This window comes from Dipodomys merriami, unplaced genomic scaffold (genome assembly GCF_024711535.1).
Source record: "Dipodomys merriami isolate MVZ:Mamm:240054 unplaced genomic scaffold, mDipMer1.0.p SCAF_918, whole genome shotgun sequence".
In the NCBI taxonomy this organism is placed as follows: Eukaryota; Metazoa; Chordata; class Mammalia; order Rodentia; family Heteromyidae; genus Dipodomys; species Dipodomys merriami.
In genome coordinates, this window is record NW_027206533.1 from 256,917 (window position 1) to 329,005 (window position 72,089).

Below are 72,089 nucleotides of genomic sequence, written 5' to 3' on the forward strand. Positions count from 1 at the left end.
CACATGTACTGTCCATTCAAATGGGGTCTCACACACAGGCTACCTGATAGCTTTCTAGGAGTTTTACTCACTGCTCAATAAAATACCACTAAGGCTATCTTCTGACTGGCTTCTCATTCATTCACCTAACTTGGAAAAGTGGGAACGTTCCAGACATAAGCTGTAATGCCCAATCTTTTGAGACATCTCCAAGAAATTCTGGCTTAATGCCTCTGTATCTTTATGTACATATATATATATATAAACATACATATAAGGAATGCATCTCACCTATCACTAATGTCTTCCAGGATGAGATCTCCTGTTTTAGTATCTTCCAGGCTAAAGGATTAAATTATACACAGTCAAATATCAGGCAAATACATTTACATTTTCTTCCAACTTAGCTACAATTTACTTAAAACTAATAAATTGGAAGTTGAAAGTTTTACATATTTAGTTATATACAAAGGAGTATTTTTCTTTCCTGAATAGGACAAGTATCTGTGCTCACAGATATAATCCTAGCCTCTCAGGTGATTGAGATCTAAGGATAATGATTTTCAACCATACTGGACAGAAAATCCATGAGACTCATGTCTCCAACTAGCTACCAAACACACTGGAAGTGGAGTTGTGGGTCAGGGACTAGAGTGCTAGGCTTGAGCAAAACACACTCAGGAACATGGCTCAGACCCTAATCTCAAGCCCAATGACTGGCACATTGAAAAAAAACAATAATTCTATTCTTATAAACATAAGAAAAGTTTAATGTCCTATTGTTCTTGAACTAATTTTAAATTCAGCTTACTTCACAATAACTCAACCCTCACAGTCTAATTTTCTATCTAATTTTCTGCTTCCTATGTCTTCTCTATTCCCTCCTTAATAAAGTAATCATGGCAGGCTTTCCTGCCTGTCAGATAGGAACAAAGAATAGAAGGCTAGAAGCAGGACTCCCATCCAATGTGATGGTGGTCTGAGGTAGATGATTCTCCTATCTACTGAGATCTGCAGAACAGTGGGACTGCCTCTGTGTTTCTGAGAGGATTTCTTACATTCCTCGGATCTTTATGAGTCCCATACATGCATGTTGATACTCTGACTAAGGATTGGGCCTGCCAGTCCTTGAATTCACAGCAGACCATGACCAAATCTCTTTTGACCTGCTCTATCATTTTCTATTTAGTTGCAAAACTGAATATGACTACATAGAGTTTTTGATAGGTCGTCATGTATTTTGTCGATTGTCATCATACTCCAAAAAAAAAAAATGGGTTACCATGTGAATGACAAAAGAAAACAACTCACCCAGTAGCATTGTTGACAATGGCCAGTACGGTATCTGTGTCACTGTGAACAAATAAAAAACAAACAGAAAATTAAGTTGCTCTATGTAATAGAAACCATATTTTTTTTAACCAAAGTGCTAACTATTGACAGCAAGGTCTGTGCAGATTAAGCAGGTGCTCATTTACTTGAATTATATCTCTAGCTCTTCTGCCCACTACATGACCTCTCTCATATATTGAGGTTTGAACTCAGATCACCATATTTGCACTAAGGGCTCAATTTAGAACCATGATTTTTTCTCTACTGGCTTACTCAATGATCTCCTGGTTTGGGTTCAGTACAATCTGGGAACTCTGTTCCTCTAGTTAAGTGCTCAATTTACACTCACAGTTTTGTCTCTACTTGCTTATTCAATGATCTCCCTGTTTGTGCTGGATGGGCATGCTACTGTCTCAAAGCTATAATCCTATCTACTCAGAGACTGAGAGTGAGGATAGTATTTTGAAACCATCTAGAGTAGAAATGCCTATGAGAGCCCATCTCCAATTAACCAGAAAAAGGTTGGACTCAAAGAGTAGTTCATAAGTTCCATCAACCATAACAAGAAAGCAAAATAGGCAGTAGGATCGGAGTTTTGGCCATGAGACAGACAGACAGACAGACAGACAGACAGACAGACAGACAGACAGACAGACAGACACACACACACACACACACACACACACACACACGCACACACACACACACACATATGCAGACACATGTTAATCATTGTCATTTCAATGGTACTTTGCTCATAAAATCTTACTACAGTCAATCAAAACATATACTACTCAATCTCATAGGATCTCCTACAAAGGCTGATAGCTTTCTAAGGGTTTTCTTCTGTGCTCACTAAAATAGCAAGGAGTTTGTCTTCTGACTCGAATCTCATTCCTTCACCTAACTTGGAATAGAGAGGAATACTACAGATATAAAATATACTGCCTACCTTTTTTATATAGTTCCCCAAATTTCTGGCTTAATATCTGTGTATCTTTGTATTCATGTATGTATGTATGTATGTATGTATGTATGTATGTATGTATGTATGTATGTATGTATGTATATATACACACACATTCATACATATGCATATGCATCTGATTTTTGCTGACATCTTCCAGTCTGAGCTCTATTGGTTCATTTATATCCACACTAAACAATTAAGCAATTATATTATGAAAGTCAAATTTGAGGTAAATTCCTACCCTACGTCTTCACTCGTTAGCTACAATTCTCCTAAAAGTAATAAACTAGTAGAACTTGAACATTTTACATTTGCAATAACTATGTCTGAGTCAAACAGAAAAGGTCAGATAAGTTGATGTTAGGGAAATGAACCCCAAGGAAAGTATTCAAATGATTTTTTCTTTCATGCAATTGTTTCTAACATATTTATAAGATGATTTCCTTGTTGCTTTTTATGTCCTTCCCCCATGGTATAACACCTGCTTTCACTGTATTTGATGTTGGTATTATTTGTGGAGGGAAAGGAAAAAACAAATCATTTAAATAGGGATACAGGGGGATTCATTGCAACAATGAAATGTACAAAATGTTATGCGAAAAAATGAACTTTACAACTTTGGGGGGGAGTATCGGGTGGAGGTAGGGGATAGGAAGGGATGGGAAGGGGAAACAAAGGAGGAGGCAACAGTGCTCATTATCTTGCTCATGTAACTGTAACCCCTCTTTATGGTATTTTCACAATTTTAAAAAATGTAAAAAAAAGAAAAAGGGTATTTTTGGTTATCTTGAGAAACAAGGTGTCTAGGGCAAAGTACATGTACACATCTGCAAAAGAAATGCTTCATGGCAGATTTAAGAATATTCCTTTCCTACACCAGGTGCTTATAGCTCAAACATAATCATAGCTGATCAGGAGGCTGAGAAACAAGGGTCTAAATTTGTAGTCAGCCCAGGGAGGCAAGTTCCATGTGTTTGCATGGGTGCGTGCGTGGGTGCTTATGTCCATGAGACTCATGTCTCCAACTAGCTACCAAACACACTGGAAGTGGAGTTGTAGGCCAGGGACTAGAGTGCTAGACTTGAGCAAACCACACTCAGGAACATGGCTCAGACCCTAATCTCAAGCCCAATGACTGGCACATTGAAATAAACAATAATTCTATTCTTATAAACATAAGAAAAGTTTAATGTCCTATTGTTCTTGAACTAATTTTAAATTCAGCTTACTTCACAATAACTCAACCCTCACAATCTAATTTTCTATCTAATTTTCTGCTTCCTATGTCTTCTCTATTCCCTCCTTAATAAAGTAATCATGGCAGTCTTTCCTGCCTGTCAGGTAAGAACATAAGGCTAGAAGCAGGACTCCCATTCAATGTGATGGTGGGCCTTTCATGGTAATTGAGATCTGGAGAATGAAGAATTGGTCTGAGGTAGATGATTCTCCTATCTGCTGAGATCTACAGAACAGTAGGACTGTCTCCGTGTTTCTGAGAGGAATTCTTACATTTCTCGGTTCTTTATGAGTCCCATACATGCATGTTGATACTCTGACTAAGGATTGGGCCTGCCAGTCCTTGAATTCACAGCAGACCATGACCCAGTCTCTTTTGACCTGCTCTATCATTTTCTATTTAGATGCAAAACTGAATATGACTACTTGGGTTTTTGATAGGTCATCATGTATTTTGTCGATTGTCATCATACTCCAAAAAAAAAATGGGTTACCATGTGAAGGACAAAAGAAAACAACTCACCCAGTAGTCTTGTTGTTACCAGAACTGATGACAATGTCTAGTAAATCTGTGTCACTGTGAACAAATGAAAAACAGAAAATTACGTTGCACTCTGTACAAGAAACCAAAAAAAATTTTTAACCAAAGTGCTGATTAGTGACACCAAAGAATTTACAGACTAAGCAAGTGCTCAGTGACTTGAGCTACATCGCCAATTCTTTTGCCTGTACTACTCGGTCTCTCAAATACTGAGGTTAAACTCAGAACCTGATATTTAAGTGCTCAATTTAGAGTCACACTTTTCTCTATGCTGTCTTTTTCAATTATCTTCCTGTTTGTTCTTTTATCATTGTCTGCTACGGATAGTTATGCCACTTTCTCACATTTATAATCCTATCTACTCAAGAGGCTGATGTCAGAGGATAAGAATTTGAAGCCACTGAGATTAGGTATATGTTGGGTGCAACATTTCCAGTTAACCAGTTGAGTGCTGAGCTGAAAGTATAGTGCTCAATTAACAAATCAGCCATAAATAAGAAAGCAGAATAGGTATAATATTCTAAGTTGTTTGGGGGGGGTCCAGTTGTAGGGCCTGAACTCTGGGCCTGGGCACTGTCCCTCACAGCTCCTCAGCTCAAGGCTAGCACTCAACCACTTGAGCCACAGTGCCACTTCCAGCTTTTTTCTTTTTCCTTTGTGTGCTGAGGAATCGAACCCAAAGCCTCATGTATGCAAAGCAAGCACTTTACCACTGAGCCACCTTCCCAGTCCCTAATTTTCAAAGTTTTATAAGTAACAACACACACACACACACACACACACACACACACACACACACACACACACACACGCACACACATGCACACACACCCTAATCTTTGTCTTGTGGCAGATTTTTTATGGAAGTGCAGTCACAACACATTAAAGTAGTCACAAACCTGCCATAGTTCCAGCAATTAAGCCCTTTATCCAGCATTAATCATGTCCTTACACTATTCATAGTGTCAGAAACCTTAAAATCACACTTTAAAAAAATTAGAATTCAAAGAAGTTCACGTTCATAATAAAGTAGAGCTGGGCTCTGGTAACCCACACATATAATCCTAGCTAGTCAACAAATTAGATCTGAGGATCATGGTTTGAAGCCAGCCCAAAAAAGAAAGTTCCTGAGATTCTGATCTCCAACAAACTACTCAGAATTCAGAAAATGACCTATGGCTCAAGGGGTAGAGCACTCGCCTTGAGCGCAACAACTCAAGAGTTGGTGCCCAAGATCTGAATTCAACCCACAGGACCTGAGCTAAATAAATAAACAATTAAATAAATAGATAAGGCAGAGACCTAGAGGATGAGTATATATGTCATTAAATTGTCAACAGTTAGGGGAAAAGGATGCAGAAAGATTCTTTATACCCTGTTATGAGACTTCCATTCCTAGGACTGTGAGATAAATTGTGAATGCATGACATATTTGTTTTGTAGAAACCGATCACTTCTGTCATAGAAAATGTATACTACCTTATATAGACTATCTAATAGCATTCTAAGAGTTTTCTTCAGAGTTCACTGAAAAAGCACAATGTTTTTCTTCTGGCTGGGTTCTTATTTTTTCGCATAACTGAGAAATGGGAGGAATGTAATAGACACAACTTGAATACCTAACCATTTCATATAGTTTCCATAATAACTAGCTCAATACCTCTATATCTTCAGTTACATATGCATCTCACCTTTTGTTAACATGTTTCAAGATTATCTCTTGTGGTTCAGTCTTCTCCGGGCTAAAGGGTTAAGTTATACACAGTCATTCTAACGCATTTATAAGATTATTTCTTTGTTGCTTTGTATGTCCCTCCCCCACAGTGTAACCCCTGCTTTCACTATATTTGATGTCAGTATAACATGTGGAGGAGATGGGGACAAACAAGTCGTTTAAGGATTCAGGTGGACCTGTTGCAACAATGAGAAGTACAAAATGTCATGTCAAAACCAGCTTTACAATGTCGGGGGGGGGGACAGGGGTATAATTGGGTGGGGGGAGGGGGGAGGCTGGGAAGGGAGGTGAAGGGTAAACAAAGGAGGAGGCTGCAATGCTTGGTAAGAAATGTATGCATTATCCTGCCCATGTAATTGTAGCCCCTCTATACAGTATGTTCTCAAATAAAATAAAATAAAATTAAAAAAAATAAACATAAGTTATACACAGTCAAACACCAAGTGAATTCATAAATTTACTTTTTCATTCAAGTTAGCTACAATTAAGCCAGAACTAATAAATTGGTACAACGTCAAATTTTACATATTTAGTTCCATGAAAAGCAGTATTTCTATCTTTCCCTACAAACTGCCTTCTGGGGAAAATTACAAGAGTAAAGCTGGCTTAAAAAGGTTGCATTCATGATTTAAAAATAATTTTGTCCTAGGCAGGTGCCTTTGCTTCAGAGCTATAATTCTAGCTGCTCAAGCAGCTGAATTCTGAGGATCACTTGTAACCACCATGGACCAAAAAGTCCATGAGACTCATATCTCCAATTAGCTACCAAAAAAAACTGAATTTGGGCCTGTGGATCAAGGGGTAGTCTTGAGCACATAAAGCTCAGAGCTGAGGCCCTGACCCCCAGCTTAAAAATGGGAACAAAAATAAATAAGAAACAAGTGAATATTCTCTTTTGCTGTGGACTAATTTAAAATATTCTGCTTCCCATGTCCTCCCCATTCCCTCTTTAATTACATGAATTAAGGCTGACTTTTGTGCCTATCAGATAGGGATACCAGGCTAGAAGCATGACTCCCATCTAATGTGATGATGGGTGGGCCTTCAAGGTTACTGAGTCCTAGAGAATGAAGCATTGGTCCAGGGTTGATGAGTTCCATTCTCCTGGGTTCTACAGAAAACTGGGACTACCTGCTTGATTCTGAGAGGGATTCTTACCTCCCTTGGCTCTTCATGAGCTGCATGCATGCAGCTACTTTGATACTCTTAAGGATTGTGACCGCCAGTCCTTGAATTTACAGCAGACCATGACCAAGTCTCTTTTGACCTGCTTTATCATTTTCTATTGAATTTCAAAACTGAAAATTATTCTACACAGTTTTTGATAGGTCCTCACGTATTCTGTCGATTGTCATCATATTTCAAAATGGTTTACCATGCAGATGACAAAAGAAAACAACTCACCAAGTAATGACATTTTCATTGGTACTGATGACAACCTCTGTAAGTATGTTGTCATCACTGTGAACAAATGAGAAACAAACAGAAAATTAAGTTGGACAGTGTAGATGAAATCACACTGTTTTACTATAGTGCTGACTACTGAAAACATGGCCTGAGCATGCTAGGCAGTTTTAAGTATGCTCAGTCTCTTGAGCTAAACCTCCAGCTCTTCTATTCCCAAACCACCTCTCTCAAGTACTTAGTCTGAACTCAGAGCACTGTGATTGCTAGCTAGGTGCTCAATTTCGAGTCATACTTTTTCTCTGCTGGCTTATTCAGTGTTTGTGCTTTCAACATAATCTGAGATGGCTGGGCATGCCTCTGTCTCCCATCTATAACCCTACATACTCAGAGGCTGAGAACAAAGGAAAATAATTTGAAGCTACCCAATTTGGGATATATTAGAGAGTTCATCTGCAACTAATGAGCAAAATGCTGCATTGAAAAAGGGTTAAAAAATTAACACATCAAGCCGGGCGCTGGTGGCTCACGCCTGTAATCCTAGCTACTCAGGAGGCTGAGATCTGAGGATCGCGGTTCAAAGCCAGCCCGGGCAGGAGAGACCGTGAGACTCCTATCTCCAATAAACCACCAGAAAACCGGAAGTGGTGCTGTAGCTCAAGTGGTAGAGGGCTCGCCTTGAGCTGAAGAGCTAAGGGACAGCGCCCAGGCCCAGAGTTCAAGCCCACAACCGACAAAAAAAAAAAAAAAAAAAAAAAAAATTAACACATCAGCCATTAATAATAAAGCAGAATCGGTACAAGGCTTGGCTTTGAACTTTAGCCCTAACAACAAAAAATACAAATGTACCCTAATCTGCAACATGGTTTTACTAGGAAATCCAGTCACCACACATTCAAGCAGATACAATCGTGTCACAAAGCAAGGGATTGAGCCCTTTTTCAAAGGTAAGCCACATCTTTACCCTGTTCCTGCTGTCTGGAAACCTTGGAATCAGATTTACAAGAAATTATCTTTCTAGATCTAGAAAAAAATGTCTTCTACAAAATAAGGCAGACTTATAGGGTGAATATACACATTATAGAATTGTGGACAAACAGCAAAATAGGGGGAAAGGGTCTAGAAAATTCTTTAAAGGCCTGATAAAGAGCCTGCAGGCACTTTTATCTGACACTTCTATCCTCTAAAGCTGTGTGCAACTTTGTTTTTGTTTTTGCTAGTGGTCTATGCTTGAACTCGGGGTCTGGGGCTGTTCTTGAGCTTTTTTGCTGGAGGCTAATGCTCTACCACTTACCCACAGAAACCAGTGGTTTTTAAGGAAATCTGTCTGTCATCAAGTCCCAATTCCTTTTACAACTCATATTATTTTAAAGTCAACTTACGTTTTTTCAGTCTCTGGATTCGTTCTAGTATCTGTTGTACCATGTACAACTCTGCTACAAAGTAAAAGACACAAAAAAGCAGTCAGACATTTTGAAGGGCAGTGAGACTCTTGGTACTATAGGATTTCAGGATAGAAAAGTAAAAAAGAAAAACAAAACAAATACAAACAAGGAATTTTGACAGAGCTAAAGAAACAACTTCAGAGCACAGAACTGAAACCTGAAACAATCTGATAGGTGCACTTATAGGGGTGTGTGTGTGTGTGTGTATGTGTGTGTGTGTGTGTGTGTGTGTGTGTGTGTGAAAGAGGAAGAAGGAAAAAAGGTAAATTTAGAATTCATGAGTCTCCTCTTCTTCTTCCTTATTTTGTGTACCATTCAGGCTAGCCTGCAATCCATTTGGTAAATGAAACACTGGGTAAGTCAGAAATGAAGGGATGGTTTCAGGTAATAGTTTATGAGGAAAAACAAAAGTAAAAACACTAGCACAAATATTCTAATACCATGGACTAGTTCCTATTGAGTCTTTTTTTTGGGGGGGGGAGGGTCTGGTCGTGGGGCCTGAACTCTGGGCCTGGGCACTGTCTCTCAGCTCTTCAGCTCAAGGCTAGCGCTCTACCACTTGAGCCACAGCGCCACTTCCGGCTTTTTTCTTTTTGCTTATGTGGTGCTGAGGAATCGAACCCAGGGCCTCATGCATGCAAGGCAAGCACTCTACCATTGAGCCACCTTCCCAGCCCCCCTATTGAGTATTGTGTAAGAAAGAAACAGTAAACAGGTCAAGAATGGTCTAAATTATGGTACGGTATGGGATAGGATTTGGTATGGACTAAAAGAAGAGCTCAATTGTAGAGCACTTTATGAAACACTTATGAAGTAATCTCCTTGGTTCAAGCCCTCAAAAAATTGTGAAAAGAAAAATTAGTTTATTGGAATGATTTTTTCTTTTCTATGAATTCATTTTAAAGGATATTTTGTTTAGACTATAAACAATCAAAATTTAGCTCAGTGGAAGAACATGAAAAGGACCCTGAGTTTGATCCTCAGCACTAGGAAAAAGGAAAAAGTAAAAAGCTAAAAAGACACTTACACATACAAAATAATAATAATAATACTGGTACTAGTCGTCGTAGTAGTGGTGGTAGTAGTAATAGAACAAAAAAGACTGAATTTAACTAAAACAAAGTCATCTCTACATAGCTGCTGCTTGCCACCAGGAGTCCAACATGGAATTGTAACACCAAAAAGTATGTAGACTACTAGAAAGAATGTACACTTAAGGTGGTTTCTACTGAGGAAGAAAACTGTCAGATACTGAGCAAACCGCAAATAGTGAACTACTTGGGGCTCCAAAACAAAGCATCAGACATTTATGGATGCTACAAGAACTCTGAGTATACAATCATCGACCCCTGCGAGAGGTGAAAGTAGCAGTAAAGTAGCAGCAGTATATTTTATATATATATATATATATATATATATATATATATATGGAGCTACATATATGTTTATATTTTAAGGCTTTGTGAACCTTTCCCACTCTCCTATAAACCATTCCCACTCTCTTTACCACACTCTTATAAATACCTCCTATGCTCTTAAATACTTTCTACACTCTTTATTTATTTATTTTGCCAGTCCTGGGCTTGAACTCAGGGGGATGGGCACTGTCCCTGGGCTTCTTTTGCTCAAAGCTAGCACCCAACACTTAAGCCACAGCGCCCCTTCTGGCTTTTTCTCTTTATGTGGTACTGAGGACTCAAACCCAGAGCTTCATGTGTGCTAGGCAAGCGCTCTACCACTAGGCCACATGCCCGGAGCCCCACTTTCTACACTCTTAAATTTACATAATTTTATCAGCAAAATCCCATGATATAGCAAAAACTCTGCAATACAGATTTGGATTTTTTTTTTTTTTGGTTAGTCATGGGGCCTGAACTCTAGGCCTGGGCGCTATCCCAGAGCTCTTCAGCTCAAGGCTAGTGCTCTACCACTTGAGCCACAGCGCCACTTCTGGCCTTTTCTGCTTATGTGGTGCTGAGGAATCAAACCCAGGGACTCATGCATGCAAGGCAAGCGCTCTACCACTGAGCCACCTTCCCAGCCCCCTGGATTTTTTTTAACCCATGATACAATAAAGCTGCAAAAAGGAAACTGCAATATAGTGAGGGAAAACTGCACTCTATGAAGACTGAAAAACTACCTTAGTAAGCTGCTTGGCGGCACAGATACTGTCTTCTCCATGGGACATGAATAAACCAGCAGCTGAAGACAGGATCTGATAGGAATCAACCTTCTTCCAAGGGTATACACTACAGGCTTTATTCAGATTCTTACATCCTATTTATACAATGTGAGCTACCGTTAAAATACTTTGGCTGAGTCACATCTTTCTTCCCTTTGGATTTTTTTCTGGTGCCAGATACTGGGGCTTCAATTCAATGTCTGGGCACACAAGGCTAGCACTCGATCACTTGGTGTACTCATAACTTCTAGGTTTTTGGTGGTTAATTAAGAGACAAAAATCTGATGGACTTACCTACCTGGGTTGGCTTAGAACCACAATCCTGAGATCTCAGACTCCTGAGTAGTTAGGATTGCAGCCATCCATGCCTATGTTTTCATATTCTATCATACATAATGCTGAATTATAAGGCACTAATATCACTAATAAAAACTAATTTTACCTTCACCATGGTAATGAAGTATGTTTCTGATGTTAATTAAATAACTGAAGCTCTTGTGGTATCCTTGTGGAACAGATCTAGGCTGAATACCAGTTTCTCATCCCTAACACACTATCCACCATTATTAGGACAACCAGCTACCCCCAGAGTGAAACTTAAAGGGACTGGAACATGGCTATCACAGTGCTTAAACTTCAGTATTTTCTAGAACAGTAAAGGCATAGAACAAGGCCTTTAATCTGTGAACATGTTAAATAACATTTCCATATACTTTATATTTATTAAGAAAAAAGGCATAGCTGTGTTCCTGATTTTACTAAACAAGCCTAGGATTTTTGCTCAAAATTTAGCACATTTGAGTCCTATGACTTACTTGTGACGTCTGATGTATACAAACCAGTAGTACACGGATCTGCAAAAGGATCTGATCATTCTACCATCATACAAATATCTCAAATTCAAAAAATCCTAAGAAAAGGAAAGCACATAAGAATTTTATATTCATTATTTCTAAAACAGACTTATAGTATCGCTAAAAATAGGGGGAAAGCCACACATACAAAGTTTTTATGTAGTGCTCAGCATTTCCAAATTTTTGGCCCACAAAATGATCAGATCTATAATTCTATAGATTTTATCAATTCCTTGAGACACACATTCTTCAATTGCCTTTCTTATTTTACTTCCAGATACAGAAAAATTTTTGAATCTTCAAAATATATTAAGTTTAGCTAAAGTACAAGACATTTCACAGATTAATCCAATTGCTACATAGGAGGTCTTAGAAAGTTAAATAAAAATAGTTTCACTACATCATGATGACTTATGACTTTTCTATCTAGAAACATTGTGCAGTATACATCAAAAGCATTAGAGAGAAAGTGGTATGCTCCTCAATATGTCATAGAGTGGATATATGTTATACAAGAAAATTAGAAGTCAACAGGAAATAAAAAGATATTGCCCAACCAGGGGCTGGTGACTCATACCTTTAAACCTAGCTACTTAGCGCTGAGGATCTTGGTTCAAAGCAAGCCAAGATAGGACAAATCCATGAGACTCCAATTAACCAGGAAAAAAAGCTGAAAGTGGAGATGTGGCTCAAATGGTGAAGCATCAGCCTTGAGTGGAAAAAGTTTTGTAAGAGCTTGAGGATCTCAGTGAAAGCTCTACTATTATACTCCCCCCAAAAAAATTCCAAATAAATGGCCAAGTTAATAAGTAATAATATGGTGTCTACACTGAGGCCACCAGAAATGTGCTGTAACTTTGTAAACCCTTGACAAGAAAGAAAAATAGAAACAAACAGGAAAATATTCCTTGTAAAATATAAATGGTTTCAGGCTAAAATACTGATTCTGGCTTTTGAACCTAGAGCAGACACTTGTAAATTCCATCCCATCCAGCCATACAGGTCATACACAAAGGTCGAATGCTCAAAGCTCTCAGTCTAGCATCTGGTGCCCCACCAGATGTGAACCAGAAGAGCCAGCCCTGCTTCTGCTGTGGTTGATGTGGTTCAAAAGAGGGTGAGGGGCAGCAGGAAATGAATGGACAAAATGGACTCAGACCATCTCACATCTTTCAATTTATATACAACTGGACATAAAGGACGATCTAACCCTATTCCAGATCTAGATGGTAGTTAATTCTCCCGCTACCCTTCAGGGTAAGAACTTTGCTGGATTTTTGTTTTGTTTTCAGCATTTGTAATTCCTAATTCCCCCTATTCAAGCTTGCTTGTTAAGACATTTCCTGGCTAGCAACATGGTAGCACTACTTAGCCCAACTAGATTTCATACTCAGGCTAAGTGGGCCCTGGGAGGTCCCAGGAAAATCCTCCACTCAAAGTCAACAGAATTCCCAAGTACTCAGGAGCTGATATCTGAAGAGTGAAGTTCAAAGTCAGACCAGGCAGGCAAGTCCACTAGGACTTAAGAGTCCATTAGGATTCTAATCTCCTATGGTAGGGCATCAAAAAGCCAAAAGTGAAGTTGTAGCTCAAGTGGTGGAGTACTATCCTTGAGCAAAAACAGCTAAGGGACAGTGTCAAGGGCTGAGTCCAAGCCCCAGTACTAACAAACACACACAAACATTTCACTCAGCTGACCCCCAAAAACCCCAGCCAGCCTTCTCTCTCCCACATCCCCTCCCGTCAGCCCTCTGTCCTCCACATACCATCCCACAAGCCCTCCCTCAAAAAACTCATTCATTTTTATTTTCATTCTATTGGTAGAGATGAGAAGTCATGCCCCACTGACATATTGGGAAGATAGTAAGGCTACCCTTGCTCAGACCCTCAACCCATGGTCTTTACCTGTTGGGCATTCGCCCACAAATATAAGAATAAGAATTTTGTTCCCATGATAACCCCAAACAGAAGACTCTGGTCAGCTTGATGTCACTGAAGGAGGAACGGAATGTAGTTCATTCCTAACTACAGAAAATTAAAGACACAGGCCCCTTAAAGACTGGGGGCCCAAGGAGGGGAGCATGTACCAAGGCCAAAGAGCCTAGGATAATAATTTCAGGACATCAACTATCTTGCCCATTTTTTTTTCTCCTGTATCTAATGGAGGGAATTTTTCTGTTAACCCAAACTGATAAAACTAAGAGATCTCTGAAACAAAAGGCTTTATTAAGCTGAGACATATGTTAGCTAAAAAGAAAGAGTTGGTACTGGAACAAACTCCCAGAGGGAACATGACAGGTAACAGGAAAATTGTCACCAGATCAACAGAACCAGGGTATTTCACAAAGAAAATTCAGGAAGAATGATAAAATTTTACACAAAGCGACATTAGCTACAAATAAAAGGGAAAGGACAACGCAAAGTGGAGAAGTCCTGGATGGGGATCTCCTCTCCTTTTTTCATCCTATGCCCAGTATCTCAGAATTATCAAGTATGATGTATTCTGATTGATCTTTTGCCTTTCCCTATAGGTTGGACAGAATGAGCAAGGGCCTGGATGTTTTCTGAACGGTACCTAATCTGGTTCAAATAGGCAAAAGGGACAGAGAGGACTTAGGGAATTTTTTAATGACTATTCTATTGGTGCTGGGGCTTGAACTCAGGGCCTGAGTGCCATCCCTGAGCTCTACCACATGAGCCATGGCTCCACTTCCTGTGGAAAATGTTTTAATTACTCAAGCTATCATTTCACAGAATTGGGAGGAAACAGGGCTGAGTGGTGCCTGAAGCTTCCAATCCTATCTACTTGGGATGCAGAGAGGGGAGATTGTAAATCAAGGTCATCCTGGGAATAAAAAGATCATGAAACTACATCTCAACCAATCACTGAGTAAAATGTTACATACTTGTTACCCTAGCGTCAAGGGAAGCCTGCTGGGAATGAGTAGTGTACATCTATCATACCCAGCAATGTAAGAAAGTAGAAGTAGAAAGAGTACACAAAGCAATGTTGGGCCAGATTAAAAGCAAGTCCTGCTCCCACACACATAAAGAATTGAGAAAAAAATAAATAATTGTAAATTAACATTATACCCCTTATTTATGATTGAATGAGCCTGAAAGAGGAAAATAAATGCCAGACAAATAAAACTTGTTAAATGCAGTAGAAATAACTCTGTGGTGATTTTCATATACAACTTACCATAAAAAATCAGCAACACATTGAATGGGCAAATAAACCAGACAAACAAATATGTTTTGTAAGAAATACAAACGTGGAGAAATGCCCAAATCCCTTGCCATTGACAAATAAAAACACAGAGTTTTCCTGTCTTCAGTCAAAATGGCTATCACCAAGAACATAAACGGAAGCAAATACTAGAAAGAATGCACTGTTGATAGGAATGTAAATCAGTATAAGCTCTAAGGAAATCAGTATGGAGATTCCTCAAAAAAACTAACAGGTCTACCACACAATCCAGTGAAAATACTCTTTAGTATGTATCTGAAGGAATGTAAATCAGAATATAAGAGAGGCACCTATAAATTTCTTTGTAGCATTATTTACAATAGCCAAGCTATGGAAACAGATGCTTTAGAAACTGTCAAGTGGCTTGAGAAATGTGATATGCACAATGAGAAATGTGAGATGCACAATAGAATAATATTCAACCATAAAGATGAGTAAAGTTATATTGTTTTTAGCCAAGGTTCAGAAAAGCAAGTCATAATGTTTTCTCTCATATGTGGAAAAACACATATGTAAACAGCTAAAGGAGATCATACACCCAAACATACAACATTTTGTCACTGTGGGGCTGTTGTAGCATTAAGAGGAAGAGGAAAGGAAAATAATGTTGAAAATTACTTGAAAACATTGCATCTGTAACTGAAAATGACATAATGAAATCTCACTATAAAAGAAAAAAGCTGTTGAATAATAAGGGGTAGAGAGAATGGGGAAGGGGGGAGTAAGCAAAGGTCATCAATCTGATTAAAGGACACCATATGCATGTGTGAAATACCCTGGCACCTCTAAAAAACTAAAAATAGTACATGTCAGGACCCTGCCATACTGTCCTTGGGCATATATATCTAAAGGAATCTAATCAATATACAAGGAAGACACCCACACACCCATGTTTATTGCAGGTTTGTTTGCAATAGACAAATGGCAGAATCCGCGTAGGTGCCTGATAACTGATAGGTAAATATATACCATATAATATTACTCAGTCTTAAAGAAATACTTAACTATGTCATTTACAATAAAATGGAGGGGACTGGAGATCATCATTTTGAGTTAGACAAGCAAAGCTGAAAAAGCCAAATATCATGTTTTCTCTCACTTGTAGAATCGAGACTTTAAAAGCATACATATATATGTATATATACACATACATGGAGCTTATGGGACAGTCTGGGGAAGTAAAAAGGAGAGGAGAATGGAAGGTAAATGATAGCAAATTACACTGAAGCTATGTATGAGGTGGTAATATCACTGAAGGCTGCTAACAATAGAGGGGTGGGAGATGGGAAAGAGCAAGAGGAGATTCTCATTAAAGTGGAATGCATGTGCATGAGTAATATGGCTATATTACTTGTTATAGTTACTAGACAATACCAAGTTTAAACAGGAACTGCAATTACAATAGCTTCAAATAAAGATTACCTAGGATAACCCTAAATAAGGACTAAATATTCTTCCTTACAAATATAACATCTCAAAAGAAACATGGATTAAGGCATTAGAAAATGGAAAGGTAGTCTGGAAGAGTTCATACTAATATTAATTAGTCATTGATACTAAGGGGATACCTATACAACAGAATATTATTTGACAATGAAAAGCAATGAAGTATAGATAGATAGATATGTACTTTAAGGTGGATGAACTTTGAAAATACAAGCCATGTCATATCTACATGAAATGTCCAGAATAAGAACATAGGACAGAGAAAAATTACTTCAGTGTTTGTCCTAAAATTCTAGTGGGAAGTCAGTAAGAGAATAAGAGAATGACTAGTATTGAGTATAGAGCTTCTTTCTGGAGTGAAGAAAGATATCTAAAATTATAGAATGGTAATGTTAAGTGGTAGCTTCCCAACTCTGTGAATGCAAATAAAGTGTATTGAATTGTATACCTCAAAAAGATTGAATTGTAGGTTCTATGAACTGGATCTCAATACATAAGTTGAAAACCCCAGATGTCCCTCTACCTCTAGGAGAGGCAAATATAAACTACCTTGCCATCTGAAGGTGCATGGGATGCATGTTAGGCCCTCCATGCATGCAGAATTGTTCAATTCCTGAGGCTTTGAAGACACTGGTCTCAGATTCTCTGCCCTAGAACACAGCCAGCCTACAGCTGGAGTTGTCACAATGGCTCCGGAAATGAGGTCCTGAAGTCTGTGGAAGGTGATCCTGGCCCCGGCCTCCTGGGTTGGCTTGTCCTTTCACCTGAGTTCTACACACCGTTCCTGCTTGCTTCATTGAGGACATTAGGAACTTCATGGTCAAGCCCAAATCTTCTGGAAGCCAGTCCTGGCAGAAATGTGGGTCATCTCCACATTCTGGATACAGGTCCTGCAGTGAAAGAACTTGGTTGGTTTCTTGTTCTTCAATAGCAAAAGAGCTGGCACACATGGAATCATGATCCTACTAGACCAGGCCAGATGTTTCTAGAACACTGTGGCTCTTGGGGCTGGATAAGGTTGTACACCAAAGCTATGGAAAAACTTCAGCAGGGTGACCAAGAAAATCTTCTGCTCTGGCACTAGCGCCTAAAGTGCCTTTTTTTTCTCTGCATGGTTTGCATAGCTGGGTGAGGTAGGCACCCTCACGCAGCAAGTCGGGGCCCTCAGCTCCACCACTCGGCCAAGCCCCACAGATCACAGGACTCAAGAGGTAGATAAACAGCAGTAGAGATGACCCAAGGTGTATTGCTCCACCAAGCTCCAATGGAGAGCGATCCGGGCCTGGCAGCTAAGATTCCCAGGCAGCGGCCTCTGGTCCTGAGGCTTCCCAGGCTGCTTAGAGGCCAGTGGGCTCCACAGATGAGCAGAGCTGCAGAACAACTCGGCAGGCTAAAAGGTCTCCCAGGCTTTCGGGAAGCTCTTTGCAAGGGACCCCACATCTTGCCCCAGGAAAGTGCTGGAGACAGAACTAAGTTTCCTCGAGGAAAGTTGGAGATAACCGCTATCAAAGCTCTGTCCAGATACAGGATGAACCATTGTAACAAGGAGATGTACAAGACACTGTGGAAAACAAACTTCACAACTTTGGGGGAAAGGAGGGGAGGGAGATATATGCACACAACGGAGAGAAGCCATGAGTAGGACACAGAGTAAGTGGGAAACTGAATAACATACAACAAAGAAGCCCATCAGCTCTACTGGACATAGAAGATAAAGAACTATCCAAAGGCAGCTATGGGAAGGGAGGAATGAGAGGGAAAGAGGGAACAGTCTATACTAAGCAAAAGGAAAGAAATGTAAACATCACCTGATGTGGAAGAAATAATTTGTATTGTCAAAGCTCATAGAATTCACAAACTATATAGACCATGATAATGACAATTTGCCTTGTGAAGTTTAAAATGTGTTTGTGACTTTAAGTATCACTATTCCAAAATACTGTGAAATATGTGAAATTTATGTAATCACCTAATCTCAATTTAAAAAAAAAAATGAGAGAAGGGATGGGTTAGGAGATATGGGTGACAATGTTGTCAGACACCTTCTATTTATATACTGTTTTGTAGAATAGGAACTTCTTTGTACAACTATTTAAAGATAATAAATATATATATATATATATATTTTAAAAACACTGTAGAAAACAAACTTTACAACTTTTCAGGGGTGGGAAGGGAGGAGTGGGGGAGGTGGGGAGGAAAGGGATGGTAGGAGGAAAACGAAGGAGGGGGTAACAATGCTTGATATGGACTCATTACCTTGCTCATGTAACTGTAAGCTCTCTGTACACTATTTTTACAATTAAAAAAAATTAAAAAGCTGTCCTTCAGGCCACTCACCAGCGTAAGCCCCGCCCCAGCATAGCACCTGCCTCCTTCTTGGGCCAATCCCGGCAGAGGTCCCTCCCCCAGCACAAGCCTGCCCCGAGCATAGGTTGGTTGTGGCATAGGGCCCGCCCTCAGCATGGGGCCCACCCCTCAGCATAGGCCTGCTCCCAGTATAAGGCCTTCCCCAGCTTGCTGGCAGGTAGGCCCACCCTCAATGTTGCCCCAAGTCCAGCATTGGAACAGGCCCAGCATATGTGTCACCCTCAGCTTAGAGTCCACCCTCAGCCCACCCTCAACATAGGCATTGGATATATACATTCACCTTTGCATTAGTTCCACCCATGATACTGGCCCTGCCCCAGAGTGAGCTCCCAGAATTCATTCACACAAATCCCAGGCAAAGCAGGGGGCACACCAGATCTGGAAGACCACAATGACCAAGGGTACCATGTGTGAAACTGCTGGGATGAAGAAAAAGTCTACGTCAATCTCCAGAGAGATCATCTCTTTCATGGAAGGCCTGCTGATGAAAAACTCGCATCTGATGGCTTTGGGTGGTCTCTCAAGTGGGCCTCCAGCTCTTTGGCTAGGGGATCACAATTAGTCCTATGTATATGAGACACTGGGTTTTTTACATAGAACATGATGTAAGCTCCACAGCCACAAAAATTATATAGCTAATAGATGGCAATTGGGTACTTATCACATATGGAACGAATGAAGTGGCAGAATAAATGACTTCCATATGGCCATGGAGCTAGTAGCTCTGGTGTTTTCACTTGTCTGATTTTATTTCTACCCATCATTTTAATATGTCCTAAAAGATAAGTCTGAAAGGAGGCAAAGTTTGTATTTGTGTGGAAGGGATGATGAAAAAATAGGGTGAATATACTTAAATTATTAATGTTTTGTGGCGAATGAATGTGTGTATATATCTGTGTGTGTATGTATGTGTGTATGTCTTTTTTTTTTTTTTTTTTTTGTCGGTCGTGGGGCTTGAACTCTGGGCCTGGGCGCTGTCCCTCAGCTCTTCAGCTCAAAGCGAGCGCTCTACCACTTGAGCTACAGCGCCACTTCCGGTTTTCTGGTGGTTTATTGGAGATAGGAGTCTCACGGTCTCTCCTGCCCGGGCTGGCTTTGAACCGCGATCCTCAGATCTCAGCCTCCTGAGTAGCTAGGATTACAGGCGTGACATACACACCAGCGCCCGGCTTGTGTGTATGTCTTTTGCAGGAACTGGGCCTCTTGTTTATTTTTTAAATCAATGGTGCTCTACCACTAGTAGCTCTTTGCACTTAATTGGAGATAAGAGTCTTACTGGTTTGGTCTGCAGAGCTGGCTTTAAACCTCAGTTCTCAGACCTCAGACTCTTAAATACCTAGGATTACAGGTGAAGATATCAGGGTTTTCTTTTTTTAATGTCAGTTAATACCAAACCATTCAACAAAATTATTCTTAGGAAGCCAAACCATCTTCTGAATGGAGGAAGAAAGGGTAGAACATTCAATGTACATTATGTAAAAGTGGAACTAAGGGATCTGAGGGTAGGGATGGGATGGGAAAAGAAGGGGTGACATTCATCAAGATAAATTGCACTCATAACCTGACTTTTAGAGTTGAAACCCCTTCGTACAACTACTTAAAAACTGAATAAATAATTTTACAAGTCAGTTAAGTGACAGGTTATTTAACCTTCTACAGGCAGAAAGAAATTGTAGAAGAGATGGCTAATGGGTAGGAGGTAGTATGGAGATCAACAAGTTGAAGATCCTGAAAAATGTTGAAGAATTGGTATCCTGAAGATATAGGCTGGAAAGATGAGACAAAGATCAAAGGGATGGAATATTACTGTGGGATATTAGACTCTGTGTGTGTGTGTGTGCGTGCACGCGCATGTGCACGCACAAGCACCTGTCCTGGGGCATGAAATCAGGGCTGGGGTGCTGTCCTTGAGCTATTTTGCTGAAGGCTAGTGCTCTACTTTCTGAGCTACAGCTCCCTTACACCCTTTTTATTTGGGTGTCTACTACTTGGAGATAAGAGTCTCATGGACTCTCCTGTCTGGGCTGGCTTTGAACCATGATCCTTAGATCTCAGTAGCAAGTATGACAGTCATGAGCCACCCACACCAGGCTCTAGACCTTCTTTTCTTTTTCATTTTAGAAGACAGAGCTCTTTTAGATTATAAGATCTAGAAGTAGCTATACTTGAGTTCAAGTATAGCTAAAGATCTAAGATTAAAAAGTCTATTAATTGAGAATCAAGCTTATTGAACCAAACAATATCATAGGTATTGAGTTCTGAGAAATTTTATTTCTCTTCAAGATCTTTACACTGGTACTCATCCCTCCCCCTCCCTCTTTCTCAAGATCTCCACAGAATGTGCCTTTCACACTTAAATATGGGCTTAAGAGCCCGAGAGAGCCATGGAATGGCTCTGCACTCAGAAGACAAGCGGTAAGGAAAGGATGCAGTGATCTAGGCTTGGCTTTTATTTTGACACCCAGCATTCATTTTCCATTTTGAAAACAGTATCTCTACTGTCCTCTGAGAATAAGGACACTGAAAGTAACTCCCATTCTTCACTCTCAGTTTATGTATAAATATTATATACAGTCTTTCCCACTCTACTACACGCCAGACACAGACATGTGTTCCAAAGCTGGGAAAAGGAAACTTCTATTCCTCCATCCTCAGTGACCCATGAACAGATGGACTATGTGACTAAACTGGAGCTAGCCAGACTCTATGAAACTTTTGCATGGGTGAAGCGTGCCATATTTTCAGATGCATTTCAAGCTGAGAAGATAATATACTGACCTTGCCAGTAGCCATCATATGAAGCTTCAGAATGAAGCTGGCACAGGAGATAAAACTGACAGGAAACAGGAAGATACCACATGTTGTCTGGCATGGAGCCCTAGAGGAATGCTATTTTCCAAAGCCAGATTACATCTCAACTTCTCAGTGACATGAGTCTTCAGTACCTTTTTGTGTTTAGTTGGATTGTATTTTATATTGCTCACATAGAGATCTTTCCTCACAATACCAAGAGCTCTCCATTTCTGGTTCCTGTTTTGAGCTAGCTCACCAAGTATCAGTTAATTTCTCTGTATCTTAGCTTCTCTAACTGTCATAGGGAAAGAACAATGCAAAGAGGTGTAAGATTAAATAGCAATACATTTTAAGTGTGATTTTTTTCTCTCATAATATTGGAGTGCAGGAAATATCACATCAATGTTTCTGAATTAGAATTATCTCTGTACCTCTGTTGGTGAGAGTGGGAAGACAGCCTGTATCAGGAGTTACTGGAGAATTTCTTTCCCTTTTTACCATGTTATTTATGCATGATAAGGAAAGAGTCAGCTGGACACTGGCAACTCACACTTGTAATCCAGCTACTCCGGAGGCTGAGATCACAGTTCAAAGCCAAATAGAAAAGGTCAAGAGACTGTATCTCCAACTAACAAGCAGAATGGCAGACTGGTAATGTGGCTCAAGTGGTAGAGCACCATCTAAGAGTGGAAAAGCCAAGCAAGAGTGTGAAGCACTGAGTTGAAACCCCAGGGACAACACATATACAAAAAGGAGTCTCTTGTGTTTCATTCATTATACTTCCCCAGAGTTTTCAGTCACCTTGTCTGTTGTTATAAGAAAGAAAGCGGGGGGAGGGAGGGAGGGAGGGAGGGAGGGAGGGAGGGAGGGAGGGAGGGAGGGAGGGAGAGAAGGAAGGAAGAAAGGAAGGAAAGAAGGAAAGAAGGAAGGAAGGAAGGAAGGAAGGAAGGAAGGAAAGAAGGAAGGAAGGGAAAGAAAGAAAGAGAGAGAGAAAGGCAGAAGGAGGGAGGGAAGGAAGGAAGGAAGGAAGGAGGTAGATAAGGAAGGAGGAAGAAAGGATAAGAAAATAAAAGAAAACCTTGACATTCTTATTGGTAATGTGTTGAGCTCATGAATTAGTTTTGGAAGACATCCCAGAAAATTAATTTACCTCTTTATAATTATACACAAATTATGTTGCTATTTTATATAGTGTTTCTTGTGAAATTACATTGTCTAAATGGTTATTGCCAGTCAAAATAAGAATTGGGACTACAAATGTGGTATATATACACAATGGAATTCTATGCCTCCATCAGAAAGAATGACATTGCCCCATTTGTTAGGAAATGGAAAAACTTGGAAAAAATTATATTAAGTAAAGTAAGCAAGGCCCAAAGAAACATAGGTCCCATGGTTTCCCTTATTTGTAATATCTAGTATATGTATGAGTCAAGCAGAAAAGGTCAGATAATGTGATGTCAGGAAAATGAACCCTTAGATGTGTATTTTAATGTTTTTTTCTTTCATGCATGTGTTTCTAATGCATTTATAAGATTATCTCTTTGTTGCTTTGTATGTCCCTCCCCCACAGTATAACCCCTGCTTTCACTATATTTGATGTCAGTATAACTTGTGGAGGAGATGGGGAAAAACCAGTTGTTTAAGGATACAGGTGGACCTGTTGCAACAATGAGAAGTACAAGTTGTCATGTCCAAAACGACAACGTCGGTGCGGGGGGGGGGGGAAGGGGGGGAAGGAGAAGGATTGGGATTGGGGGGGAGGGGGGAGGCTGGGAAGGGATGTGAAGGGTAAACAAAGGAGGAGGCTGCAATGCTTGGTAAGAAATGTACGCATTATCCTGCCCATGTAATTGTAACTCCTCTGTACAGTATGTTCACAATAAAATAAAATTAAATTAAAAAAAAAGAATTGGGACTACATTTGAGAATTCTTTCATGTTCATACAGCTTTTATTAAAAGATCACAGTGTGCAGAGTCAAGCTAATAGACAACTGAATGTAAAGGCTATATTTGTTCTTACTCAAGGTTGGCACTCTACCACCTGAGCCACAGCTCCACTTCTGGCTTTGTGCTGGTTCTAAGACAGCTCCTACCTGAGCTGTCTTAGAACCAGCACAGCTCAGCCTCCTGAATAGCAAGGATTACAGGAATGAGGCACTGACACTTGACAAGCCAGATTTCATGAGGCCTGGAACTAAAACAACGTAAATGTCATTACTTGTTTTGAAAAGCAAGCATACTGAGTGGTATGAGTAGGTTTATTACATTAATAAAAAAAAGTAGGTCAGCTACTGGCAAGGATGCTCTTCATAGGCTCATTAAGTGCTGCACTAAAATTGTAAAATATTTTAGGCTCCCATCCACCATTAAAACAGAGTGTTAGAAGAAGTTGCCTGGGCCAACTGGATTTGAGGAGAAAATGTGAAACATTATTATATCCGGAATCCAAAAGAGACTCCAAGACATCCACTTAAAGGGGCTAGGAACTTTATTACCACCATGCGTGCAGCGACCACTTCTTACCACCAGGAATGTAGGAGAATGGCCTTGAGCTCAGGGTAGGATGCGTTTTTATAGGGGTACATTACACAGAGTTACATAGACGAGCCATGCAAGGCAGCTTTGGCACATTTTCATTGGTTATGGTTATATGACCTTTAAATTCACTTGTTCTTTATAGTAAATATCATACATAATAATTTGCAATAGGCCACTCATAGTGGGACCACTGGTGGTGGTCTTCAGTTGGTGGACTTAAGGCCCTATTACTGAGGCAAGCAAGCAACCAAGGTTACAGAAGCAAAACATTGCAAAAACAAATACCTTGAGTCATAGGAGCATAGGCAAAACATAATCCTGGCTTGGTCAGCATGAACAATACTACCAATGCTATTGACACTAATACAGACATTATTTTCATTATAAGCTCCTGACTAATAAAGCAACTCAGTGCAGCTGGTGATAAGCGTTGAGGTTGTCAGTAGCTTTCTGCAAAGCTACCAGCTTGGTAAACTTGACTGAGGGAGAGATGTTCTTTTGCTTTTAGCAAGGATGGAGAAGGGACGAAGGCTATCAGCCTTTGTCTGGGGTTTTTCTATACCAAGAGATTTTTCCCTTTGTCAATAATTCTGATTTCTGATTTCACATTTTTGTTCCCATGGATATTCTTTTCCCAAGGAAAAGAGGTTGAGGGAAGAGAGTAACTTTCCAATAGCAGGAGGGACGAAGGCTAGATAACAGGAAACTATCTGCCATGAATAGCAACTCAGATATTACATTCCCCCCTTCTGTTATGTACATTTCAAACCTTTGAAATATTTCATCTTTTTCTCTGGCCAGGGGTGTATGACAAGCCTGAGTATGTAGCATCATGAATTTAGAAACCTCAGGCAAGGGTAGGTGAGATCAGGCAAAAGAATGACAGTTAAACGGGTAGATGAGCAATGTTTGAGGTCTCATCCACCTCAGTGTTAGTCAGAGACATGGGCATCAGATGTGGCCTTGGTCTCCTCAGGCTCTCAGTAGGTCTTTTACAAAGATAAGCTCTATTTTAAAACTCAACCCACACTCACACCAACTTGTACTTACACTCACCATCCGCAACTTACTTGAACATTCTGGGTTTGTCTTAATTTTCTTTCTTTAGTAAACATTTAAGACACCGCTTACTTTCCAAATCCTTTCTAATCTAATGGAAACCATTTTCATGTTTCCTCAATTCTCTTTCCAAAGTCTTCCTTTATACTGTTTTATAAGCTCTTGTCTTATAAAATGCAACACACCCATCCCTTTTTCTCCCTGCTTCTTTAACTCATTAACAACTTGGTTCCTGCTCCTCCCTGCCCCACCCCCCCTTTTACATTTTCTTGAGCTTTTTTGTGGCTTGAGTTTCCACTTTTTTTGGGGGGCGGTGCTTATGAAACCAGGTTCACCCACAGGCTAACAATGAGAATGGCCAGTCTAGAGGGATTGCTGCTCCTACTCACACACAGAAAGAAACAGATTACTGACTACCTAAGGCTGGCCAGTGATGTTGTCCTTGCCCTCAGTATCCACTGTGGGAGTAGAGAGGATTGCTGGATATCATGGAAAGAATGTCCCACAAAAATCTTAATTTTAGCAGATCTGAAGCAGTCTTCCCCTGGGAAGCAGTCACGGGTGATGGAGTCAGACAGGAATCCAGTCCACTTTTACCATCCTGAAGGTGGTCAGGATAACAATGTAGATTTCCCTCCAGGTGACTGTTAGGCTTTTTTTTTGAACTTTACCCATTAGGGTGTGCAATAGCAGCAGCAGCAGAGTCTCTCAGTGGCCCCAAAGGACTGTCACACCTCATGCTAGGCTGCAAATTTCGACACACACTGATTAAGGATACATTATATAGTCTTGGCAGGCTGTAGCCCCACTGGTTTTTAAGACAGTTTAGACAATAGCCAGGCCAATTTACCAAGATGACAACTGTTTACTAACCAGATATTTTTGTAAAGACATAGGCTTGGTCTTGTAACCATCTCCAACAGGTGCAGTTTCCACACCTGCACACTTGTTATCACTATTTCTCATGCCTCTTTCTTTTATCTATCAGTTTTTCCAAAACTGACTCTGGACCCTTGATCTTAAAAGGTGGTTGATAGAGCCGGGCGCTGGTGGCTCACGCCTGTAATCCTAGCTACTCAGGAGGCTGAGATCTGAGGATCGCAGTTCAAAGCCAGCCCGGGCAGGAGAGACCATGAGATTCCTATCTCCAATAAACCACCAGAAAACTGGAAGTGGCACTGTAGCTCAAGTGGTAGAGCGCTCGCCTTGAGCTGAAGAGCTGAGGGACAGTGCCCAGGCCTGGAGTTCAAGCCCCATGACCGACACAAAAAAAAAAAAACAAAAAAACTTTTAAGCCGGGCGCTGGTGGCTCACGCCTGTAATCCTAGCTACTCAGGAGGCTGAGATCTTAGGATCGCGGTTCAAAGCTAGCCCGGGCAAGAAAGACCGTGAGACTCCTATCTCCAATAAACCACCAGAAAACCGGAAGTGGCGCTGTAGCTCAAGTGGTAGAATGCTCGCCTTGAGCTGAAGAGCTGAGGGACAGCGCCCAGGCCCAGAGTTCAAGCCCCACTTCCGACAAAAAAAAAAAAAAAAAAAAAAGGCGGTTGATAGGTGAAGGTCCATCTTCTGTAACTTCAAGCTGACTCAGGGGCTTTGATCCTACCTAGCCAGGCTTTGATCCTAACCTTAGCTTATTTTACAAAGAGGTTACCAGGGTTAGATGCACTAAGAACAATATTTTAACTTTTCACAACTGCACAGACCTTTTGGGGAGCTAGGAAAGTATAACCTGTTTAGCCCTTTGGTTTGCAAAAGCATTTTTCTGGCTGCCTAAGGAAACTAATCTTTGTGATTCTAACAATACTTAAATTACCTATGCAGGCCTTTACACAGATCTCAATAGGGACACACTCTCAAGTTTACAAACTTTCTTTCCTGAACAGATGAATTTTATGTAGCTGGTGTCAGCTCAAAAGTTACTGCCAATTAGGGTTTTTGGCATAAACAGAGGGTTGGAATTTTAAATTATCTCCTCTTTTATTACCCACTATTATAGATGACTGGAAAGTTCCTGTCCAGTTATGAAGTAGACAGACAGGGATATGCTTACAAACTATTTTCCTATAACCTCCTGGCTCTGATCAATTTTTGAAGGACCGAGCACAAATGATTCTAGGATCTGACATTATTTCTGGCATCCAAGCAGTGGCTTACTGCCTCTAGATGCTCCCTCATTGCTTTTGTCCCATAAGTGTCTTCTCCATGCTGGGATAAATGCCCAATTGGCATTTTCCTTGGTTGGCCGCTGGACTTGAACTCTGGGCCTGAATGCTGTCCCTCAGCTCTCCGGCTCAAGGCTAGCACTCTGACACTTTGAGCCCCAACTCTGCTTGCTCTTTTAGCACTCTGCTGGCTGATTACAAGTGACAGTCTCACAGGGACCTTTCTCTGCCCAGGCAAACTTCGAACCACAGTTTCCAGATCAACGAGTCTTATAAAAGGCCACTTTACTCCAATTAAAAGAAATAAAGATGGTCATTAGAAATAGTTTTTTTTAAGCATGGTCTTACCTGGAACTGATTAGGGGCCAAAAGTTATATCTGACGAACTTTTAAAAATCCTCACTCCTTTTTGTGGCCCTGCTGGGAACTGTTACAAAAAACCTAAAAGAGCAAACTGAAACAACAATAAAACAATTATTTTGGTAATTCCAATTTTTCCTTTTTGCACTGAGACAAATGTTAAGAACAATTTTACTCCCAAACTTTATATCCAGGAATCCATTCCTAATTTTTTTCCTGGGGTTTGAACTTAGGGCACAGGAATTGTCCTTGAGCTTCTTTTGTTCAAAGCTAGCATACTACTACTTGAACCCTAGCACCACTTCTGTTTTTTTCTGTATATGTGGTACTGAGTAATCTAACTCAGGGCTTCATGCATACTAGGCAAGCACTTTACCACTAAGCCACCTTCCTATCCCATCTATTCCTAATTTTTTAAGCCTTTTATTAATCTCTGCTTTTTGAAAAACCCCTTGAAATCTTTTTTTTTTGGGGGGGGGGGTCCGGTCATGGGGCCTGAACTCTGGGCCTGGGCACTGTCCCTCAGCTCTTCAGCTCAAGGCTAGCACTCATTTGAGCCAAAGCGCCACTTCCGGCTTTTTCTTTTTGCTTATGTGGTGCTGAGGAATCGAACCCAGGGCCTCATGCATGCAAGGCAAGCGCTCTACCACTGAGCCATCTTCCCAGCCCCAACCCCTTGAAATCTTGAGGGTAGGTACCACTCATTGACTCTTGGCTGCTTGTTTTAAAACAGATACATGTTAAAAACTTTGGAACTCAAATGACAATTTTCTTAATGCAAGAATCACCACCACTGTACCAAAGAGCTAGACTTAACACCTTTATACCTTTAAAAAAAACCAAACATATCCAATTGCAGAATATCATTGAAAGCAAATCACATTACAATCACAGATAAACCTTCTAACCCTCTTTTTAAGGCTTTTTCAATGTTAATACATCCAAGAGGCAGTTTTAGCAATACCAATCAGATCATCACATCACTCATTTTTACAATCACGTTTCCAGGGTCTACCTGCAAGGAAAAGGGACAGGACAACAGATAGGCGACTCAGCCCCTCCTATGGAATGGGCATGCACCCAATCCAACTATTCAGGGTTAGATGATCTGCCTTTGTGCCAGCTTTCCCTCTTCCACCAGGCGTGGACTCTCCCCGCCCCCCCCCCGGGCCTGTTCCACCATCTGTGGACTCCCCCCAAGGGCCTGTCCCACCATTCATGACCGCTGAGCTGCGCTTCTGCCTGTTCACCCCTCACCTCTAAAGATAAGTCTTCTGTTGGCTTCTAAGTTTTTCTCTTGGTTCCTGAAAAAAAATACACTGTTTTAGACAGACAGAACAGGTAAAGCTTTAGACAGTGTTAAACAAACTTTTACATTTACATTTCTAATAGTTATCCCCAAATTTTAGTAGAGAGAACTATATCCCAAAAAGTCAATGTCTTTTTGTTAAGCCAGCTAACTTGATTACAGTATAAACAGCCTTTGCATTTTAAAATACCAAGTTTTAAAATGCAGAATTTTTTTATTTTCAAATTAAAGACTTCTTAGAAAGTCTTTTAATTAAAGTTCCTCTTTAAAACAATACTATAGCATTATCCTGCCCATGTAATTGTATCCCCTCTGTACAGTATGGTCACAAATAAAATGAAAAAAAAATAAAACAATACTATAATCCTTTAACACATTTGGCATCCAAACCTGAACTCATTCATTTTTTTTTTTACATCATGCTAACGATTTTCATCTTCAACACGTTCACACACACATTCACTCACACAAATCTTAAAGTGCACAAAAATGAAAATGTCTTACATTTTCCGTAATTTTTAGATAACAAAGATTTAAGAGAAGATTTCTTCTAAACAAAGTACCTTTGTTGAGCTTCATTTTCTCAGGGCTTACCTGTTTAGCAAGGCATTTGACCAATTCACCTTGTGAATACCTTCTGTTGGAGGAAGGCTGGGTGGGGGTCAACTGAAACTGAACAAGCCTGACTGTCTTTTATCCAACTTTGTTTACAAGAGCACTTTACAATTTTTTTTTTACTCTTAGGACCAGCCAAATGTCCGAGAGAGGCTCACAGCTGCCTATGCCCTCACCTCTGGCTGCCTCTGCTGGGAGACACAGCTTGAGGCTTGAAGGGAACCATACAAGTTCTGCAACCTTCCATGCCCTACCTCTTGACTGCTGCAACACAGGAACAAAACACAGCAGGTTTGTGACCAGGCCCAGGCAGAGCTGGAACTTTTATTCCCCCAGAGATGTCCAAATGAACAACAAAAATAACACAGATTCTAATAACTTGAATAATTGCCTGGGTTTTTTTTTTCAGAGAATGGTGAGTTCTGGTGTTTAGGGGACCTGATTTGGGTGACTGGGAATCCCCAAATAACTCTCCAAACCTAGAAGAGAAGGGTTAATTTAAAGGAGCTCTCCTGCAGCCAGTTTACATTAAGGCAGGGCCAATCCACTTAGCAGAGAGTACAGAGATGTCCTTGGGTAACACAGTACTCTTATGCCCTGGCTTTTTCCTGAAAAGAAGAAAAGTGATCTAAAAGCATTTCCAAAAGGGATGGATAAAGAAAGACACATTTCTGTAAAACAAAAGCAATCAGGTGGTCTCAGAATTGAACACTTGTTTCCTACTTTTCCTGCTTGGACCAAATAAGCCTTCCCCTTGGAATTTTGTTAACACCACAATGGAGACCTTGGTTTAAGGGAATTCTCCACCTCATCCGGAGATTTCCCCAACATCTGGGGTTGGTTTCACAGGACGTTCTCCACCTCATCCTGACATTTCTCCAAAGCTTGTGGTCCTCAGACATTTAGACAGAAATGACAAGCAAAACAGATACAGACAAGTGGCCACACAAACAAACCAAATGGTCAGACAGACATAAGCAAATGGTACAAGAAGATACCTCCAAAGACACATACAGAACAAATAAACAACGCAAGTGAGGCCAGGCTCCAGGTTAAGAACCCGAATCAGCTTCCCATGGGGCAAAGGCATCCCAATCTCCCCTGGGGCTGGGAGTTCTGCCACATATGGCCTCCCCTCTGCCCCTTCCACTACACCACGCCAGGCTTTCCCATTTCCCTCTAGAGGCTTTTAAGGCCAAAGATCCTGCCAGCATTGACTCAGGGAAAGGACTTGAACAGTCACAGCTATGCTTGCCCAGAGCAGAACAACAACTCTCTGCGGTCATCCCCTAGAAAGCGACCCGACCTGATGCCAGTCCAAATTCCCTGAGCTCAAGGCCTGGGGTCCTGGATCTCGCTGGGGTCTCCATTTATTATATCCCAGATCCAAAAGAGACTCCAAGACATCCAGTTAAAGGAGCTAGGAACTTTATTACCACCATGCGTGCAGCGACCACTTCTTACCACCAGGAATGTAGGAGAATGGCCTTAGCTCGGGGTAGGATGCATTTTTATAGGGGTACATTACATAGAGTTACATAGATGAGCCATGCAAGGCAGGTTTGGCACATTTTTATTGGTTACAGTTATATGACCTTTAAATTCATTTGTTCTTTATGGTAAATATCATACATAATAATTTGCAATAAGCCACTCATAGTGGGACCACTCAGCGGTGGTCTTCAGTTGGTGGGCTTAAGGCCCTGTTACTGAGGCAAGCAAGCAAGCAACCAAGGTTACAGAAGCAAAACATTGCAAAAACAAATACCTTGAGTCACAGGAGCATAGGCAAAACATAATCCTGGCTTGGTCAGCATGAACAATACTACCAATGCTATTGACACTAATACAGACATTATTTTCATTATAAGCTCCTGACTAATACAGCAACCAATGCAGCTGGTAATAGAGCCTCAAAGTTGTCAGTAGCCTTCTACAAAGCTACCAGCTTGGTTAACTTGACTGAAGGAGAGATGTTCTTTTCTTTTTACCAAGGATGGAGAAAGGACAAAGGCTAACTGACTTCATCCTTGCTTTTACCTTTTCTTTACCAAGAGATTTTTCCCTTTATCAATAATTTTGTTCTGATTTCTGATTTCACATTTTTGTTCCCATGTATATTCTTTTTCCAAGGAAAAGGAGGTTGAGGAGAGAGAATAAATTTCCAACAGCAGGAGGGACTGAGGCCAGACAATAGGAGGTCCAACTTTCTGCCATGAATATCAACTCAATTATGACAACATGAGGAAGAATTGGAAACTGGTGCAGCCATAGGTGAGCTCACATTTCTCTGGCTGAGTTTCTCCCCAATATTTGCTTTTGGCTCATGTGCTTTTGGCTCCTGAAAGTATTTATTACATGTATATGGAGACTTTGGAAACCATTGGGATGTATAGCCATCTTCCTCTGAATATTGATTTTTTTTCATGCTCTCATATTGGGGCTTGAACTCAGGGCCTCACATTGGTTTTTGTTGTTGTTGCTTTCTCTTTTGTTCTTAAAGCTGACCCTCTATCACATAAACCATAGCTCTAGTAACATCAATTTATTTTAAATGATTTACAATGAATACATCTGCTCTGTTCCTGCAAAAGGCAGTCTTGTTGGTTGTCCCAATAGGAATTGGAAGGCCAATGCAACTTGTAAGCCATCAGATTAAGAGAGCCCTGGGTTCAAGCCTTAGTATTGGTACACACACACACACACACACACACACACACACACACACACACACATGAATTGTTTAATTCATGTCCCCAATAACACACTAAATCTATTTAATACTAGTAACCTCAACTTCCTTAAGTTTGCATGACACTTTATAGTTTTATAAAGTACACATGCTTCCCTTATCCAATCCATCCTCAAAGCCTTCACTGTTGGTGCTCTTGCTGTCACCTATGGCTCCAGTTACCTCCTTCTGGCCATAGCAGGCCTTCGTGCTGCGCCATCCATTTCCCAGGAGTTAGCCAGGCATGGAACTAATCTGTTTTGCCCCTAGCATGAACCACCTTTGTGAGAAAGCCTGATCCTTGTCTTGTTTTGACTATTTTCCTTAGGGATACCTGGAAATAAATTCTTTCTTCACTTGTTGGGTTTTATAGCATATGACTATCCCTAAGAAGGGGATTGTCACAGTCTTTGATCACCATTTTGTCTCCTAGGAATAACAGCCTTATATTCTGGATTGAAACCTACTATGATTCGAGCATTCCCTGCCAATGGCTCACTATTTTTGGCCTATGAATACAGCAGGAAGTTGATGATGAGCCAGTTGGAAGCCTACTGAAGTGTCCTGGTGGGTTCTGGATCCAAGCACAGGCATTTAAGAACTACTGTTCATCTCAGGGTTTCATGGAGTATGGTAACAATGTGGAATTACTTTCATTTATGGACGATTTTGCTCATCACCTCCCTTCTTGTACCCTATATCTTAAAACTTTATGGCAGAGCCTCTATTTTACATAATATAACTTGTGTCCATGATTGTACTACAAGAGAAAACTTGCTGCTTTTGTTGTCCTTGATGAAATAAACATCTGGCTAGTAGCCTTATGCACTTAACTTGAAAGGCCAAATATAATTCTGCCAGGGCATGATTTTTGCATAAAGCTACATAATATACACATGCACTTCGTATGGTTATGTACTGATAGAAACACCATTTGCTCAGTGTTTCATTGCAAGTAAAAATAGCAGAAACAAAATGAACAAATGAACAGAACAAATAAACAAAAAATGTTATGATACACAGAGGGATTTTAAGATTAAGACTTTAATCACATCGAAGTCTGGAACTTCAAAGTTGCAGTTCCTACAGCAACAGTGACTGGGCTTCAATGTGAGCAGGCATGTCAGTCTCTGCTGAAAGAACTTGATATGTGTGTGGACAGCGTGCACCAGTCACAGGTGCTATGAGTTTGAATTTCCTGACTCTGACTTGGTTAACCTTGGCTAATGGTTATGAGGTGCTGGCATCTGCTGTGTTTAAAGCTGGTGTCCAAAGAGGGGAGCACATTCAGGTGACATGAATAACCACAGTGGAGCACCTCACCAACTACATGGTACCCCCAGCTTTTCTATTATATCTCCTCCACAGGAGTAAAAGATCGGTCTCATTAGATTAAAATAGCTTTTTCTAAAAAAAAAAAAATGAAAAGGTTTAACAGGCAGAAGAGAAAGTAAATCTCACTTCAACGAGAAAAAAAGGAGTTTAAAAACAAAACACAACAATTAGCATCTAATCCAGCACTTTTGCTGTTACCTTTTCTCTACCTTGCAACATACTAAGTTTCCAAAGGTATTTCCTGGCAGTCCTAGTTCCTGGTTTCAGTGGCCTTTCTGAACGAATAAGAATAGAGTTCAATATGTGGACAACTATTCCAAAAGTCCCAAGGAACTAAAGTGGTACTACTGGCTCTGTGCAAGTCCACCCAGTCTTGCACATTTTACTTGAAAAGCCAAAATCTTCTGTGTGCTTGGTCTACTGTCCCCAACTCCATCCAGTGCATGGAATTTTGAGGTTAGATAATCACCAGGATTGTACCAATCGGAAGGCAGGGATTGGGATGCTCACTTACTCCTCATTTCAAAGCATGATCACACTACATCATAACCCCAAATTTAATCACTTGAACATACTACCCAGAGAGCAGTACACAACAAGGTTCCTGGAATTATAACTGGCAAGAAAATGTAATCAGCGCCTAACTCAGTGTTGTTGACTCTTAGACACAGTGAAGAGTAAAGCACATGTCTTCGTGTAGGTTTTGTTTTCAGAATGATATTAGAAGTTTCTTAATGCTGCACAGTGAGAGCCAGACTCTGTGTCTCACAGAGAAGCACAGCTCAGCAATACCTATCCTAGCTCGTGAGCAAGCATCTACCACCCCTGCCATTAAAGAAAACAAAGTCAAGACTGGGAGCAAGGAAAGCAGCACCAGAGAGCACAGGGCCCCTCTCAACTCATTGTTAAGTTTGAACTGTATGTGAAATAAGGCCAGTTATTTAACATATTTTTCCTGGGAAGCTTGGCCTCTCCTGCCTTGAAATCCATGAGCACTCCCAGTGTGAAGTTGTCTCCTATACTCCAGAGACATGTATGGCTGGAAAATTTTTTTTAAAAGCTGATGTTTCAGTGACCTTCCTCCATCCTCCATCACCCCAGTCAGACCAAGAGGCTTACGGTGAACACAGGTGCAAGTAAAGTACATTCAGGGAACCACAGATCCTGAGGACGTACTCTGTCCTGAGTTGATGAAATGAACAGATGATGCTTGTCTTTGTGAAGACAAATATCAATGAACAAAACAAAAAATGAAGCAGAGAAGAAGACAGTACAGGCATACACTGAAGAGGAGGCAGTACAGTGTATAACCAACAGTGATCAGGGATGACGGTACTGAAGGTGACATCTGAGTAAGGGAGGTAAGGTAAAGGAGGTCAGCCAAGCCATGTTCCAAATGGAAGTAAAGGATATTGTCAAAGTCCTGAGTCAGGAAGCTGCTTGGCCTGAAAAGAGATGAATGTGACAGGAAAGACACCTGTAGGCCAACAGAAGCGCTCTTAGTTATGTTTGTAATCCAGGCATCAGGAACAGGTCTAAAGCAGGGAATCTCTTTGGCCCTACTGAGGAAAGCCTGTAGGAAAGCCTGTCAAGAGATGCACCAATCACCAAGGTAGCAATTACAGAGGCATGGAGCAAGGGCAGCTTGAGAAGAGGTGAGACATGGAGGAATCTAGACATACAGTCTGTGCCACATAATACTGCTTGGGTGAATGACACGAGGGTGGTCTCCCCTAAGGTTATATGACCCAGTGAGATCACAGTAGTATTAGCTTATGTTAAGTACATTCTGATGTTCCTACAATGATGAAACTGTCTAAAGATACCATATTTCAGAATATCACTTATTGCTATATTGAAAATGTAAGATGACTAAGAGTTTGTTGATTAATCAGATGTGGGAAAGAAAAAGGAAAAAATGAAAAATATTTCCAGTAATTTGACAAAATATTACTGACAAGCAAATTTCTTAAGATGAGACAAGAATACTGTACAAGCTTGTACAACAAAAAAATAAAAGAAGAGCAGCCTGCAGGAGGGCTAATGTTAAAAGAAGTATAAAAAGGACAGAAAAAAAAACAATAGAAAAAATAGAGCTAGGAGTGTAGCTCAGTAGTAGAGTACTTACCTAGCATGCAAGCAACAAAAGGAAATAAAAAAGTAAAGAACCAGGTACCTCTAGAAATTCTGTAGAGGAATATGAGTGTTAAAGATGAGTTCATGAGTCTACTAGAAGGGTGGAAAAGGACTTCACATGAAGAGGTGAAGCCATTGGCAAAACACACACTGGGAAGAATAAGATGTCTACCAGCAAACTTACAGAAAAGAATAACAGAGAAGGTAGGATGTGAAGGCATGCCAAGCAACAGTAAATCTAAGATATGGAGCAGCATAGCTCTCACATACACTCCTGGCCAGCCTCCCTCCTTCACCAGTAAAACAGAAATCCACATGCAACATGCCTGCCAAAATGACAAATCTTCTGTTCTAGATATCCCTTCCACATCAGTTCAAGATTCATAAACATACTGTGTGTGTGTATATATATATATATATATATATATATATATATATATATATATATATAATATAGAGAGAGAATATATAGACTATATAGAATACCAATTCAGAAAAAATATCTGCTCATATCTTCTTTCCAGATCCCAAAGACTATGTTTCATGTTGTAGTAAGTGGGATTTAAGTGCATTAAGTATATTAAGTGGTGTTTGGTCCCCAGCATCTAGAACAAACAACAAACCCCTACTGGCATTTATTCACCTTTTCTTCTAGTAAGTCTTCCTATAGTTAGTAGTTTTATTTCTTTTGGTTTGTTTGGAGTTTTTTTGTGCTATTATTGTGGCTTGAACTCAGGGCCTGGACACTGTCCCTTCACTTTTTTGGCTTAAGGCTGATGCTCTACAACCTACCTGACCTACAGTTCCCCTCTTGACCTTTCGGTGGTTAACTGGAGATAAGAGTCTCAATAGATTTTTTTTTCCTGCCCAAGCCAGCTTCAAACAGTAATCCTAAGGTTTAAGCCTCCTGAGTATCTAGGATACAGGCGTTAGATACTGTTGTCCAGCTCCTAACAGTATTTAAAAAACAAAAATATAGCTGGGTGCCAATGGTTCACACCTATAATCCTAACTGCTCAGGAGACTGAGATCTCAGGATCATAATTCCAAGCCAACACAAGCAGAAAAGTCCATGAGACTTTTATCTACAACAAGCTACCAAAAAGCTGTGGCTCAAGCCTTGAGCAAAAGACATTTAAGGACAGGGCCCAGGCACAGAGTTCAGGCACCAGAACTGGCACCAAACAATAAAAATTAAATTCTTAAAAAATAAACTACAGGGACTGGGAATGTGGCTCAGTGGTAGAGTGCATGAGGCCCTGTGTTGGATTCCTCAGCACCATGTGAACAGAAAAGCTGGATGTGGCACCATGTGTAAAGTGGTAGAGCGCTTGCCTGCAGCTGAAGAGCTGAGGGATAGTGCCAAGGCCCAAAGTTCAAGCCCCACAACCACCAAAAAAACTACATGGGCATAGCTCAGGTGGTAGAGCTCCTACATAACAAATATAAGGCCTTGAATTCATCCCCAGTATGCCTCCCTCCCAAAACAAGTAAGCTATAAAGGGAAAGAGGAAAAATAGAAGCAAAACCTTTTTCCTGAAAAATATTAGCCATTATATTGAGATGCATTTCTCCCATAAAAATAGGCAGGCATTGTGATGCACATGTATAATCACCAGCATGAGTTAGTGACAGCAGGAACTCATTTGTGGCCAGCCTGAGCTGCATAATGACACTCTCTCTCAAAAACTCAAAGTGGGCAGGAGTAAACAATGACACAGACATAACAGTTTATATATTTATTCATTGGTAGAATATTCTATAAACAAAAAATAATTTGCTCAAAAGTGATAAAGGGGGCCATGTGGGATATTAGCTATTATGATTGCTGGCTATTATATATCACTCATTCCTAGGAACATACAGTTACTGTGCTACAGGAACTTCATTTTTAATAAACATTACTACAACACCCAAAAATGATTTACGACATCTCAAAATTGTGCCAAAGAACACCACCACCTGTCGGGTTTTCAGTGGCTCACGCCTGTAATCCTAGCTACTCAGGACACTGGGAGCTGAGGATCACAGTTCCAAGCCACACCCAGGCAGAAAAGTCACCATGAAATTCATCTCCAATTAACCACCAGAAAACCGGAACTGGAGTTGCGGTACAAAATGGTAGAGAGCCAGCCTTGAGTGAAAAAGTTCAGGGACCAATGTCCAGGTCCAGAGTTCAAGCCCAACAATCCACCAAACAAAACACCACCAAACACCAAATATCAATTGCCAGGTATTTCAAACTTGAAATACCTATAACAGTTCTGATTCATATCATACTATGAGAATGGGACTAATGGGGACAAGAGAAAATCCTACAGTCAAGGTACCCATCTTATCATAAATTAAATGGTTATTAGACAAGCAACACTGCAAGGGAATTAATACACAGGAGTTTTGCTGGGTTTTTAAAAAAATATTTACTTAAAACTTTTTTCAATATAAACCTATAGAAAGTTCCAAAAACATTACAGAACTCTACACACCCTTAACCAAGATAGTATCAATATAATACTAAGTAGATTACAGGCTTATAAAGACCTATACAGTCATAGCATAGGTATAGATTCACATCCTCAACACTACAATCAAGATACAAGACAATCCCATCTGCACAAATGAGCTCCTTGTGTCTTACAAATGCTGCACCCTACCTAGTCACTGTACCTAGCAACCACTAATTTTGTTCATTTAACTTTGACATTTTAGTTATACAAATGTGATCACACAGTATATAACCTTTGAGACTTTTTTGTTAAACTCACCAAAATACCCCCAAGGTCTCTCTAAGTTGTATTTATTAAGAGTCTCTTCCTTTTCCACACAGAGCAGCCGTCCATGAGAATGCTGATTTGTTTAGCCATTTACCCATTACAAGACATCTGGTTTGTTTCCAGTTTAGGACTTCTACAAATAAAAATTCCATGAAGCTGTACAGATTTTTAGTACCAAAACTGGTTTACATTTGTCTGATGTAATGTTCAGAAGTGCAACTGCTGGGTTTCAGAGTAACCATGTTTAACTTCATAGAGATATTTCCAAACTCTTCTCCAGTGTAGATATACTATTTTACATTACTATCATCAATAGATGAGAAACCATTGTGAATCCTCAATAACACTTGGTATTTTCATTATCTTCCCATTAACCATTCTGATAAATGTGTTAAGCCGTATTTCTTTGTGGTTTTAATTTGAATTCCCTATGACTTATGAAGTGCAGCATCTTTTCAGTCCTCACTTGCTATTCATATTTTCTTTTCAGTGACATACCTATTAAATTCTTGCACATTTTCTAATTAAAGTTTAATTAGAAAGTTTTCAACATGCTGTTTTCCATGCTGATGAGACACTACACTGTTCGCAAATAATTTCTAAATATGTAGCTTGTGTTTAAAATTGTTTTTGCAGAACAAAACATTTTGACTTTGATGAAGTCAAATACCAAGTTTTTCTTCTTATACACTGTGCTTTTGAAGTCCAAAAAACATTGAAAATAATTTCCCCAGGATCTTTTCCTATTTTTTTTTTTTTTTTTTTTTACAATTTTACATCTTGTACTTAAATCCATGATAAATTCTGAGAACTTTTATAGAGATGTAAAATTTAGGTTGAAGATTTGGAGCTTTGACCTGTGGATACCAATTGCTTCAGCCTCTTTGTGTGCATCTTTTTTCCTTCTAGTTCCACGTTACTGCCGATACAATTCCGATGACTTCTGGCTTTTTTGGGAAGTCTTTGAAAATGCATCCTCCATATGGTAATTGCATATTGGGTACCAACTTTTTTTATTTTAGAGAAGAAAGTTTTTCCATAAGCTTTTTCTTCTCTTGGGTCAACTCCTGCAAAAACTCTTGGTTTTGCTCGACTCTGATCGCTGACAACAGACACCTGACCACACACATGATCCACATAAACAGAGACTGCAGGTCCTGGTTACTGAGACCTGATCAGGAAGAAGGCACTTCCTCTTAGAGGAGGCCGGTTCTTCCTCCCGCAGGGTCTTGGGCAGGAGCATCAGCGATTCGAGGCACGAGGTTCCATATGAGTCAGAACATGGACTCTCTCATACTCTGAGCTCCTTGGGGCGCGGGCGGATTGGAAGCAGGTGTAAGCTATGGCCAGTAGTCGTGTTTTTATCCTCCACGAAACAGGAGACGATAATCCCAACGAAGCCTGGAGCCAGCACCTGGTGGGCAGCCTGGGCGCGCACATCAACGTGGGACGGCCGGACAGCGAGGGGAGGGTAGGAGGGCACCAGCCCACCACTCGCGTGGGGCACCGGAGAGCACCGCCAAGGCCGCAGACAGCGGTTCGGGGAGGTCTCCACCCGGGCCTTCTTCCCATCCCACTCCGCAAGATGACGATGGGGAGAATGTGGACGGCTCGGCCGACTGGGCCTTCACAGCCACTGCGCCCATCTCCTCTCCTGTACTTGCAACACTGGAGTTACTCCCCTCCTCCTCCTCCGGCACCCCAAAACACAGGCCCACCGCCTCCTCCTTATCGGTGCTCAGCGCATGGCTGAGACAAGCCAGGAAAACGCCGGAACCGCCATCTTGCCCACACTGCTCTGGTGCGCGCCTCCGCACCCTCTGACCAACCCCGAGCCAACCAGTCCCACATCCCGGCCTTCCCCTTGCGTATGCGCACTTACGCAGGTACGCATGCGTGCAGGCGGGCGCTCAGTCTTCTGGGACACCGCTCCAGGCCCCCACCCCCACTGACCCCCCACCAAGGAAAGATTTATGCCTTACAGCTCTTGTCCAGTCAATTACAAAAGTTTCAAATACTGCCTGAAAATAAAGTCCAGGTGAAGAGCGTCCGGGGGTACATGACTATAATCCCAGGATGCCGATCACTGGCTTCCAGGCTAGCCTGAGCCACGTGTAAGACTATTTCAAAAACATGACAGATATGGCCTGCGGCGGTGGTTCCGACCTGTAATCCTAGCTACCCAGAAAGCTGAGATCCAGAGCATGGTTCAAACCCAGACCAGGCAGACAAGTCCCCGTGAGATTCTTATCCCTAATTATTCAAAAACTGGAGTAGGTGCTGTGCCTCAAGTGGTAGAGAGCTAGCCTTGAGCACAAAGATGCTCAGGGACAATGCTCATGCCTTGAATTCAAGCACACAACCGCCCCAAAAAAATAACAAAAAAGACAGGATAGTGAGAGGAGGTATGTGCATACAGTCTAGTACTTTGTTTTGTCATTAACAAGGAAAGGAATAAATTATCTTTAAGTAGTCGTACAAAGGGGTTTCAATTCAACAAATCTGTTTATAAATACAATTCATCTTGATCAATGTCACCTCTTCCATTGTTCTTCATCTTTCATAACCCCACACATATTTTCAAGTTGTATGGTTCCATTATTTTCATGAATGTATCATTGAATATAATGAAGGTATCTACCCATTCTAGTACAGAGTTTTGACTGGCCCATTTCAGTGTGTAGTATGAATTTAGGATATTGATAGTTATTTATTACGAACTAGAACTAATATTCTCTCACATTTTTTAGTACAATAACCATTAGTATACTGTTGTATCACCAGCTAAAAAAATAATTCATGGAATCACTTTTCTCTAATATAGTATCCACAACTTATACTGCATGCATGCAGTTTCCAATGCCAACAGACTGCTTTCCTAGCAAATTCTAAATACTTTTATTTAGTAATTATCCCAGTTTTTTTTTTTTTGCCACTGACACTGAAGATAGCAAGAACAAAAGACATGTATATGTAGCTTGGTGGGGGAAAAACAGATAGAAAACTGCTTTTTGTAAGTTTCAAGTCTCAACCAGCTTAAATGCAATTAAAGAGTCTAACTTATATAAAAGGAAGTGGCTATATGTTGTATGGAAATTTTACATAAAGCAACAGTCACTTCAACATATTTTAATATAAGAAAGTGAAAGACCTCTATAATGAAAACTAAAAGGTTGAAGGAATTAAAGAAAGCACCAGAAAATGAAAAGACTTCCCAGACTGGAAGATTATCATAAAAATACCTAAACTACCAAAAGCAATACACAAATTCAATGTAAATCCCATCCAAATCTTAATGCAGACACAAAATCCCTTGCAGAAACAAAAAGAAGCCCTAAGATTCATATGGAAACATCAAAGATCCCAAATAACAAAGTAATCCTGGGCAATGCTGGAGGAATCAAAGTACTGAACTTCAAATTATATTACAGGAACTATACGTAACAAAAACTGCATGGTACCCAAAGACCAATGGAACAATTCAAAGACAGAAATAACTGCGCACACCTACTGCCTTGTAATTTTTGGCCAAATGAGGAAAAAAAAGTACTTCAAGAACATACAACCTTTAAACATACAGTGTCAGAAAACTATTACAAGAAAACACAGGGAAAAACCTGGAAGACATAGGTATAGGGAACTATTTTCTAAGCAGGACTCCAATGCCCAAGAACTTAAGAGCAAAAACTATGGGCCTGACTCCAATTAAACAGTTTTTGCATATCAAAGGAAACATTTACCACAACCAAGAGGCAGCAACCCTTGGAATGGGAGAGGTCTTCACAGATACTGTTCAACAAATACCTTTAGCAGATGTTCTCTACTGAATATATTCAACAGATGGGAAGATTAATATCCAAAATATACAAAGAGCTAAAAAGTAAACACTAAACAAATAATCCAATTAATAAATGAACAAATGAATTGAAGGGACAATTCTCAAAGGAAGAAACATAAGCAGCCAATAAATAAATACATGAAGGGATGTTTGACATCCTTAGCCATAAAATAATACAAATGAAAACTATATTGAGATTCCATCTCACTCCAGTCATAAGGGCAATCATCAAGGAAACAATCAATATTGGTAATGACACGGGAGAAAGGAAGTATGGACGGCCCCTCTCCCATTGTTGATAGGAATGTAAACTAGTGTAACAACTATAGAAATCAGTATGGAGGTTCCTCAAAATACTAACAGAAGACGCTATACAAAAGGAAATGTATTCATTACCTGACTCATGTAATTGTAATCCCTCTGTACATCACCTCTATAACAATAAAGCAAATTAATTATTTTTTAAAAATACTAAAAATTAGACCACATTTTCCCTTGCTGTACTTGAGTAATCCAAAATATTGTAAATCAACACACAAGAGAGATACCTGCACACCCAAGTACATTGTGCCACTGTTCACAATAATAGCAGAGCTATACAATCAGCCTAGGTGACCCAAAAATCAATGAATGGGTAAATATAGACCATGAAGTATTATTCACCCACAAAGAATGAAATTATGTCATTTGCAGAAAAATGGGTGGAACTGTAGACCATGTTCAAATAACCCAAACTCAGCTAAATATAACTATGTAAAAAATAAAATATGTAACTTGTGAGTGGGTGGATGGGTATGGAAATAGGGGAGGGATTAACACTGGAAGGGGTAACATGGTCAAGAAGCTTTGTACTCCTAACTTGTGAGTGGGTGGATGGGTATGGAAATAGGGGAGGGATAACACTGGAAGGGGTAACATGGTCAAGAAGCTTTGTACTCATAACCTGATTTATGGAACTGTAATCTCTTCATACAGCTACTTAACAATAGCAAAATTTTTAAAATAAAACATTTTAAAGCTACATATAGCCTGTGTTCATTCATATGTAGAATCTAGACCTAAAAAAATGATGATAATGATGATGATGATGATGATGATGATGATAATGCTGATGATGATTACCACATCAGTATAAAAGGAGTATTTGTCTGGGAAGGGGTCAGCAGGGGGGGTAAGAAGGTAAAAGGTATTTGGAGATAAAGAGAATCAAAGTACATAATACAATGAAACCCAGTGAACACCCAGTGAACCCAGAGAGAAGAAGAAAGACAGAGAGAGGGGGTAAATTTGTTCCAAGTACACTGTACATACCTATGCAGATTGAAACCCTTTAATATTATGCATGTAGTCTAGTAATACTAAAATATAACAAGGAAATAATTAAAGAAAATGCAAAAGAAAAATTTTTTAAAGCAGCTGTGATTTAATTTAGCTACCAGCTTACCCATTACCATTTGTAGACATACCTTAGGTACATATATTGTCAACAGCAAGAATACGTGCTAATCCCTATTTTACAGATGTTGAAAATGACATAGCAAAGTTTTCATAAAATATGTGTCCAAGGACACATATTTTAATTTTTGTTACCTTAAAAAATTTTTAAGAAAAAAAATCTAAAAGAAAAAATGCCTGCTATGTGGCACATTCTATTAAGACAGAGTAAGATGAGAAGAAATCCTAGCCAAGTGACATTTCAGGAAATAGACTATATTTCTGACTGATCCCATTTCTCAAAACACAGCAAAAAAAAAATCTTTGAAGGATGTGATAGTCCCAAATCTCCTGACAAAGAAACCAAATAAGAGTACTGGTCTCAAGCATGTGACAACAATTATTAATGAACAGTTTACAAAACTGAAAACTTAATAGCACCTAACTCCATTCTACCTGTAAAAGAGCTTGTGTCCCAGACACACCCTGACATGTAAATGTTCTCTGCTCATTCTTAGCAAAAGAAAAGTGTAAAGACACATTGCAGAACAGAATTCTATGCCAGTGGAAATCCCTACATTATCTTGCTCCTACAATCCTGTGTGGAAGTATTCAGAAGTGACCTTTTGTGGTTAGTGAACATAGAAACATCTAGACTACAAAACAAAGATGAAAAACTCCTCCAATACCTCTCTTCAGGGCTTGTCCTCCAATGAAGGTTGCAGTTAGCCATGAACTTTCCTAAACTGCATCCACCAGACTCTACCCTAGGATACCATCCTCAACTTTTCCAAGCAACAGGCAAAAACTTTCCTTCATCTAAGGCTAGTAAAATGTGATGCAGGGCGATTCCACAGGCACCTGCCTTCCATGTGAGAAATTTCAACCTGGCCACAAGATCCACAACAGAAATTCCCTCTTCTTGATTTTTTTTTTTTTTTGTTGGTCATGGGGCTTGAACTCTGGGCCTGGGCGCTGTCCCTCAGCTCTTCAGCTCAAGGTGAGCGCTCTACCACTTGAGCTACAGCGCCACTTCCAAATTCCCTCTTCTTATCTAAACATAGCACCAGCGCTGCCATACATAATATTCCTAGACATGAAAGAGTTTTCTCGCTTTTCTTTATATATCCTGCCCCTTTCTTCCTTCATTCCCTATTTCATGATCACCAGAGCCCTGCAATCACTATGGCTTCTGCAACTCAGCCACAGCCAAGCTATTTCAGCCAATGCTTCCTCCCATGCAGCTTCCACTGACCTAGGGCCTCACAGGATCAAAGCACAAGGCCACTCCAAAGATTCTCCTCCCCACTTCTCAGATCTATCTCATTCAAACCAGCTCCTCCTCAAATCCAGGTGGATCATGTTCACAAGAGCCCACCTGAATTCTTCCAAGTTGTCACTGGCATGAAAAAATGGTTGAAAAGCTAACAACTGGTTCAAATCAAAGGCAATTCAAGAAAGGTAATGCTTAAATGTACTGTGTGATCCTCAGCTGGATTCTGTATCAGGAGAACAAAGCTGCTTTTAATCAAGGACATTACTGAGAAGCCAATGAAGTTGAAACATGAATAGCAATCCTATATTCACAATCAATTTCTTGAATGTGACAGAAATACTTTGGGTCCTGCTCCTGTTTTTTTTATTTTTTAAAAAGTTTTTTATTGTGGAAATATCGTACAGAGGGGTTACAATTACATGAGCAAGGTAATAAGTATATTGCTTATCAAGCATTGTTGCCTTCTCCTTTGTTTTTCCACTACCATCCCTGCCCTCCCATCTCCACGACTACACTCCCCCTCCAACAAAGTTGTAAAGTTCGTTTTTCAACATAGCATTTTGCCCATCTCATTGTTGTTGCCATGGGTCCACCTGTATCCCTATTTAAACAATTTGGTCTTTTTTTTCCTTCTCCTCCCCAAATATACCAACATCAAATACAGTGAAAACGGGGGTTATACCATGGGAGGGATATACAAAGCAACAATACAATCACCTTATAAATATGTTAGAAATAATAGCAAGAAAGAAAAAAACACTTGTGTCCCTATCTTGGGGTTCATTTTGCCTAACATCATCTTATCAGACCTTTTCCGCTTGTCTCAGACATATACTAGATATTGCAAATAAGGGAAACCATAGAACCTATGTTTCTTTGGGCCTGGCTTACTTCACTTCATATAATTTTTTCCAAGTCTTTCCATTTCCTAACAAATGGGGCAATGTCATTCTTTCTGATGGAGGCACAGAATTCCATTGTGTATATATACCACATTTTCTTGATCCATTCATCTACTAAGGGGCATCTGGGTTGGTTCCCTATCTTAGCTATGGTAAATAATGCTGCAATAAACATAGCTGTGCTGGTAGCAAGCAATTCAGTCACACAGATTACAGAAAAACCTCCCAGCAAAATAGTACTCAAGAAGCTTCCCCATTGACTGTATGTAAATCTAATGATAGCCTGCATAGCCACCCACCCTAAGAGAAAACTTTCCCATTAGGTTTAGAGATGCATCATCTTAGTAATCTATTAATTCTACCAGATCCTCCCCTCACCCTCTTCCCTTTTCTTCCCTGTCCTGCTGCCTCACCAGGGACAACTGAAGCTGACACTAAGCCCCCACCACTGTACAAACTGATGATCCTGCACACACTGGCCCACAGCAAGTCATGAATCCACACCATCTCTGACACAGAATTATAGCAACAATGTAAGTATCTAAATGTTGTTTATGCAATCCTACACTTAAGGTTACATGGATCAAGAAAATGTGGTATATATACACAATGGAATTCTGTGCCTCCATCAGAAAGAATGACATTACCCCATTTGTTAGGAAATGGAAAGACTTGGAAAAAATTATAGTAAGTGAAGTAAGCCAGGCCCAAACAAACACAGGTCCCATGGTTTCCCTTATTTGCAATAACTAGTATATGTCTGAGTCAAGCAGAAAAGGTCAGATGTTAGGGAAATGAACCCTAAGATATGTATTCAAATGTTTTTTTTTCTTTCATGTGATTGCTTCTAACACATTTATAAGATTATTTCTTTGTTGCTTTGTATGTCCCTCCCCCACGGTATAACCCCTGCTTTCACAGTATTTGATGCTGGTATAATTTGTGGAGGGAAAGGGAAAAAACAAATTGTTTAAATAGGGGTACAGGTGGTCCCACTGCAACAATGAGATATACAAGACTTATGTTGAAAAATGAACTTTACAACTTTGGTTGGGGGAGGGGAGGAGATGAGAGGACAGGGATGGTAAGGGGAAGCAAATGAGGAGGCTACAATGCTTGATAAGAAATGTACTCATTTCCTTGCTCATGTAATTGTAACTCCTCTGTATGGTATTTTCACAATTAAAAAAACTTATTAATTAAAAAAATAAACTTACAGGGTTAATTAAAGGTTTTTCCCCCCTACAGTTACAAAATACAATCACTGAAGATCCTTCCCTTTCCCAGTAAAGCCAGGTTTATTTAGCTGCTTTCAAAACTTTAACTGAGCAAACCAGCAAGGAAATTTCCTCACAAGCAGAGCCAAGATAGTTCTGTAACAACTTCAAGATGGAGGGAATCATAGTTGTAAACAGAAAAACTTGAAGGTTTTTCCCCTCTCAAATAGGATGCATATCCAGGCGCCAGTGGCTCATGCCTGTAATCCTAGCTACTCAGGAAGCTGAGATCTGAGGATGGTGTTTCAAAACCAGCCCAGGCAGGGCTGGGAAGGTGGCTCGGTGGTACGTGCTCATCTTGCATGCATGAGGCCCAGGGTTCCATTCCTCAGCACCACATAAGCAGAAAAAGCTGGAAGTAGCACTGTGGGTCAAGTGGTAAACTGCTAGCCTTGACCTGAAGAGCTGACAGACAGTGCCCAGGCCGAGAGTTCAAGCCCCATGTCCGACAAAACAAAAAACAAATGAAAGAAGAAAACCAGCCCAGGCAGAAAAGTCCCAATGAGACTCTTATCTCCAATTAACCACTCAAAAACCAGATGTGATGCTGTGGCTCAAGTGGCACAGCACTGGCTTTGAGCACAAAAACACTCAAGGAAGAGTGCCCAGGCCCTGAGTTCAAGCCTCACAACTGACAAAAAGAGATACTTATCAAATTTCTGGTATAATAAAAGCAGAGATTTGCAAAAGCATGACCTATTTTCCAGATTGGTGAGGAACAGCAACTAAGAAAAACCTCCTGAGCCATTATGTCTTTCATCAAAGAAAAGAGAACACAAGGAGAAATGGGCTACCTACCCCTCTCCTCCTACCCTCCACTCAGCTTCACTGTGATCACATAGCAGCTGGGCAATGTCTAAATTGAAGTGAAGATCACAGGGTATGTCACCCTAATGACAGAACTGTAAGTTAAGTCATACCAAGAATGACACTAATTAAAACATCAAGGCAGAAAAGGAGATTTTCTTTTTTTGATCAGTCAAGGGGCTTGAACTCAGGGCCTGGGTGCTATCCCTGAGAACTTTTCCACTCAAGGCTAACACTCTACCACTTTCACAGTACTACTTCTGGCTTTTCTGGTGGTTAATTAGTAAGATTCTCACAGACTTTCCTTCCCAGGTTAGCTCTGAACCACAATCCTCAATTCTCACCTTCCTGAGTAGCTAGGATTACAGGTAAAAGCCACCAGCGCTGAGCTGAGATCTTTCTAGATCTCAAAGAACTATACATGGGCTGGGAATGTGGCTTGGTGGTACAGTGCTTGCCTTCCATGCATGAAGCCCTGGGTTCTATTTCTCAGAACCAAGTACACAGAAAAAGCCAGAAGTGCCACTGTGGCTCAAATGGTAGAGCGCTGGCCTTGAGCAAAAGAGAAGCTCAGGGACAGTGCCCAGGCCCTGAGTTCAAGCCCCAGGACTGGCAAAAAAAAATCTATACAATTAGTCTCGATAAAACTTCTGGAGACAATAGCAGTTTACAAATGAAGGGATCTGTAAGGGGGTCATGAGACCCAACACCAGAGGTAGCACTCTCCTCTGAACCCAGGGAAGAACCTACCTGACAAAGTCAGAAGTGACAGGGATATTTGAATCAATTCACTTCTATCTCTCCTCCCTGAGGAAATAAGATCCTATACTTTTCCCTCCCAATCAGAACCAAGATGAAACACAAGGTAAAAGATGATGTTTTATATCGGGTCTCTCCACTTTCAGAGTGGAAAAAACAAAAAAAACAGATGGGACATAACTTTGAACTTCGCCAGATCTAGTAATACTATTATCATTTCTATAAAATTATATTGGCTAATAATAATCTATTCTTTCTCTGTTGATTTATTAGCCTGGCATCATTAACATTTATGCATGTGTGATGTCTGGGGTGTTCTGAAAGTTATTTTCTCCATGTGAAGGGTAGCACACACATCTAATAAAACCTCACAGTAGTTGGGCATTTCAGTCTAGTAAGTCTCCCACTTTCCAGCAGGACACATATTAGCACCCATGCATGTGCACACACACACACACACACACACACACACACACACACACACACACACACACACACAATCAGCTAGGCATGGAGGCTCACACCTATAATCCTAGCTACTCAGAAAGCTAAAATATGAGGATTATCAAGGTTCCAAGCCAGCATAGGCAGGAAAGTTCATGAGACTCGTCTCCAATTAAGCACCAAAAAAGCCATTCATGGAGCTGTGGCTCAGGTGGGTGAGCACTAACCTTGAGAACAAAAGCCCCTGGACTGGCACAAAACGGAAATCAAATGAAGCATACTAACTTACACTGGAGTCCATTCCATGGATCTCTGTATTTATACAGGACCATAAATCTATGCAGTTAGGTTTAGAGCCAAAGATGTAGGTCAATAGTGGAGTACTTGCTTAGGTGTGGATTTGGTCCCCAGAGGTACAAATCAAAGGAATAGTGTTTAATTTGGAAAACTGAAATTGCAACCCAATTTCAACAATTCCTCTTATTATAAAAGCAAAGATATAATCTGATAGAAAAATTTGGTCTATAGCAATATTATACAATATTCATCTGTAACAATGTGCTACATGTATAGTGGTAGCTCAAATGACAACAAAAATCCTTCTGTCAGCCTTAGTGTGAAATCTACACAACCACCACTCAGAGAAATAGATATTTTCCCTATTTTCATGCCTGAATGCCCCACATGAGATAAACTGATGAAAAGAAGTTCAAGTGCAAATTCAGAAACATGACAGAATTTACTGAAACCACTAGGTATTTGGATAAATGTAAAATTATTTCATTGTTGCCAAAAGGTTGAACTTTTGCATAGGGTGGGGAAGGGGGATTCTTCTCCTTTTAAGGCCCAGTTCAATGACCAACACAGAACTTTATCCTTCTCTAAGCTACTTAATCCTTTCTGCTGTGTATCATAGTTTTTTTTTTTGGTGGTTCTTTTGGGGGGCTTTGTTTTCTTTTTTTGTCTGGTGTGTCCAGATCTACACTGGAGTCATAGTTTTAAATCTTTCAAAAGCAACAAGTACACTCTGTTAATAATAACCACTTAACAAATAAAAGATACTTTGATCAACTATTGAAATTAAATCATCACAGATCTTTGCTTATAATACTACTTAAAACTAATTTCACACAACTTAAGACTCTGATAATTCTTAATATACAGGAAGCTGAAATATAAACCAAATTTGGTGGTATATACCTAAAATTCCAGCATTTTGGAGGCTAAGACAGGAGTATGACAAGTTTGAGGTCATATAGTTTCGTCTACCTAGCAAAGACTTAAAAAAGACAGAGATCAAAAGAGATGGGTAATGGGAGGAAGGGAAGGAAAAGGGTAAAAAGGGAGGGAGGGGGACAAGGAAGAACCAGTTTTCAAGGACAGTTTTTTTCCTAACCATATATTTATAATTTAAGTAAGAAGCCAAAACAAACATGTTACAGCTAAATTATATAATATACATCAGTGTGAAGTAAGAGACTACCAGGCATTCTCTCAGAGAAGAAAAAACGTCTCTAAGCAAGACAGCCAAGGTTAGAACTTGAAGAACTAATTTGACCTTGCAGACCAAGGAAAATGTACACAATTTCCAGTAGGGGCAACGAGATGACCCAAATTTTTGGGAATAGTAGGGCCTATGCCTGAAATACATAATTTAGCCTAGAGGAATGGCTAAGGGCTAGGGAATTCCCAGCTAAGGGCTAGGAAGTCTCAAGAAACCCTGAGAAGGTAGCATTAACAAACTCAGGGGCAGTAACAAACTAAGTGCTAGAAGTGAAAACCAGGGGTGAAAACTAGGGCAGGGACTAACCAGACCTTTGACTCAACTGGGGACTGAGGATGGGAACCTTATCTGAAGTAAGGGGGATTACAGTATGTTTAGATTTAAACATGTCTTATCTGAGGCCCAGGTGCCCTACTAACAAGAGCACAGGGAGGTAGAATAAAACTGGAGAACAACAATCTACAATTAACCCAGAGATATACTTACAACTGCAAACAAGCCAAAGAAAAATAAGTGAACAGAGGCAGACTGAATAAGGGAAGGACCACAACAGCAGGTACAAGATGAGAAAAGATATCTCAAAGGTGCCAAAAGGGAAAGCTGAGACTCATTTCCCATTCCCACAATCTTCACCTCCCTCCAGACCTAGTGATTACTGACCACAGGGCCACTTTAGCAGTCACCAGAACCAAGACTGGACTGGGTCTACAGAAGCTAATCACAGGCATAGTACTGACTCAATTCCTTTCCCCTATAATGAATATGTACTGAAATAAAGAACACATAAAAATTTGCACACCACTCTACACACACATATATAGACACTTTTTTTTAAAAACAGAATTTTGCTATATAGCAAAAGCTGGCATTAATTCAACTGCTTCAGTTTTCCAAGTGCTTAGATTACAGGAATATACTACTACACACTGCTAAACTTAGCTGTTACATAAGTAATGTGTTAAGGTACAACTTGTTTAAATGACATGAAACTGACTTGGAGATTTAGCTTTCCAACTGCATTAGGCTTAATATCAAAAGCCTGGGGCCAGGATGATGCTCAGTGACAAAGCACTTTCTAGCAAGAATAACATCATGGGTTTGATCTCCATGATCCCCCCGAGCACCTCCCCACCAAAAAATTCTGCTTTCCTACTTTCAGGTGTTTTTTTTTTTAGCTGTTATCAAACCTAAAAGAAAAAAAAAGATGGCTCAAGTCAAGACTCAATGTTTGCAGTAAAGTCAAAAGCTCATAAACTACACACACCTGATTGGCATAAAAAGCAATGCCATTGTTGTATTTTCTTAAAAGACTGAACCATAAAAATTACTCATATACAGAAGTGCATCTTCATGTTTCATGTATTCCTTAGAAGGCAAATAACAATTTTTTTCTGCCAAGCATTTCTGGCCACTGAATTGATTTTTGTTAGTCCTTGTCAGCAGAGCTCTTTCCCACCTAAATGTGTTTGTAGGTAATTGCCCATCAGAAAACAAGCCTTCACGCTCAGAGACACCAAAATAAACATTTTTCAAAGTCCATCTTGGTGTTCTACTTCACAATAGAGGAATAACACCAACTTCAGAACTCTGCATGCACCAAGAAAAATATTTACTGCTGAGTGCTGGTGGCTCTTTCCTGAAAGCATAGCTACTTACAAGGCTGAGATGTAAGGATCCTGGTACACAGACAAATCTAAGACTCTTATCTCAATTAACCAGCAAAAAGATGGAAGTGAAGGTGTGGTGCTTCAGTGATACAGCACGATCACTGAGTGAAAAAGTCAAGTCAAAGGCACAAGGTCCTGAGTTCAACCCCCCAGTGCCAACACATATACACACACAAAAAGGTACTTATCTGGCACTAAGGGAAGTCCTGGGGGTTGGGGCAAGTCTCCACAGTTTGTTGCTATGAAAGACAAGTTGAGTCTTCAGCTGTAGGGAAAAAAGGGACAAATCCCTGTCTTCCTACCAAATGAAAACTCTGCTCTGCCCAATCACTATGAGGTTTACACTGCCTTCAAAAAGGATTCCTGGAAGCCCCAAAGCTATAGAAAGATAGCCAGCTAAATTCCCATGATGCCAGTGTCCTGGGTACTTTCCAAGGGCAGAGTGCTCCAGAAAAATGCAAATAGTTCAGGCTCTCCCAAAGAAATTCCAGGCAAATACTGAGCTGCTCTCTTAGAAAGTCTAAACAAAGGGGCTGGGAAGATGGCTCAGTGGTAGAGTGCTTGCCTTGCATGCATGAGGCCCTCCCTGGGTTCGATTCCTCAGCACTACATAAGAAAAAAGAAAAAAGCCGGACTGTTCACAATAGCTAGGATATGGAAACAACCCAGATGCCCCACCACAGATGAATGGATCCAAAAACTGTGGTATCTATACACAATGAAATATTATGCAACCATTAGAAATGACAAAATAATGGCATTTGCAGGGAAATGGATGGAGCTAGAAGGAATCATGTTGAGCGAGGTAAGCCAAGAGCAAAGAGACAAACGGTACATGGTCTCCCTGATAAGTGGATGCTAAATCCAAAATGTTAGGTGATACGACAAAACTAACAGGACTTAAGAAACAAAGAACTCCCACTCATCTGGTTGAACCACTACTAAATATCCCCAAGCTGCTGATCATATGTATGGTGTATAAAATGTGAATACCGTTATATGTTATAGACTGTGATAGACAATTTGCTCCAGGAAAGTTAGAATGAACTTGTGACTTTAAATGAGCATCATTATTCCACAATACTGTGAAATTCGGGAAATTATATAATCACTTAATCACAATCAAAAAAAAAAAAAAGAACCTCGGGGAAGGTAGGGAGGGAAGGTATGGTAGGGTGAAAACAATGGAGGGGGTAACAATGTTCAATAGGAAGTGTACTCATTACCTCACTCATGTAACTGTAACCCTCTGTATAGCATCTTTACAATAAAAATTAAAAAAAAAAAAAGAAAAAAGCCAGAAGTGGCACTGTGGCTCAAGTGGTAGAGCGCTAGCCTTGAGCTGAAGAGCTGAGGGACAGCCCCCAGGCCCAGAGTTCAGGCCCCATGACCGGAACCAAAAAAAAGGTCTAAACAAAAAAACTGTTGTTGAGGAGCCAAATGAAGTTAGATGCACAAGGACAGGAAAAACATGTGTGGCCTACCAAACATTCTTGGACCACTGAGTATTCTTTGCCCTCAGTCCCACTTCATAGAAGATATTTTTGTGACATTGTTGTCTGCTAGCAACTTAAAGGCCCCAGGCAACTCTGACTACATGAAGATGAAAATGCCTTCCCTTTCAGTATTTAATTAGTTGTCACTTAAACAAACAAAGTGGAAAAGGGGGCATATGCTCACCTGTAACTCTAGCACTAAGCAGCACTAGTTGGAGACCCAAGGCAGATGCCCATGGCTCATGGCTGTAATACTAGCTACTCAGGAGGCTGAGATCTGAGAATCATGGTTCGAAGCCAGCCTGGGCAGAAAAGTCCCCATGAGATGAGAGCATCTCCAATTGACCACTCAAGAACCAGAAGTGGCACTGTGGCTCAAGTGGTAGAGTGCTAGACTTGAGCCAAAGACGCTCCAGGACAGAGCATAGGCTCTGAACTGGTCCCACAGCCAACAGTCCCTTCCCCGCCCCCCCCCCCCGTCTCCCCCCCAAAAGGAAGTTTGATACCAGCCTGGGCTATACAGCAAGACTCTGACCCTCCTCTACTCCCACCCCACTCCCTCAAAAAAGAAAACAAGCTTACAGTTACCCCTCCCACCATCTCCCAGCCAAAATTTGATACAAAGCTATGGTATAAGACTAGCTATTTGTAATCCAACCTACCCCAGAGAGTGAGGCCTGGAGAAGTAAAGTAAAGCCATGTAGAAAAATCTATAAGACTCCATCTCCAGTTAACCAGAAAAAAAATCCATCTAGACTAGGTATGGCTCACCAGCAATAAAGTACCAGCTGTGAGCTGGAAAACCACTGGAAAATGCAAAGTCTTGAGTTCAAGCCCCAGTATTGACTCGTGCGCACACATACACGCATACATACACACACACACACACACATATACACACACACATAGGTAAAATATTTTGAAGTATTCACATTTAGTGTCTTTTTTCTTTTTTTGGGGGGGGGTGGGGCCTGAACTCTGGGCCTGGGCGCTGTCCCTAAGCTCTTCAGCTCAAGGCTAGCACTCTACCACTTGAGCCACAGCGCCACTTCTGGCTTTTTTTCTTTTTGTTTATGTGGTGCTGAGGAATCGAACCCAGGGCCTCAGGCATGCAAGGCAAGCGCTCTACCACTGAGCCACCTTCCCAGCCCGTCTTTTTTCTTTTAAATCAACCAGAACTCACTCTGTAGTCCTGGCTAGCCTCAAACACCATCCTCTGGCCTTACCTCCCTGAGTGTTGAGATTACAAGCATATACCAAAAGTTTCCAACAAAAACTTTCAGCCATAGGACATGTTCACAGCAACTCAGGTAACTTTCAACCTTTATTTAACAAGATATCACATCACACTTGCTTCCCTGCATAACCCCCACCCCCATCCATCTTTAATTTTCTTCATTCTCTCTTCCCAAAATATTATATTGAATTTTTTACCTGACTATATAAATGGTTGTCTTTAAGGCAATTTCTGGGACAAATTATTAGTAGAAAAGATACCTCTGTCCTATAAAGGAATTTCTGCATGACTGTGTTAAGCCAAAAGTGATTGTGTACCAAAAAAAAAACCAAACAAAAAAAAAACAAACCCAGTATGGCTACTCATCTGCAGATTAAAAGCCCAGTATCATGGAATTTGTAAACATAAAATGCACTGCAGTGATCAAATTAAGGCAACTTTATTCCAAATTAAAGAATACCTGCACTACCTCATGATAAAATAGTCTAAAAGTCTTAACTGTTATAATCAAGGCATTCTTTTTGACTAAGTGGTCCAAATCCAAATGATACCAAAACAAAAAGCAAGCATCGACTCCAATCTGCCATTTAATTTTTTTAAAAAATCGGAGTGCACAATACTACTTCTCAAGTTTTAGAAAGCTTTCCATGTGACAAAACAAGTCATGGAAATCTAACACTGAGTTAGATTTAAAACATTCCGAGTTTTCCAGGTCTGAGGTTCCACTTTGTGTGCAACTTATAATTCTACCAATATTAAAACAAGTGCAAACACAGGCCTACAAACATGAATTGTAGAAGATACATCCCTCATTGCTTAACTATGTAAGGAATTACATTAGAAGAGTTTTTAGACACTGCTTTCCAACTACTCCATCCTATGCAAATGACTCCCAAATAAACACTCAGGCAGTCCTCGGGAAGTTGAGCACAAGAAAGTGTGTTTAATTGTAAAGATTCAGTCTAATTCCCTGTACTAAATCACAGGTAATATTCTGTTCCAAAACAGCCTTCCTCCTCCCCCATCCTCAATCCTTAAAGCAGTTAAGTTTGGATTGGATTTTAGAACTTGATTTTTTTTTTTGTTAAAAGTCACAGTAAAAAATTATCCCATTTATTGGGATTGCTGAAATTGTAGAGCTTCTGCATGGCAAAGGACATAGCTAGCAAGATCAATAGAAAGCCCATGGATTGGGAGAAGATCTTCACTAGCCATACAACAGACAAGGGTCTCATATCTAAAATATTCTTGGAACTCAAAAAATTAAATCCCCCAACAACAAATCCTCAAAGAAACAACAGCCCAATAAATAAGTGGGCTAAAGACTTAAAGAGAAACTTCTCTGAAGAGGAAAGAAGGATGGCCAATAGACACATGAAGAAATGCTCAACCTCCCTAGCCATAAAAGAAATGCAAATCAAAACAACATTGAGATACCACCTCACCCCAGTTAGAATGGCTAAAATCAAGAACTCTAATAACAACAGATGCTGGAGGGGATGTGGACACAAGGGAAACTTACTGCATTGTTGGTGGGAGTGTAAACTTGTTCAACCACTTTGGAAAGCAGTATGGAGGTTCCTCAAAAGACTCCACATAGAGCTCCCCTATGACCCAGCAATCCCACTTTTGGGCATGTACCCAAATGTTTACAAACAAGACCACACTAAAGCTACCAGCACGACTATGTTTATTGCAGCACTATTTACTATAGCTAAGATATGGAACCAACCCAGATGTCCCTCCATAGATGAATGGATCAAGAAAATGTGGTATATATACACAATGGAATTCTATGCCTCCATCAGAAAGAATGACATTGCCCCATTTGTTAGGAAATGGAAAGGCTTGGAAAAAATTATATTAAGTGAAGTAAGCCAGGCTCAAAGAAACATAGGTCCCATGGTTTCCCTTATTTGCAATATCTAATATATGTCTGAGTCAAGCAGAAAAGGTCAGATAAGTTGATGTTAGGGAAATGAACCCTAAGATATGTATTCAAATGTTTTTTCCTTTCATGTGATTGTTTCTAACACATTTATAAGATTATTTCTTTGTTGCTTTGTATGTCCCTCCCCCACAGTATAACCCCTGCTTTCATTGTATTTGATGTCGGTATAATTTGTGGAGGGGAAGGGGAAAAACAAGTCGTTTAAATAGGGATACAGGCCGATCCATTGCAACAATGAGATGTACAAATCCTTATGTCGAAAACGAACTTTACAACTTTGGTACTGGGGGGGGGGAGCAGGGAGGATTGGGGTGGGGGCAGGGGGAGGATGGGAAGAGATGGGAAGGGGAAACAAAGGAGGAGGCTACAATGCTTGATAAGAAATATACTCAATATTTTGCCCATGTAATTGTAACCCCTCTGTACAGTATTTTCACAATAAAAAAAAGAAAATGAAATTTACAACTTTCATGGGGGGGTGAGGGGGGCAGGGAGGATTGGGGGGGCAGGGGGAGGATGGGAAGGGATGGGAAGGGGAAACAAAGGAGGAGGCTACAATGCTTGATAAGAAATGTACTCATTATCTTGCCCATGTAATTGTAACTCCTCTGTACAGTATTTTCACAATAAAAAATACATAAAAAATTATCCCATTTATGCATGTTCTAGGTAGAGGGAACCCATATGAGCTGAGAGTGAAACTTGGTTTTAACAAGTAACTCATTTTTATGAAAGCTCTAACCAGAAGACTAGTTATGAGTTAGAATGGTTCAGGCTGTTTCTTCTTAAAATATCCTTTTAGGGGCTAGGAAGGTAGCTCAGTGGTAGAGTCCTTGCCTTGCATGTCTGAGGCCCTAGGTTCAATTCCTCAGCACCACATAAGCAGAAGAAGCCAGAAGTAGCACTGTTCCTCAAGTGGTAGAGCGCTAGCTCTGAGCTGAAGAGCTGAGGTATAGCAGGCACAGAGTTTGGCCCCATGATCAAAAAAGAAAAAAAAATTATCCTTTTAGTCAAACTGAAAACTCACTTGCTGTTTTGTAATTCGAACCAACTGACTTTCATTACACCAGAAACACCAACTCATTTAACAAAGGCAGTCCCTTCCCTCCCAAAGCCTTACTAAGGAAGGAAGGGCTTCAGGGCTTTGGGGAGCTTAAGCAGGTCCTCTAATTCCTGACACAGTCCTAACTTAATTCAGAGCACTCAGGGCTCTCTTAAGCAAAGTCTTAAATACAATTATATTTTCATTTCTTAAAAAGAATCAGTGGCCGGGCGCCAGTGGCTCACACCTGTAATCCTAACTACTCAGGAGGTTGAGATCTGAGGATGGCAGTTCAAAGCCAGCCGGGGCAGGAAAGTCCATGAGACTCTAATCTCCAATAAACCACTAGAAAACCGGGAGTGGATCTGTGGTTCAAGTGATAGAGCACTAGCTTTGAGCTGAAGACCTGAGGGACAGTGCCCAGGCCAGGCCAGAGTTCAAGCCCCACGACCGACCATTAAAAAAAAAATCAAGCAGATCAAGGACCTAATGATAGGATATAACCTTAAAGACTTTTTTTTTTTTTTTTACAAAATTCTTGAAAAGAAAAAGAAAGCATATTCCCAGTTTAAGAAAAATACCTTGACAATGCCATTTGAGAAGCAAAACTACAAATAACCCCCAAACATTACCTTTACCTTTAAAGTAAGGCACAGTCCAGCATGCTAAAGGAGGTTCATTTCCAAGGACTTGGAAGAATGGTCCCCCAGATGGACCAGGCACCGGCGTTGGGCATGCATTGGTCATCCTTTCAGCACGGGTCTGAGAAGCTCACCTAGAGTTTGGCACACCTGGCCACTTGGGGGTGGGAAACAAACCAAAGCAAAATGTGCATCATCCTCTAGAACCTGCAAGGCTGGCCCAGACCGTCCCCCCAGCCGTCACGTGACGCCGCCGGCCTGTCCCTCCACCTGTGGGGCTCATGCTGCAGGTGGAGGGTCTTCGAGGCCCTTCATTAAGCCCTTGTGGACCTGGCGCGGCAGAAAGGGCTCCATGTCTGAGGCTGGGGAGGAACGCACCATCGGTGGTCCGGGAGGGAAAGGGCACCCTCTCCGAATGAACCCCTCAATTTTTTTTAACCTGGCAAACTTTGCTGTCCTCACTGATGTCCCCTAACTTTGTTGGGGGACGGTCTGGGCCAAAAAAAAAAAAAAAGCCCTTTTCCCAGTCCCACTTTAACTCCTCTGCGCGCGCGCGAACACACACACACACACACACACACACCCTAACTCTGCACACACACACACACACACACACACACCCTAACTCTGCACACACACACACACACACCCTAACTCTGCGCACACACACACACACACCCTAACTCTGCACACACACACACACACACACACACACCCTAACTCTGCGCACACACACACACACACACACCCTAACTCTGCACACACACACACACACACACACACACACCCTAACTCTGCACACACACACACACACACACACACACACACACACACACACACACACACACACACACACACACACACACACACACACACCCCTAACTCTGCCAGTGGACGCACGGGGTTCAGGCATTCCATCTCCACAAAGGCCTTTACCGGCAATGGGCGCATGCGCAGTGGCCACTTTGGCAGGCCTTGAGGTCACAGGAAGACACGAGGGCCCTGAGCGAAGCAAAGCACGAGGCGGAGGAGGAGGGACCCCACGGAGGGTCAGGGGAAGTCAAAGGACACGGGGCCAGAGAGACAGAGAGGACAAAGGGACCCCCAGAGGTGCAGAGAGAGGCTTGGAGTACAGGGCCCAGGTCAAGACAGACAAACCTCAGGGGAACCATCCTGCGAGCTGAGGACGAAGGAATCTCAGAGCCCCGGATGGATGACTCTCGCGGAGGACGTTGGGATAGAGAAGGGCGGGGCCCCCGGGAGTGGAGGGGCTTCCGGCAGGGTGTTGGTTAGGAAGATGGCTTCCTTTGATTGGGGGAATCCACGTCAACTGGGGACACAGAGGCCCCACAGGCTTTGAAGTAATGAAATCAATGGAACACAGGAGGCTGGGGGTGGGGGTGGGGGTGGGCTCTGCTTTTTTGAGTGCTGGAGAAATCCATGGCTTCGCAAATGTCACCAAAGTTCTCCTTAACTCAATAATTTAGAAACAATTAACTATTTTTTCCCCCTCTCACATGTGTAAAGGTCACCTAACCTATGCTGAGGGTCCAAGGGGAAATATGCAGGTTTCCTGGGCCTGAGGTCAGAGATGGACCAAGGATATTTTTGTCTTATTCTACTGAACCTGACATCAAGAATGGAGTGGCACAAGCCACCTGTTGATGAGAGGGACTTGCAAAGCCATTTGGTGATGAATGTAACTACAGTGAAGATGAAAACTTGTGAGCATTGATGCCCTACCATAGGAAACAAGCAGAGTGGTAGATGGTAAGACATCAAGAGAGGGAAAGACAGGACAAAAGTTAGGGAATATTGTAGAAAAAAAAAAAAAAGACCCTGACTTTGGAGCAGGAAGTAGGTTTGTATGATAGTGCCACCTTGAGTAAGTCATTTTAACCTGTTATTCTATCTCCCAATCTGTACAGTGGACATTTTTCTACTTTGTAGCATGCCAAGTGCATTACTACTGTGGTATGGAAATTAAAGATAAAATATAATATTTGATTTAGGTACTTAGACAATATAAAACTTAAAAGTCCCTGTTTTTAATAATGGATGATTTTGTAACTTTGTTTTTGTAATTGTAAAATCAAACTATAACTCTGCTTCTGCTACTAACTGAACAAGTCACTCCCATCTTTTGTTCTATTCCCTAAGTTTCCCATCAACAAAAGACCCTGCAGACCATTGGCCAAAATGGACAAAGAGCCCAACTGCGCAGGCTTGAGTCCTCTCCCTCTCCCCCTTCTGGCCAAAAATGCTTAAAAGCTGATACGGATTGGCACTCAAGGCAGTGCCCTGAGATCCCAACCTCGGGTACAGTCCTGACACATCAGCTGTTTGTTCTCTCACTCAAAATTTTGTTTTAACCACAGCTCATCAGTGGTTTTGGGGTCCTACTGTCTATTGATTCCTGGACAATACAATACTATAATATGCAAACCTGTGCTCATTGCACAGCCAGCTTTCAAGAGAGGTGAGAGGTTGTCATGGGACAGTGGAAACAGTGGCCAGTTTCAAATACTGAAGGACATTCATGTGATAGAGGATGCTACACAAAGAGCTCTGTGTTCCAGTTGAAGGACCAAGGATGGAAAGAGGGGAGTAAGGGGGGAAGGGCTGTTCCACAAAAATATTTAATAATGAGAACAATTCTGATGTAGCTTTAGGAGATAGTGATTTCTTCCTTGCTGGGGCATTAGAGCCCAGCTGACTGACGTTTTGCATTTGAGGGGAGATGAAAAGATACCCCCACCAATGGGGGTGAGTGGATTGATCAGCTGCCCTTGACCAAGAGCCGTCTACCAAGTGACACCCTCTCCCACCCCTGTGAGATTTCTGTTGCTGTTGGAATTTTTAGGTGGTTCAAATGGCATTCAATAGCATGAGATATGGATATTAAACCTCTGGTAATGCTCAGGACATCTGTAATAATGGAACATGATTGTACCTGAAATTGAAATATCCTTAGAATTGAGAAATCCCCGGAGGCACCATCAAAGGTAACAAATCAGTCTTACTAGCCGGCCGGCGACTACCTCAGAACTAAGAGCAGCTGTGATCTTCCATGGGGCAAAACTGGCCAGAACCACATGCAGGTGACAGTTTAGCAAGCAAGCAAGGTGATTTACAGAAGCTCAGAGATCATTGGAGTGGGGATATTCTTCAGCTCTGGTCAGGACCTAGCAGATAACATTCTGCCAACACAGCTGGAGACTAGAGATTTGGGACTGGTCGGGGAGGGAGGTTGACAAGAAATGGAAAATGGGTTCTTACAAAATGCCTATAAGTGACCCTGCAGATAAACACCTAAACTAGGTGATCTGTGAGTTGCAATCATTAGGGTCCAAATTCCTGTTCCTTTTTTTTTTCTTATTCTTTTTTATTTTTGGTTTGTCTTGCTTGAACTTAGGGCCTGGGTGCTGTCCCTGAGTCTCTGTGCTCAAGGCTGGTACTGCACTCTGTCCCCTGAGCCATAGTACCACATCTAAGTAGTTTATTAGAAATGAGAGTCTCTCAGCCTTCCCTGCCTGGGATGGCTTAGAATTGTGATCCTCAGATCTCAGCCTGCTGAGTAGCTAGGATTACAGGCATGAGCCACCAGCTCAGCCCGCCTGTTCCATTTTTAATCAAACCTTTTTCTTTATCTGCCTAACTGAAAAAGTACTTGATTTCCAACTAAACCAGCAGTCACAGCACCTAATATTATTATCTAAATAGTAAAATTATACTCAAAGTTTTATGAAAGTCTTACAAGCACATGATGAAGGGTTTTCAGGTACATCAATCCATTATTCTACTAAAGAAAGTGAGTCAATTATCCTTCATGGAGACACATTAGCTATGCAGTTAATAGGTCTAATGCTGCCAAGGTTCAGGTCAGTGCCATAGCTCTTGCCTAGAATGCAGAAGCCCTGGGACACCTATTGATGACTGAAAAGGTTTGTTAGAGAAAACCAAGCAGTAGTGTTTTCTCTCCCCTCCCCATCACCAGTATGCATGTCTTCTTGATTCATACAAGTCATGGCGACTTTTCTTCTAGCACATAAAAGATAAATCTTAACATTTTCAGAAACACATGTTTGAGCAGCAAAGACATTTTCCAGAACACCTCAGATTGATCAACTAAAATATAGACAACTACAACTTCTTAGAAGACACCAGCAACTTCAAGGTGAAAGCCCTGGGCTGCCATTACAGCAATAAGTATGAGGAAGATGAAAACTTCCATGAGAGGTGATGGCCTCAGAGACACTCTATCACTATGTATCCTTTCTCAGGAATCTCCCAAAAGAAGAATCTAGAAAAAAGTGAGAAGACATGGATCCTGGGAAGGAGAGGATGAGAAATGAAGAGATGCATAAGAAGAGAGAAGGCCTCCCCAGTGGTTTCTAAGAGACTCCCAGAAGACATGACTAGACACAGTGATTGCCTAGTAACTGTGTAACCAGTTCAGCCTAGGGATGATAGGAGGACTCAGCAAGGAGACTCTCAAGGGGAATCATTTCATCACTCAAGGCTACACTTGTGTCTTCTAGTGGCCTGTGAGCATCTTGAGATGAGAGGTACTCATACAGCTTATCTTTAGGATCTAGCCAGAGTCTAGCAGTCACCCACGAGTCAAAAAATGTTTGTTGAGTGCCTATTCTGTGACAGTTCCCCAGAAATACTAACTTACCACTTCCTTATTATAGTTTTTTACAAGTGTGTATTTCTTCTAATATTCCATTCAAGAGCCAACCCACAAATCCATAAATGTGGATATACATATATATATATATATATATATATATATATATATATCAGGCTTTGGAGTCTTATAAAATATTTTCTGATTTATAAACTATTTGGCATAAACAAAATATTAAAATCAACAGATTCAAGCATATATGGTCACAATAATAAAGCAATATCAGAGCTGGGGGTTGTGGATCAAGTGATAGAGTGTCTGCCTAGCAAGCAATCTCAGAGGTGTTTTTCTTTCTTTTGTTTTGGGCAGTACTGGGATTTGAAGTCAAGACTTCAAACTTGCTAGGCAGTAACTCTTCCATGAGTCATGCCCCTAACCTTTTTAGTTTTAGTTATTTTTCAGTTAGAGTCATTTTTGTGAGGGACTAGCCTCAGACCTTGATCCTCCTAACTATAGCTTCCAGCACCCCACATAGCTGAGGGCTCAAACATGAATGACCATACTTGGTTTCTTGTTGAGATAAGGATCTTGCTTTTTACACAGGCAACCTTGAACCATGTTTCTCCTGATGTCTGACTCCTGAGTAGTTGGGATTCCTGAACAGTTGCTGAGAATCTCAGTCTTTATATTGACAAATATTATACTGACAAATATTATAGAGTAGCTTAAGTATTGTTTAACAAATTATCTGTAAAGTCATCTGTAAAGGTACACATACACCTCCTTAGTTCATTTCCTATACAAAGTCAAGTTATCTGTAAAGGTACACATACACCTCCTTAGTTCATTTCCTATACAAGTGTGTTTATAGTTTCACTCAGCTTTGCAGTTTGAAAATCTGTACCTTCGATAGAACATGTTGATTGCCCTGAGTGTAAGTCTAAAAACTGGTAGGAGGCCCAGTGAGGCTAGATTAGGCTGTGAGAAATTGGGGGACAGAAGTTAAGGCAAACCTAACTACCTTAGGGGTATTTCTCATGATGAGACATTCCTCAAACCCACAGGCTTCCCTCCCTCCCTAGCAAAGTACAAAACATATTCTTCATATGTGGACTAATTGTCTGAATGTTCCTCAGCAAATAAAAGAGAAACCACAAAGGACAACTTGAGATGGATCTGTTCACTTTCAAAACTGAGTATTCTTGGGGTTTGCAAATGTTCTTATTAAAGGCCTTCCTTTTGAAGGTCAAAATCATAAGACACACAGTGTTAATCAAATGGAAGGCAAAGTTATGGGGGGTACCATAAAAGTTTATTAGTGGAACTATAAAACGTCTGGTTTCAATATTCTGCACTAAAATATTTCTTTTCTGTTTGTATCATGACTAAATTTGAGGCTTATCATTAGTCATCTCAATTGTTGGATGCAATGTGATGGCCTAGGCTTGTAATGCTAGCTACTTAAGACTAAGAACAGAAGGACTGAGGTTTGAGGACAGCTTGGATAGAAAAGTGTTTTGAGACTCCATCTAAAAAATAACCAGCAATAATGCAAGGATGGAAGTACGGTTCAGATGGTAGAACACCAGCCCAGGAAGTGGAAGGCCCTGGGTTCAAACCCCAGTACCAAAAGTAATATCAAATAGTAATATTGTCTATGGCTCCTCCTCTAGCTCCTTCTCCCCAAAGCAGTGACAAAGCTGGACGTCAATGAGAGTATATATCAAAATAGTTCAGAAAAGATGTATACCACCACAGTATTTGGAAGGCTGAGTAACCCTGGAGGGTGAGAATTGAAACTTTATATAGGAATAGTCCCTATCTTCATGTCTGTAAAAATAAAATGGTTCACACTTAGAAAAAGTAATAGATCTGCATGGGGCATTTATTAAAATTCTATTTTAAGGAGCTTGGCAATGTACAGGATCTTTGACACTCTATCTAAATCTAAAGAGAGATCTGTAGAAAATTTAAAGTTTTTTCTTTGAGTCTACGATGGATTAGACCAAAGGACAAAACTGTTTTGAGTAATAAGTAATAAATAACAGACAGAGCCCTGAGCATCAATGATAAGAGATCATGAATATGTCCTTCATTATCCGGAGCTCTGTCACTATGTGAAGCAAGTACCTAAATCCTCATTACATAGAGGTCTGTTACCATGAAAGGCTGTCTCTCAACCCACACCTGCCACACATTTTTCATGGCCCCTGCTTCAGGTCTGGATTCTGTTTAACTTGTTTTAGAGCAGGAAAGACATTTATGATGGTGGACATAGGGAATGAGTTCTGGAACTATCAAGAACTTAGTATAGAAGAGCTAAGGTGTTGAACAACTGATGAATAAGTACAAAAAGACACACACATTGGAATATTACTCAGCCATAAAGAAAAGTAAAATATAGCCATTTGGAGACAAATGGAACTAGAAATCATTAAATTGAATGAGATAAGCCAAACACACAGGCGCGCGCGCGCGCACACACACACACACACACACACCAAGTTCTTTCTTATTTGCAAAACCCAGACCTAAAATAATGATGATGATCATAATAATATAAAAGGTACTGTTGGGAAGGGCAAGAGACTGAGGTTGAAGAGGATAAAGATATTCTCTGATTATGAAGACAGCATAATGAATCCCACCAACATTGCATGAAAAAGGAGACAGTGAACTTGCTCAAAGAACATTGCTCACACACATGACATTTCCACAATGAAACTCTCTCAAGTTATTAACATTCTTGCTCAAAAGAACATGCTGGAGTCCACCCCAAGCTAGGATACAAATATGGAGTTAGGTAAAAGCTGCTGGTAAGCAGCCACATAGGTCTTCCTCAAAGCACAACAGCACAGCCAATCCATCCTCCAAGACTCTTCTGCAATTGACAGCCCACAGCAGGGGAGCACTTTGGTAAGGGAAGCTGCTGAGTGCCCCCGCTGCTTTCCAGAGGCCAGTTTAACTAGGCCACTTTCTGTAATCCAGTCAAGATTGCAGACTACATTCAGAACCCTTCTAGAAAATGAATAGCACTTTTTTTTTTTTTTTGGCCAGTTCTTGGGCTTGACCTCTGGGCCTGGATGCTGTTCCTGAGCTGCTTTTGCTCAAGGCTATGGCTCTACCACTTGAGCCATAGAGCCACTTCTGTTTTGTTTTTTGTCCTGAGGAGTTTTACTGGAAATAAGAGTCTCATGGACTTTTCTGCCTAGACTGTCTTCAAACCGTGATTCTCAGATCTCTGCCTCCTGAGTAGTTAAGGTTACAGGCATGAGCCACCGGTGCCTGGCTGACTGGCACTATTTGAAGAGTACAACATCTGGGGGAAAAAATCCAGTATGCTTACTCTGAAACTTCATCAACAATCTAGAAGATACACTAAATGTGTAAATATATTCTCTCAAAAATAGAGATGAATTTTTTATTTTTCAAGTTTCATTAGAAAAACTTAAGCCTCTTTAGTGCATAGGTTTAGGAGACTTAAAAAAAAAGAACCGTACATCTAGAAGCAAACATTTATAACAATCTCTGGGTTTTATGCTATTAATCTTCTTGCAATGAAACATTGAACAAATGGTGATTCTCTCACTACAGAATGATCCAAATTGCATTTGTGTTTTATGTAGCTTTATGAAGAAATTGCACTCTAATAGATGGGTATTTGGCTTTTCAATTTAGGTGGATAAGGCCACCAGACAGAGTCCATCAAGGGCAACAAAAGCAGTACAATCATGGTTACAAATTATGTAAAATAGAGGTTCATCATAAAGTTTTAAGGTACAAGAAGGGAGGCCACAGACAAATTCACAAGACATCAAATTAATTCCACATTGTTATTGAACTCTGTGAAACCCTCAGAAACCCAGAGATGAAGTTGTTCTTTATTTTTTTAATTTTTTTTTACTGTAAAGGTAATGTACAGAGGGGTTACAGTTACATAAGTCAGATAATGAGTATATTTCTTTTTTGAAGTATCATCCCTCCCTTATTTTCTCCCAATTTTCTTCCTCCCAACCCTTCTTCCCCAAATTGTATAATTCATTTCCTACATAGTGTCTAATGAGTCTCAGTACTGAATAAGTTCACCCTTTGTCCCACTGTTTCAGTGTTTTCCCTTCCCCTCCTCAAATCAGAGAAACTTATATAGAAGACAAAGGGTACAGAGATCAAAAACAGAGACGAAAAGGAAACAATCCAAAAAACAACAAAACAATAAAAAACCCCAAACAACAAACAAAGAATAAAAAAAGAATTGCAAACAGTACAAAAAACAAAAACAAAACCAAAAAAACAAAAAACAACAACAAAAGAAAACCATAGTGCTTCCCTATGACCCACCAATCCCATTCCTGGGCACTTATCTAAATGACTACAAACCAGGCAGGCTGCACTAAAGCCACCAGCACAACCCTGTTCACTGCAGCATAATTTACCATAGTTAAGAAATATCGATCCATATGCTCCTCAGTGGATGAATGGATCTAGAAAATGTAGTGTATGTGCACAATGGAATTCTATGCTTCCATCAGAAAGAATAGCATGGCCCCATGAAGGAAATGGAAAGACTTGGAAAAAAAATTATATTAAGCAAAGTAATCCAGACACAAAGAAACACAGGCTACCTCCTTTCCCCCTTTGTAATAATGAAAATGTGCCTATAAATCTACAAGTAAACCTAATGGATAGTAAAAAATCAAATAATTACACTTGGATATGATTAATTATATAGCACTCCAAACATTCACACAGTGAGACCACAGAAGGATATTCTTAGGAGAGGATCAGCTGGGCTCAGTAGCTATGAGCGTATGATCTTATAAAATAATGCTTATTGAAATGAACAGTAGTTCTTAAATACCTGTGCTTGGATCCAGGTTCACTAGGACACTTCAGTATGCTTCCAACTGGCTCATCATCAACTTCCCATTGTGTTCATAGGCCCAAAATAGTGAGCTATTGGAGGCGAATGTTTCAATCATAGTAGGTTTCAATCCAGAATATAGGGCTATTATTCTAGAAGACAAAAGGGCAATTGAAGACTGTGACAATCCCCTTCTTAGGGATAACCATACACAGAGTAGAAATGTGTATATATAAATCCAGACAACAGTGCTATAAAAACCCAAAAGGTGACGGAATTTATTTCCAGGTACCCATAAGTAAAATAGTCAAAACAAGACCAGTATCAGGCCTTTTGGCAAAGGTGATTCATGCTAGGGCAATACAGATCATTTCCATGCCTGGCTAATTCCTGGAAAATGGATGGGGCAGTACCAAGGCATACCATGGCCAGAAAAAGGTAACTGTGGAAATGACAGCAAGAAGGTGGAGCCGTTTCTAGTGTTAGTGCTGCCCAACAGGGCTATGAGGATGATTTGGATAAGGGAAGCATGCATATTTTGTAAAGTTTTAAAACATAACACATGTTTATGGAAGACAGGGTTACTAGTTATACACAGATATTTATGTTCTATTGTGGGCATGAATTAAACAACTTTGTAGCTGCTCTTATGTTCTGTTTGATAAACCAAAATGAAGATGCTCCCCTCCCCCATTAGGGTTAGTGAGGATTAGTGAACTTGTTAGGGTTAGGATTGCAGAAAGTGTTAGTTGTGTAGTTATGTATGGATTGGGGTTAGTAGATGGTTTAGAGTGAGACATAAGATTGGTGAGTAGCTTGGGGTACATATTAGGGTATGAGTTGGGTTAGGGCACATGCTAGGATGTGAGTATGGGTCAGTGTTAGGATGTATGGTGGGGTACATGTTAGGGAACACGTTAAGATAGTGTTTGGGTTTAAGGTGCATGTTAGGGTGTTAGGTTTTGGCACACATGTTAGGGCATGAATTGGGGTAGGTTTGGGGTACATGTTACAGGGCATGTAATGGTATTGCTATGATTTAGAGTACATGTTAGCGTAGGAAATGACAGGGTTAAGGTACCTGTTAGGGCTAAGGCATGTTAGAGTATTTGTTAGGGTGCATTTGGGGTACATGTTAGGGTGCATGTAAGGGTGGTTTTGAGTACTGTTAGGGTGCTTGTTAGGATACATGTTAATGTTGAAATAATATTTTGAGGTTAGAGCACATTTTAAGGTACATGGTAAGATATGTGTTAGTTATGGTACATATCAAGGTATGGGTTATGGTTAAGTTTACAAATTAGGGAGTTAGTATGGCCCAGAGATAGGATATGTATGTATGTTAGAGAACATGTCAGGATACATGTTAGGATCACGGCAAGTTATAGGCTACTGTTATGCCATACATTTGGAGAACATGTTAGGCACATGTATCATTTAGAGTATGTGTTCATAGTTAGGCTACATATCAGATATGTGCTAATGTTAATGGTTCATGTTAGGATATGTGATGGGGTATGTGTTAGGTTTAGGACATGTTTCAGGGTATAAGGTTTATGGTTTTGTTAAAGTTAACACATGTGTTAGGGAATATGTTAGATTACATTTGGGGTTAGAGTGCTTGTAAGGGTACCTGCATGGTTTTGAGTATGTTCTAGGGAATTAATTAGGATATGGGTTTAGATGATGTGTTAGGATTATGGTACATGGCTAGGGTATGCGTTACGGTTAGGGCATGTATTAGGGTATTACTTAGGGTTGAAGTTTCAGTTAGTGTTAAGGTTCATTTGGGTACATATTAGGGTGCATGTGAGGGTATCTGTATGTGTAAGAGTACTTGTTATCGTATGTATTAGTGGTTAAGGTACACGTCAGTATACATGTTGGTGTTTGCCTTAGGGCATGTGTAAGGGTATTAAGGTTTGGGTTAGTTTTTGTGTTAAGGTATGAGTTAGGGTACGTGTAAGGGTAACTATGGTTTACAGTACATTTTGTTAATATATCTGTTATGTATTGGGGTATGTGTTAGGATATGTGTTGGGGTACATGTTAGGGTATATGTTAGAGTTAGGATAATTGATAAGGGATTTGTTGGTGTTATGGTCTGGGTTAGGGTTAGAGCACACATTAGGGTATGTTACAGAATGTGTTAGTGTTAGGGTACTCAATTGGGGTATGGTTATGGTTACTGTTAGGGTTAGGGTACATGTTAGGATATGTGCTATGGTACATTGGCGGTACCCATTGGGGTACCTGTTTAGATTAAAATATTTGTTAGGGCATATTAGGGTGAATATTAGGGTATATCTTAGGGTTAAGGAACATGTTAGGGTATGTTGGAGGTACATGTTAGAGTACATGTATGGGCACATGTATTTATTAGAGTATGGGTTAGGATGGGTTAGGCACATGTTAGGGTAAATATACTGGTACATGTATGACTTATAGTACATGATAGAGTACTTGTTAGGGGACACATTAATGTGTTAGATATAGGGAACATGTTTGGGCATGTCTCAGGGTTATGGTTATGATTTCGGTTAGGCAACATGTTAGGATGTGTGTTGGCATAAGTTTTGGGTACTTGTTAGGGTATATGTAAGGTCTACAGTATATGATAGGGTTAGGGTACATGTTATGTCTAGGGTAAATGTTAGCGTATCTTTTAATTTTTATCTTCGGTTAGGGTATACATTAGAGTGTTTGGGGTACATGCTAGGGTATAGGTAAGAGTAACTGTATGGTTCAAAGTTCACATAACAGTTACTGCTATGATACATGTTAGTGTTTAGAGTGTATGTTATGGTATGTATTAGGGTAAGGTAAAATTTATAGTATGTGGCAGGGTTTGTGTTACAGTTAGGGTATGTGTTATGGTTTAGGGATGTGTTGTGGTATATATTAAGGGTACATGTTAGGGTATGCATTACGAAAGAAGTTGGTGTTTGGGTGTGGTAAGGGTGCCTCAGCACTCAGGCCTGCTGTGGGGACACTCAGCCACCACAGGGACACTCAGCACTCAGGCCCACTGTGGGGAAACTCAGCCACCACAGGGACACTCAGCACGCAGGCTCACTGTGGGGACGCTCAGCACTCAGCCACCACAGGGACACTCAGCACTCAGGCCCACTGTGGGGACGCTCAGCCACCACAGGGACACTCAGCACTCAGGCCCACTGTGGGGACACTCAGCCACCAGAGGGACACTCAGCACTCAGGCCCACTGTGGGGACGCTCAGCACTCAGCCACCACAGGGACACTCAGCACTCTGGCCCACTGTGGGGACACTCAGCCACCACAGGGACACTCAGCACTCAGGCCCACTGTGGGGACACTCAGCCACCACAGGGACACTCAGCACTCAGGCCCACTGTGGGGACACTCAGCCACCACAGGGACACTCAGCACTCAGGCCCACTGTGGGGACAGTCAGCCACCACAGGGACACTCAGCATGCAGGCTCACTGTGGGGACGCTCAGCACTCAGCCACCACAGGGACACTCAGCACTCAGGCTCACTGTGGGGACACTCAGCAGTCAGACCCTCCATGGGGACACTTAGCACCTCCCCCCCACATACCCAGCAGCTGTCACCTGGGAGGAATCCTGGGCAGCCTGAGGCACAGGGTTGGGTCCCCAGCACATGCCACATGCCAGCCACCTGCTGTACCCACTGTCAGCCTCTGCTGCTCTTTGGGCAGACACTGACTCCAGACCTCAGGCCGCTGAAGATGACCCAGGAACATTAATGAAACC